A 72,089-nucleotide genomic window follows, 5' to 3' on the forward strand; every position below is an offset into this window, starting at 1 on the left:
GCACACTTTTGTGTGCCCGCCCCAAATGTCTACACCATCACCGGCGGCTCCAGTCAGCAGGAGGCAACGGTTCCGTCAGATGGTGACAGACTACATGGCTTGCCCTCTTACTGTACTCCCAGACGGCTCTTCCCCGTTCAAGTTTTGGGTCTCTAAGCTGGATACATGGCCAGAGCTAAGCCAGTATGCATTGGAGGTGCTGGCTTGCCCTGCGGCTAGTGTCTTATCGGAACGTGTCTTTAGTGCCGCAGGTGGTGTACTAACAGACCGTCGAATGCGACTATCCTCCGATAACGTTGACCGGCTTACTTTCCTGAAAATGAACCAGGCCTGGATCTCGCAGGAATTTGCCACTCCTCTGCCTGATTAAGTAATTGGGTGTCATCCAGGTCTCCTGATGTGTTCATCTTTCTACCACCTGAACTGCTATTCCTGGGCTCCAACACCGCCAGTTGCGGCTCAGAAGTGCAGGCTGCACAGTAAAAACATACGACCCAGTGTTATTGGGTTTCAGTAACGTCTGCTGATCCCCAGCTGTGTAGCTGGCAATGTGTCCTGCGACCGCCACGCTGGCACAACAACCTAAATGTAAGGGAACCTGTCCCCCCCCCCGGCGTTTGTTACTGAAAGAGCCATCTTGTGCAGCAGTAATGCTGCACAAGGAAAAGGTAGCTCTTTTATTTTAGCTCCTTGCACACGCAGAACTTAACACTTATAAAATGTGTTCACTGATACCGTTATACCGTCCCGGAGCTGGGACTTTCCTTCGTAATGTGACGCAGCACAGCCGTCATTCCTACCCCCTTGGTGCCTCCTCAACGTTGTTTTAAGCTGTCACGGAGCCTGCGCTGTTCTGTTATCCCTTGGCCATGCCCTATTTGCGCTGCCTGTCTTCTGACATAATTTGGTGTCAGGCTGGCTGCGCCTGTGCGGCCGCGCTGCCCGAGATCCCGCCTCGCAGTGTCTTCTGATTGAATCACACTGCGGGCCTTGGATCCATGGGCATGTGCAGTGCATATCTTCCCCTCGGGCTCTCGCTCATCTCCCTCCGCCTTCTTTAGACTGTGCGCCGTCAGCTGATCCCTAATAGCATGCCACGGCCGTGACACCGCACAGTCTGAAGAAGAGGGAAGGAGGGGAGTGAGAGTCGAGGATATGCACTGTGCATGCCCATGGATCCAAGGCCCTCAGTGGGATTACGTTAGACGACACTGCGAGGTGGGATCTGGAGCAGCGTGGACGCACAGGCACTGACAGCCTGACACCAAATTATGTCAGAAGACAGGCAGCGCTAATTGGGCATGGCCACGGGATAACAGAACAGCGCAGGCTCCGTGACAGCTTAAAACAACGCTGAGGAGGCAGCGCACGGCACCAAGGGGATAGGAATGACAGCTGTGCTGTGTCCCATTACGAAGGAAATTCGCACCTCTGTGACGGTTTTACGGTATAAGGGGACACATTTTTAGTATTTACTTCTGTGTTTGCAAGGAGCATAATTAAAAGAGCAACCTTTTCCTTTTGCATCCTTAGTGCTGCACAAGATGGCTCTTTCAGCTACAAACGTCTTGGGGGGGGTTAAAGGTTCCCTTTCAACTTGCTCCAATCAGGCTTCGGCCTACACTCTGTTCCTCTGCTCCTCCTGCTGTCCCTGGGCTCTAACACCGCCAGTTGGTGCCTGGAAGTGCTGTCTGCACAGTCAACAGTCGCTCCTCTGTTATTGGGGTTCAGTAACGTCAGCTGATCCCCATCTGTGTGTGCGGCAATACCTCCAATCTGCTCCTCCTGCTGTCCCTGGGCTCTAACACCGCCAGTTGGTGCCTGGAAGTGTTGTCTGCACAGTCAACAGTCGCTCTTCTGTTATTGGGGTTCAGTAACGTCAGCTGATCCCCAGCTGTGTGTGCGGCAATACCTCCAATCTGCTCCTCCTGCTGTCCCTGGGCTCTAACACCGCCAGTTGGTGCCTGGAAGTGCTGACTGCACAGTCAACAGTCGCTCCTCTGTTGTTGGGGTTCAGTAACGTCAGCTGATCCCCAGCTGTGTGTGCAGCAATACCTCCAATCTGCTCCTCCTGCTGTCCCTGGGCTCTAACACCGCCAGTTGGTGCCTGGAAGTGCTGTCTGCACAGTCAACAGTCGCTCCTCTGTTATTGGGGTTCAGTAACGTCAGCTGATCCCCAGCTGTGTATCTGGCAACGTGTCATGCGACCGCCACGCTGGCACAACTAAAATGTAAGGGGACCTGTCCCCCCCCCCCCTAGGCGTTTGTTACTGAAAGAGCCACCTTGTGCAGCACTAATACTGCACAAGGAAAAGGTCGCTCTTGAAATTATGCTCCTTGCAAACGCTGAACTACACACTCATGTAATGTGTCCCCTTACACCGTCAAACTGTCCCTGAGGTGGGACTTTCCTTTGTAATGTGACGCAGCACAGCCGTCATTGCTACCCCCTTGGCACCGTGCGCTGCCTCCTTAGCGTTGTTTGATTCCGTCCTGGACCCTGCGCTGTTATGTTATCCCTTGGCCATGCACAGTTTGCGCTGCCCGTCCTCTGACATCATTTGTTGTCATCCTGGCTGCGCCTGTGCGTCCACGCTGCCCGAAATCCCACCTCGCAGTGTCGTCTAATGTGATCCCACAGTGGGCCTGGTATCCATGGCCATGCGCAGTGCATATACTAGCCTCTCACTCCCCTTCTTCACGCTTCTTCAGACCAGGCGGCGTCAGCTGATCCCTAATAGCATGCCACGGCCGTGACGCTGCACAGTCTGAAGAAGCAGGAAGGAGGTGAGTGAGAGGCGATGATATGCACTGCGCATGCCCATGGATCCCTGGCCCGCAGTGGGATTACATTAGATGACACTGCGAGGTTGGATCTCGGGCAGCTTGGACGCACAGGCACTGCCAGCCTGACACCTAAATGATGTCAGAAGACGGGCACCGCTAACTGTGCATGGCCAAGGGATAACATTACAGCGCGGGCTCCGTGACAGAACCAAACAACGTTGAGGAGGTGGCGCACGGCACCAAGGGGGTTGGAATGACGGCTGTGCTGTGTCACATTACAAAGTAAAGTCCCACTTCCGGGACGGTTTGACGGTGTGAGGGGACACATTATATGAGTGTGTACTTTAGCGTTTGCAAGGAGCATAATTTTCGGAGCCACCATTTTCCATGTGCAGTATTACTGCTGTACAAGATGGCTCTTTCAGCAACAAATGCCTGGGGGGGGGGGGGGGGGGGTTGGTTTAGAGGTTCCCTTTCAACTTGCTCCACTGCAGGCTTCGGCCTACACTCTGCTCCTCTTTGATTCCCTGGGTTTCAACACTGTCAGTTGCCACCTGGAAGTGTTGTCTACACAGAAAAAACACTAGCTGATGTGTCAGTGGGGTTCAGCACCGCCAGCTGTTCCCCTGCTGTGTAGTCGGCAAAGTGTCCAGCACAAGCCACGCTGACACAACAGAACAAAAGCTGCCACCAGTGCAGGCTTCGGCCTACACTCTGCTCCTCTCCTCCTCCTGCTGCCCCTGGGCTCAAACACCGCTAGTTTTTGCCCGGAAGTGCTAGCTGCACAGAGAAAAACACCAGCCAATGTGTTAGTGGGGTTCAGCACCGCCAGCTGTTCCCCTGCTGTGTAGCCGGCAACGTGACCTGCAAACGCCACGCAGGCACATGAACTGAAATTAAAAGGACCCTGCCACCCACCCCAAGGTGTTTTTATGTATAACAGCTACCTTGTACAGCAGTAATGCTGTATTTGTACAAGGTGGCTGACTTTTTCTCATTGCCAACGTGGAACTTAACACGTACAAAATGTGTCTCATTGAGACCATTCCACTGTCCCTGAGGTGTGACTTTCCTTTCTAATGGTACGCAGCACCACCCTTGGTAGCTCTGCCCGTCTTCTGACATCATTGGTTGGCTGCCTGTGCCTGTGCGTCCGCCCTGCCCGACACAACCCCCCTCGTTGTCTCATATATTTTGGCTGCGAGGGTGTGATTGATGGGCATGTGCAGTGCATATGTTCGCCTGTCTTAACTCATCTCCTTCCGCCTTCTTCAGACTGTGCGGCCTCATGGCCGTGGTAGGCGATAAGGGATGAGCTGAGGCCGCCCAGTCTGAAGCAGGTGTAAGGACATGTGTGAGTGGCAAACATATTTACTGCACAAGGGCACGAATCCCAGCCACGCAGTGTGGTTTTTTGAAATCACACTGCGGGTCTGGGATTCATGGCCATTGCTAACCGCACCGGCCAACATGAAATGAGGTGAGAAGACAGGCAGCGCTCACAGCGCATGGCCAAGGGATCACAATAGCGCAGACTCCTGTACAGCAAATAACAACGCTCAGGAGGCTGCGCCCAGCACCAAGGCGTTATTTATGTGCACCTGTGCTGCGTCTCCTTAAAAAGACAAGTCACGTCTCCAATACAGTTCTACTGTTCAATGGGCTAAATTGTGTACGTCTTTCATTCTGCGTGTGCAATGAGCAAAACTTAAAGAGCAACCTTTAACTTGTGTAGTTTTACTGCTGCACAAGGTGTGGCTCTTCAACATTGTAACACCTGAGGGTGGGTTAAAGGTTACCTTTGAAATTGGTTCAATTAGGCTTCGGCCTACACTCTGCTCCTCCTGCAGACCCTGGGCTCTAACTACGCCAGTTGGGGCCCGGAAGTGCTGGCTGCACAGAGTAAAACACCCACCATTGTGTCAGTGGGGTTCAGCACCGCCAGCTGTTCCCCTGCTGTGTAGCCGGCATCGTGTCCAGCACAAGCCATGCTGGCACAACAGACCAAAAGCTGCCACCAGTGCAGGCTTCGGCCTACACTCTGCTCCTCTCCTCCTCCTGCTGACCCTGGGCTATAACACCGCCAGTTGTAGCCTGGAAGTGCTAGCAGCACAGAGAAAAACACCCGCCAATGTGTTAGTGGGGTTCAGCACCGCCAGCTGTTCCCCTGCTGTGTAGCCGGCAACATGACCTGCAAACGCCACGCAGGCACATGAACTGAAATTAAAGGGAACTTGGCCCCACCCCCCCAGGTGTTTCTATGTATAACAGCCACCTAGTACAGCAGTACTGCTGCATTTGTACAAGGTGGCAGATTTTTTCTCCTTGCCCACGTTGAATTAAACACGTAAAATGTGTGTCTCATTACAGACCATTACAATGTCCCTGAGGTGTGACTTTCCTTTTTAATGACACGCACCACCCCCCTTGGTAGCGCTGCCCGTCTTCTGACATCATTGGTTGGCTGTCTGTGCCTGTGCGTCCGCCCTGCCCGACACAACCCCCCTCGTTGTCTCATATATTTTGGCTGCGAGGGTGTGATTGTTGGGCATGTGCAGTGCATATGTTCACCTGTCTTAACTCATCTCCTTCTGCCTTCTTCAGACTGTGCGGCCTCATGGCCGTGGTAGGCGATAAGGGATCAGCTGAGGCCGCCCAGTCTGAAGCAGGTGTAAGGACATGTGTGAGCGGCAAACATATTTACTGCACAAGGCCACGAATCCCAGCCACGCAGTGTGATTTTTTGAAAACACACTGCGGGCCTGGGATTCATATCCATTGCTAACCGCACCGGCCAACATGAAATGAGGTGAGAAGACAGGCAGCGCTCACAGCGCATGGCCAAGGGATCACAATAGCGCAGACTCCTGTACAGCAAGTAACAACGCTCAGGAATCTGTGCCCAGAACCTAGTTGTAAATTTTGACACCTGTGCTGCGTCTCATTAAAAAGACAAGTCACGCCTCCACTACTGTTTGAAAGTATAATGGGCTAAATAGTGTACGTGTTTTATTCAGAGTGTGCAATGAGCAAAATTAGGAGAGCAACCTTTGACTTGTGCAGCATTAATGCTGCACAAGGTGTGGCTCTTGTACCTTGCAACACCTGAGGGGGGGTTAAAGGTTACCTTTGAAATTGGTTCAACTAGGCTTCGGCCTACACTCTGCTCCTCTCCTCCTCCTGCTGACCCTGGGCTCTAACACCGCTAGTTTTTGCCCGGAAATGCGAGCTGCACAGAGAAAAACACCAGCCAATGCGTTAGTGGGGTTCAGCACCGCCAGCTGTTCCCCTGCTGTGTAGCCGGCATCGTGTCCAGCACAAGCCACGCTGGCACAACCGACCAAAAGCTGCCACCAGTGCAGGCTTCGGCCTACACTCTGCTCCTCTCCTTCTCCTGCTGCCCCTGGGCTCAAAAACCGCTAGTTTTTGCCCGGAAGTGCTAGCTGCACAGAGAAAAACACCAGCCAATGTGTTAGTGGGGTTCAGCACCGCCAGCTGTTCCCCTGCTGTGTAGCCGGCAACGTGACCTGCAAACGCCACACAGGCACATGAACTGAAATTGAAGGGAGCCTGCCCCCCACCCCCAGGTGTTTCTATGTATAACAGCCACCTTGTACAGCAGTAATGCTGCATTTGTACAAGGTGGCTGACTTTTTCTACTTGCCCAAGTGGAACTCAACACGTACAAAATGTGTCTCATTGAGACCATTCCACTGTCCCTGAGGTGTGACTTTCCTTTCTAATGATACCCCCCTTGGTAGCGCTTCCCGTCTTCTGACATCATTGGTTGGCTTGTTGCGCCTGTGCGTCCGCCCTGCCTGAAACAATGCTCCTCGTTGTCTTACTTATTTTGACTGCGAGGGTGTGATTGATGGGCACGAGCAGTGCATATCTTCGCCTGTCTTAACTCATCTCCTTCCGCCTTCTTCAGACTGTCCGGCCTCATGGCCGCGGCAAGCGAGAAAGGATCAGCTGAGGCCGCCCAGTCTGATGCAGGTGTAAGGACATGAGTGACAGGCGAAAAAATTTACTGCGCAAGGTCACGAATCCCAGCCCGTAGTGTGACTTAAAGAAAAGACACTGCGGGTCTGGGTTTCATGGCCATCGCTAACCGCACCGGCCAACATGAAATGAGGTCAGAAGACAGGCAGCGCTCACAGCGCATGGCCAAGGGATAACAAGAGCGCAGACTCCTGTACAGCAAATAACAACGCTCAGGAAGCTGCGCCCATGCACCAAGGTGTTATTTTGGACATCTGTGCTGCGTCTCCTTAAAAAGACAAGTCACGCCTCCACTACTGTTTGACAGTATAATGGGCTAAATAGTGTATGTGTTTTATTCAGCATGTGCAAGGAGCAAAATAAATAGAGCAACCTTTTACTTGTGCAGCATTAATGCTGCACAAGGTGTGGCTCTTGTACCTTGCAACACCTGAGGGGGGGTTAAAGGTTACCTTTGAAATTGGTTCAACTAGGCTTCGGCCTACACTCTCCTCCTCTCCTCCTCCTGCTCACCCTGGGCTCTAACACCGCTAGTTTTTGCCCGGAAATGCGCGTTGCACAGAGAAAAACACCCACCAATGTGTTAGTGGGGTTCAGCACCGCCAGCTGTTCCCCTGCTGTGTATCCGGCATCGTGTTCAGCAGAAGCCACGCTGGCACAACCGACCAAAAGCTGCCACCAGTGCAGGCTTCGGCCTACACTCTGCTCCTTTCCTCCTCCTGCTGCCCCTGGGCTCAAACACCGCTAGTTTTTGCCCGGAAATGCGCGCTGCACAGAGAAAAACACCAGCCAATGTGTTAGTGGGGTTCAGCACCGCCAGCTGTTCCCCTGCTGTGTATCCGGCATCGTGTCCAGCACAAGCCACGCTGGCACAACCGACCAAAAGCTGCCACCAGTGCAGGCTTCGGCCTACACTTTGCTCCTCTCCTCCTCCTGCTGACCCTGGGCTCAAACACCGCTAGTTTTTGCCCGGAAGTGCTAGCTGCACAGAGAAAAACACCAGAAAAAGTGTTAGTGGGGTTCAGCACCGCCAGCTGTTCCCCTGCTGTGTAGCCGGCAACGTGTCCTGCAAACGCCACGCAGGCACATGAACTGAAATTGAAGGGAGCCTGCCCCCCACCCCCAGGTGTTTCTATGTATAACAGCCACCTTGTACAGCAGTACTGCTGCATTTGTACAAGGTGGCTGACTTTTTCTCCTTGCCCACGTGGAACTCAACACGTACAAAATGTGTCTCATTAGAGACCATTACAATGTCCCTGTGGTGTGACTTTCCTTTTTAATGACACGCAGCGCCCCCATTGTTAGCGCTGCCCGTCTTCTGACACCATTGGTTGGCTGGCTGTGCCTGTGCGTCCGCCCTGCCCGACACAACGCCCCTCGTTGTCTCATATATTTTGACTGCGAGGGTGTGATTGATGGGCACGAGCAGTGCATATGTTCGCCTGTCTTCACTCCCCTCCTTCCGCCTTCTTCAGACTGTGCGGCCTCATGGCCGTGGCAGGCGATAAGGGATCAGCTGAGGCCGCCCAGTCTGAAGCAGGTGTAAGGACATGTGTGAGCGGCGAACATATTTACTGCACAAGGCCACGAGTCCCAGCACCGCAGTGTGACTTTATGAAAAGACACTGTGGGTCTGGGATTTATGGCCATCGTTAACCGCACCGGCCAACATGAAATGAGGTCATAAGACGGCCTGCACTAACAGGGTATTGCCAAGGGATAACACAAGAGCGCAGTCTCCTGTACTGCAAATAACAACTGTAAGGAATCTGCGCCCAGCACCTAGGTGTAAATTTTGACACCTGTGCTGCGTCTTCTTCAAAAGAAAAGTCACGCCTCCACTACTGTTTGACAGTATAATGGGCTAAATAGTGTACGTGTTTTATTCAGCGTGTGCAAGGAGCAAAATTAAGAGAGCAACCTTTGACTTGTGCAGCATTAATGCTGTTCAAGGTGTGGCTCTTGTACCTTGCAACACCTGAGGGGGGTTAAAGGTTACCTTTGAAATTGGTTCAACTAGGCTTCAGCCTACACTCTGCTCCTCTCCTCCTCTTGCTGACCCTGGGCTCTAACACCGCTAGTTTTTGCCCTGAAGTGCTAGCTGCACAGAGAAAAACACCAGCCAATGTGTTAGTGGGGTTCAGCACCGCCAGCTGTTCCCCTGCTGTGTAGCCGGCATCGTGTCCAGCACAAGCCACGCTGGCACAACCGACCAAAAGCTGCCACCAGTGCAGGCTTCGGCCTACACTCTGCTCCTCTCCTCCTGCTGCTGCCCCTGGGCTCAAACACCGCTAGTTTTGGCCCGGAAGTGCTAGCTGCACAGAGAAAAACACCAGCCAATGTGTTAGTGGGGTTCAGCAACGCCAGCTGTTCCCCTGCTGTGTAGCCGGCAACGTGACCTGCAAACGCCACGCAGGCACATGAACTGAAATTGAAGGAAGCCTGCCCCCCACCCCCAGGTGTTTCTATGTATAACAGCCACCTTGTACAGCAGTAATGCTGCATTTGTACAAGGTGGCTGACTTTTTCTACTTGCCCACGTGGAACTCAACACGTACAAAATGTGTCTCATTGAGACCATTCCACTGTCCCTGAGGTGTGACTTTCCTTTCTAATGATACGCAGCACCACCCTTGCTAGCGCTTCCCGTCTTTTGACATCATTGGTTAGCTGGCTGCGCCTGTGCGTCCGCCCTGCTCCAAACAACGCCCCTCGGTTTCTTATTTATTTTGTCAGCGAGGGTGTGGTTTATGGGCACGAGCAGTGCATATGTTCGCGTGTCGTCACTCATCTCCTTCCGCCTTCTTCAGACTGTGCAGCCTCATGGCCGCGGCATGCGAGAAGGGATCAGCAGAGGCCGCCCAGTCTGAAGCAGGTGTAAGGACGTGTGTGAGCGGCCAAAATATTTACTGCTCAAGGCCACGAATCCCAGCACCGCAGTGTGACTTTATGAAAAGGCACTGTGGGTCTGGGATTTATGGCCATCGTTAACCGCATCGGCCAACATGAAATGAGGTCATAAGACGGGCAGCGCTAACAGGGCATTGCCAAGGGATAACACAAGAGCGCAGACTCCTGTACAGCAAATAACAATGCTCAGAAAGCTGCGCCAAGCACGAAGGCGTTATTTGGGACACCTGTGCTGCGTCTCCTTAAAAAGCCAAGTCACGCATCCACTACAGTTTGACTGTAGAATGGGCTAAATTGTGTACGTCTTTCATTCAGCGTGTGCAAGTAGACAAATTAATAGAGCAATCTTTCACTTGTGCAGCATTAATACTGCACAAGGTGTGTCTCTTGTACTTTGTAACACCTGAGGGGGGGTTAAAGGTTTCCTTTGAAATTGGTTCAACTAGGCTTCGGCCTACACTCTGCTCCTCTCCTCCTCCTCCTGCTTCACCACGGGCTCTAACATCGCTAGTTTTTGCCCGCAAGTGCTAGCTGCACAGAGAAAAACACCCGCCATTGTGTTAGTGGGGTTCAGCAACGCCAGCTGTTCCCCCACTGTGTAGCCGGCAAAGTGTCCTGCAAACGCAACGCAGACACAAAGCTGCCTCCAGTGCAGGCTTCGGCCTACACTCTGCTCCCCCTGCTTACCCTTTGCTCCAGCACCGCTAGTTGGGGCTCTAGGAAGACAATCTTTAATAGGCAACGCATCTGGGTTCCAGCACCGCCAGCTGGTTCTCGGCAGTGTTTTTGTCACGGGTACTCCCTCGTGCCCAGCCTGGTTCCAGCACCGTCAGCTGTTTCCGGGTTGTGTCAAGTTCACTGAGACGCCTATGCTTGCCCCGTCGTGTTGCGGTCGGGTTAGCCAACTTCAGGGTGCCTCCAGTTTAGGAGCTTCCTATGTGGGCTGCATGAATTGGTAGTCAAGGCTGGTTCTGTAGTGCCAGTAGGCCCAGCTCCCCCTGTAGGACTGTTGGGGTTCGGTAACTGCGGCTGCCTCGCGGCCTAGCTGTTCTCTCCTCTCCTGTGGGCCTTCGGGTCCACCACCTGGTTCCAGCACCGTCAGCTGGTTCCGGGCCGAGCCTTTGGCTTAGGTGCCTCCTCCTGGGTATCCGAGTTCCGCCAACGCCTGGCGGTCCTCGGTAGTGCTTTTAAGCGCGGGCACCTACAGCTTAGTAACCGGGTTCCAGCACCGTCAGCTGGTCCTCGGTCGTGCCATTGGCTCTTGCACACTGGGGCAACGCATCCGGGTTCCAGCACCGCCAGCTGGTTCTCGGCAGTGTTTTTGTCACAGGTACTCCCTCGTGCCAAACCTGGTTTCAGCACCGTCAGCTGTTTCCGGGTTGTGTCAAACTCGCTGAGACGCCTATGCTTGCCCCGTCGTGTTGCGGTCGGGTTAGCCAACTCCAGGGTGCCTCCAGTTTAGGAGCTTCCTATGTGGGCTGCATGAATTGGTAGTCAAGGCTGGTTCTGTAGTGCCAGTAGGCCCAGCTCCCCCTGTAGGACTGTTGGGGTTCGGTAACTGCGGCTGCCTCGCGGCCTAGCTGTTCTCTCCTCTCCTGTGGGCCTTCGGGTCCACCACCTGGTTCCAGCACCGTCAGCTGGTTCCGGGCCGAGCCTTTGGCTTAGGTGCCTCCTCCTGGGTATCCGAGTTCCGCCAACGCCTGGCGGTCCTCGGTAGTGCTTTTAAGCGCGGGCACCTACAGCTTAGTAACCGGGTTCCAGCACCGTCAGCTGGTCCTCGGTCGTGCCATTGGCTCTTGCACACTGGGGCAACGCATCCGGGTTCCAGCACCGCCAGCTGGTTCTCGGCAGTGTTTTTGTCACAGGTACTCCCTCGTGCCAAACCTGGTTTCAGCACCGTCAGCTGTTTCCGGTTTGTGTCAAACTCGCTGAGACGCCTATGCTTGCCCCGTCGTGTTGCGGTCGGGTTAGCCAACTCCAGGGTGCCTCCAGTTTAGGAGCTTCCTATGTGGGCTGCATGAATTGGTAGTCAAGGCTGGTTCTGTAGTGCCAGTAGGCCCAGCTCCCCCTGTAGGACTGTTGGGGTTCGGTAACTGCGGCTGCCTCGCGGCCTAGCTGTTCTCTCCTCTCCTGTGGGCCTTCGGGTCCACCACCTGGTTCCAGCACCGTCAGCTGGTTCTCGGCAGTGTCTTTTGCTCTTGTACCTTCTGCTCCCCATCCTGGTTCCAGTACCGTCAGCTCGTTCCGGGCAGAGCCTTTGGCTTAGGTGCCTCCTTCTGGGTATCCAAGTTCCACCAACGTCAGGTGGTCCTTGGTAGTGCTTTCAGGCACGGTTACCTCCTGCTTAGTAACCGGGTTCCAGTAACGTCAGCTGGTCCTCGGTAGTTCCATTGGCTCTTGGACCTTCGGCTACCCATCCGGGTTCCAGTACCGTCAGCTGGTTCTCGGCAGTGTCTTTTGCTCTTGTACCTTCTGCTCCCCATCCTGGTTCCAGTACCGTCAGCTGGTTCCGGGCAGAGCCTTTGGCTTAGGTGCCTCCTTCTGGGTATCCGAGTTCCGCCAACGTCAGGCGGTCCTTGGTAGTGCTTTTTAGCACGGGTACCTCCTGCTTAGTAACCGGGTTCCAGTAACGTCAGCTGGTCCTCGGTAGTTCCATAGGCTCTTGAACCTTCGGGTAGCCATCCGAGTTCCAGTTCCATCAGCTGGTTCTTGGCATTTTCTCAGCCTTCTTGTACCTTCTGCTACATTTCCAAGTTGAAGACCCTAACGTCGACGACCAGAAAGACCACCCCGATGACGACGGCGGAGACGACGACGGCGGAGACGACGACACTGGAGACGACGACCCTGGAGACGACGACATGGAAGACCGAGAAGCAGAAGAACAAGAGGCTGCAGAACAAAGAGCAGAAGAACATTAAGCATAACACTTAATATCAGAGCAAAAGATATTATCTAAATTATATGCAGAAGAAGACTGAGCAGTGTATGGGGGTGAGTCCGTTCCTCCTCGTGGTGCCCCTGGATAAAGCCTGATGCTGCAGGCCAAACTGAACGCGGACAAATGTAACTTTTGTGACTGGCAGAACGGAAGGTGTAATCTTCCAACTTTTATAGATAACAACTACGGGAATGCCTGTCACAAATGAGAATATGATAAAGAAGTAGAATAGGAAGAATAATAACAGTTGAATAAAATGAATATGTAGAATAGGAAGAATAATAATAGTTGAATAAAATGAATATGAAGAATGTAATAAAAAAAAAAAAAGGTAAAGGATGAAGAAGAAGATGAATAAGGTGAAGAAGAAGTTGATGTCAAAGATGCTGATGATGATGAAGATGAAAGTGTGGGAAAAGTAAAAAAAAAAGAAGGGGAAGGGCGTGGAATAGTGAAACATCAATATCTGACAAAATAAAAAAAAAATTTACATAGTCAATATCTTTGTCACTCCGAACGTCTTTAAAAAAAAAAAAAAAACATGCTATTCTATTTGATTGGGCTAAACCTCTATGACTTTAATGTCTCCGCCACCTCCCCAAATACATCCTGCATTATTCTTAGTTGTTTTCCTTCAAGTAGAATGAACCTACAAGAAAAGAAAGGGTTTATTTTAATTCCGATATTTTGGTCCCATTGACTTGCATTGGGATCGGGTATCGGTATCGGCGATATCCGATATTTTTTGAATATCGGCCGATCCTATCCGATACCGATACTTTCCGATATCGGAAGGTATCGCTCAACACTAGTCAAGACTGGCACACAAGCAGAAAGGGCAATATTAATCTCCCACTGATTTCTTTTTGATTTTTTCAGGGAGAATTTAGAAACACAATAAAAAAAAAAAATAGGCTTTCTATGGCCCACTATTTGAGAGAGAGAGATGGCACACCCACGAGTCAGGAGTGGCACACAAGCAGAAAGGGCAATATTAATCTCCCACTGATTTCTTTTTGATTTTTTTCAGGGAGAATTTAGAAACACAATAAAAATAAAAAAAATAGGCTTTCTATGGCCCACTATTTGAGAGAGAGAGATGGCACACCCAGGAGTCAAGACTGGCACACAAGCAGAAAGGGCAATATTAATCTCCCACTGATTTTTTTTTTTCAGGGAGACTTTAGAAACAAAATAAAATAAAATGATTTTTTCAGGAAGAATTTAGAAACCAAATAAAATAAAATGATTTTTTCAGGGAGAATTTAGAAACCAAATAAAAAAAAATAGCCTTTCTATGGCCCAGTGCCCACTATTTGAGAGAGAGAGATGGCACACCCAGGAGTCAAGACTGTCACACAAGCAGAAAGGGCAATATTAATCTCCCACTGATTTTTTTTTTTTTTTCAGGGAGACTTTAGAAACAAAATAAAATAAAATGATTTTTTCAGGAAGAATTTAGAAACCAAATAAAATAAAATGATTTTTTCAGGGAGAATTTAGAAACCAAATAAAAAAAATAGCCTTTCTACGGCCCAGTGCACACTATTTGAGAGAGAGAAATGGCACACCCAGGAGTCAAGACTGGCACACAAGCAGAAAGGGCAATATTAATCTCCCACTGATTTTTTTTTTTTTTCAGGGAGACTTTAGAAACAAAATAAAATAAAATGATTTTTTCAGGAAGAATTTAGAAACCAAATAAAAAAAAAAAGATTTTTTCAGGGAGAATTTAGAAACCAAATTAAAAAAATAGCCTTTCTATGGCCCAGTGCCCACTATTTGAGAGAGAGAGAGATGGCACACCCAGGAGTCAAGACTGGCACACAAGCAGAAAGGGCAATATTAATCTCCCACTGATTTCTTTTTGATTTTTTCAGCGAGAATTTAGAAACACAATAAAAAAAAAAGGGTTTCTATGGCCCACTATTTGAGAGAGAGAGATGGCACACCCAGGATTCAGGAGTGGCAAACAAGCAGAAAGGGCAATATTAATCTCCCACTGATTTCTTTTTGATTTTTTCAGGGAGAATTTAGAAACACAATAAAAAAAATAGGCTTTCTATGGCCCAGTGCCCACTATTTGAGAGAGAGAGATGGCACACCCAGGAGTCAAGACTGGCACACAAGCAGAAAGGGCAATATTAATCTCCCACTGATTTTTTTTTTTCAGGGAGACTTTAGAAACAAAATAAAATAAAATTATTTTTTCAGGAAGAATTTAGAAACCAAATAAAATAAAATGATTTTTTCAGGGAGAATTTAGAAACCAAATTTAAAAAAAATAGCCTTTCTATGGCCCAGTGCCCACTATTTAAGAGAGAGAGATGGCACACCCAGGAGTCAAGACTGGCACACAAGCAGAAAGGGCAATATTAATCTCCCACTGATTTTTTTTTAATTTTTTCAGGGAGAATTTAGAAACACAATAAAAAAAAATAGGCTTTCTATGGTCCACTATTTGAGAGAGAGAGATGGCACACCCAGGAGTCAGGAGTGGCACACAAGCAGAAAGGGCAATATTAATCTCCCACTGATTTCTTTTTGATTTTTTCAGGGAGAATTTAGAAACACAATAAAAAAAAATAGGCTTTCTATGGCCCAGTGCCCACTATTTGAAAGAGAGAAATGGCACACCCAGGAGTCAGGAGTGGCACACAAGCAGAAAGGGCAATATTAATCTCCCACTGATTTCTTTTTGATTTTTTCAGGGAGAATTTAGAAACACAATTAAAAAAAAAATAGGCTTTCTATGGCCCACTAGTTGAGAGAGAGAGATGGCACACCCAGGAGTCAGGAGTGGCACACAAGCAGAAAGGGCAATATTAATATCCCACTGATTTTTGTTTATTTTTTCTGGGAGTATTTAGAAACCTAATAAAAAAAAAATAATAGGCTTTCTATGGCCCACTATTTGAGAGAGAGATGGCACACTCAGGACCGGCACAGAAGCCCAAAGGCCAATATTAATCTCCCACTGTATTTTTTTTATCAGGGAGAATTTATAAACCCCACAAAAAAAAAAAACAGAAAAATGAAAAGGCTTTCTATGGCCCACTATGTGAGAGAGATGGCACACACAGGGATGGCACTCTAGCAGAAATGCCAATCTTAATCTCCCACAAAAAAAAACAGGGACTGTCCTACAATTACTATCTCCCTGCAGTAATCTCAGCCAGGTATGGCAGGCAGCAATAAGGAGTGGACTGATGCACAAATGAAATAAAAAGTGTGGACAAACAAACAAGATAGCTGTGCAGAAAGGAAGGAACAACAGGATTTGTGCTTTGAAAAAAGCAGTTGGTTTGCACAGCGGCATACACACAGCAATGCAGCTATCAGGGAGCCTTCTAGGGCAGCCCAATGAGCTACAGCGCTGAGGGAAAAAAAATGTAGCTTCCACTGTCCCTGCAAACAAAAGGTGGTGTTGGACAGTGGAAATCGCTACAGCACAAGCGGTTTGGTGGTTAATGGACCCTGCCTAACGCTATCCCTGCTTCTGACGAAGCGGCAGCAACCTCTCCCTAGGCTCAGATCAGCAGCAGTAAGATGGCGGTCGGCGGGAATGCCCCTTTATAGCCCCTGTGACGCCGCAGACAGCAAGCCAATCACTGCAATGCCCTTTTCTAAAATGGTGGGGACCAGGACCCATGTCATCACGCTGCCCACACTCTGCGTCCACCTTCATTGGCTGAGAAATGGCGCTTTTCGCGTCATTGAAACGCGACTTTGGTGCGAAAGTCGCGTACCGCATGGCCAACCCCACACAAGGGTCGGATCGGGTTTTATGAAACCCGACTTTGCCAAAAGTCGGCGACTTTTAAAAATGAACGATCCGTTTCGCTCAACCCTACCAGCTGGCAATGACCGCCCACGGCCACGACCTCTTCCACCAGACTTCCTCATTCCTGGAAAAATGTAACCAAACTAACAAACGTTATATGGTACTGTAAAACCAGGTAGAAGGTGTACATAAACTTGTGAATTTAAATCTCCCTTTATAGGTGTGGGAGACTGCTGGGAAAATCAGGCCCACTGTATTACACTACACACTTTCAGTGTCAGAAAGTGGCTGACAGGTATGCCACAAACAGGACTGACGCAGATGCACTTAGTGGCAATAGAAATTTCCCTTAATAGGTGTGGGAGGCTGCTGGGAAAATCAGGCCCACTGTATTACACTACACAGTTTCAGTGTCAGAAAGTGGCTGACAGATATGCCACAAACAGGACTGACGCAGATGCACTTAGTAGCAATAGAAATTTCCCTTTATACGTGTGGGAGACTGCTGGGAAAATCAGGCCCACTGTATTACACTACACAGTTTCAGTGTCAGAAAGTGGCTGACAGATATGCCACAAACAGGACTGACGCAGATGCACTTAGTGGCAACAGAAATTTCCCTTAATAGGTGTGGGAGACTGCTGGGAAAATCAGGCCCACTGTATTACACTACACAGCTTCAGCGGCAGACAGTGGCTAGCAGATATATATATATATATATATATATATATATATATATATATAAAAAGGGACTGTGCTACAATAACAATCTCCCTACAATGATCTCAGGACAAGTATGGCAGCCAGCAGTAAAAAGGACTGCTGCACACAAAAGTGTGGACAAACAAAGAAACAAGAGAACTGTGCAGAAAAAAGGAACAGGATTTTTGCTTTGAAAAAAGCAGTTGGTTTGCACAGCGGCATACAAACAGCAATGCAGCTATCAGGGAGCCTTATAAGCTACAGAGCTGATACACAGAAATCTAGCCTCCACTGTCCCTGCAAAGAAAAGGTGGTGTTGGACAGAGAAAATCGCTACAGCACAAGCGGTTTGGGGGTAAATCTTCCCTCCCTAACTATATCCCTGCTTCTGACAAAGCTGCAGCAACCTCTCCCTATGCTCAGATCGGCAGAAGTAAGATGGCGGTCGGCGTGCATGCCCCTTTATAGCCTCTGTGACACTGCTGAAAGCAAGCCAATCACTGTAATGCCCTTCTCTAAGATAGTGGGGACTGAGACCTATGTCATCACGCTGCCCACACTCTGCGTCCACCTTCATTGGCTGAGAAATGGCGCTGAACGCGTCATATGAAATGCGACTTTGGCGCGAAGATCGCTGACCGCATGGCCGATCCCACACTTTCACGAAACCCGACTTTGTCGAAAGTCGGCGGCTTATGAAATTGACCGATCCGTTTCGCTCAACCCTAGTTACAAGTGAAAATTACTGTGTGGCCATCCTGCTGGATCCCCTCTACAAGTCTACAAGCACAACAAGTCATCTTTACTTCCTTCACTAAAGCGTGATCAGAAAATGCAGGAATACTTTTGCACGCTGGTAGATGCACTACTGACGGCGTCCTCACCTGATAGTGGGGGCTCAATGGAAACATTAGAGACTGAAGCGAGGCATAAATGTTCTTAACCTTTACTTCCGTCACTAAAGCGTGATCAGAAAATGCAGGAATACTTTTGCACGCTGGTAGATGCATTTCTAACAGTGTCCTCATCTGACAGCAGGGGCTCAGTGGATATACAAAGCAGAGGAAGATAAAGTCGTCAACACAGCTATTGCACTGGCATCACCTTGGAAAAGAGGGTTAGCATGGCAGAAATGCAGAAAACCTTACTCAGCACGTCGCAACATCCAGCACTACAGATGAGTGAAAATTCAATGTTCGGTTCGGATTACGTTCAGCGAATTTGCTAAATTTGCCGATTAATTAGTCGAATATTCGCTGAACATATCCGAATGCCATTCACTTCAATGGGAGGCAAAAACAAACATGCAAAACACCTTATAATGGCCCCAAATGCTGCTAAAACACATTAAATGAGGGACAGATACCAGGAAAGTGTCCTCAAGTCACCCACAGTACAAATTGCAGTATTGAACTGCAGCAATCAGCCAGGCATGAGGTTTCGGGGTCTGGGACAGCATGTACAGCTTTCAATTGAATGTCCCAGTAAGACGAGGTGGCTGAGGGATCAGTGTAGGCCCTCTTTGCTGGGAGCCCTGATTCCACATTCAACATCTCTACCTGCTTTCTTGCTGAGCCACACTCAGGTGGCACAAATATCAGTTTTCTAGACTACCATTGTCAGAAAAATTTATGGACAGTAACATAGGTAGTTGAGTCCAAGGAAGTGGAGGCCTGACAGTCTCGGAGGCCTGCTGCTAATGGCAAAACACCTGAAGGAGACCCAACCTGGAGTGTTCACATTTCCAAAAGTTATTGGCAGACACCACAGAAGTGGCATCAATTTCACCACAGTATAAATAGTATAATAGGGACCAGCAGGTCTTCCACTACACCCAATCCAGCAGATGGACACCCAACCAGGAATGATCACATTTCCAAAAATTATTAGCAGACACTACCAAAGTGGCATCAATTTCACCACAGTAGAAATAGTATAATAGGGACCGACAGGTTTTCCACTACACCCAATCCAGCAGATGGACATCCAACAAGGAGTGTTCACATTTAAATAAATGAGAGCCTTACACCACAGAAGTGGCATCAATTTCACCACAGTAGAAATACTATAATAGGGACTAACAGGTGTTCCACTAAATCCAATGCAGCAGATGCACACCCAACAAGAAGTGTTCAAATTTAACCCCTCTCTGACCTTAGACATACTATCCCGTTGAGGTGCCCTGGGCCTATCTGACCCTCAATGTGATAGTACGTCATACCGATCTGCCGCACTCATGGGGGGAGCGTGGCCGATCGCGGCCGGGTGTCAGCTGCCTATCGCAGCTGACATCCGGCGCTATGTGCCAGGAGCGGTCACGGACCACTCCCGGCACATTAACTCCCGACACACCGCGATCAAACATGATCACGGTGTGCCGGCGGTATAGGGAAGCATCGCGCAGGGTGGGGGCTCCCTGCCGGCTTCCCTGAGGCCCCCGCAGCAACGCGATGTGATTGCGTTGCTGCAAGGGTCTCTTACCTCTCCTTCCTCGCTGCAGGCCCAGATTCAAGATGGCCGCGGCATTCGGGTCCTGCAGGGAAATCTGCAGCTGTGCATGTCAGATCACTGATCTGACACACTGCACAGCAAGGTGTCAGATCAGCGATCTTACACTATAACATGATGCCCCCCCTGGGGCAATGTTATAGTGTAAAAAAAAATACTCCAATGTGTAAAAAAAATAAAAAAAAAATTCCCAAAAATCCCCCCCCCAAAAAAATATATTGTTCCTATAAATACATTTCTTTATCTAAATAAAAAAAACAATAAAAGTACACATATTTAGTATCGCTGCGTCCGTAACAACCCCACCTATAAAACGATATCACTAGTTAACCCCTTCAGTGAACACCGTAAAAAAACGAGGCAAAAAACAACGCTTTATTCTCATACCGCCAAAGTAAAGTGGAATACCACGCGATCAAAAAGACGGATATAAATAGCCATGGTACCGCTGAAAACGTCATCTTGTCCCGCAAAAAACGAACCACCATACAGCATCATCAGCAAAAAAATAAAAAAGTTATAGTCCTCAGAATAAAGCGATGCAAAAATAATTATTTTTTCTAGAAAATACTTTTTATCGTATAAAAGCGCCAAAACATAAAAAAATGATATAAATGAGGTATCGCTGTAATCGTACTGACCGGAAGAATAAAACTGCTTTATCAATTTTACCAAACACGGAACGGTATAAACGCCTCCCCCAAAAGAAGTTCAAGAATAGCTGGTTTTCGGTCATTCTGCCTCACAAAAATCGAAATAAAAGGCGATCAAAAAATGTCTCGTGCCCGAAAATGTTACCAATAAAAATGTTAACTCGTTCCGCAAAAAACAAGACCTCACATGAATTTGTGGACTCAAATATGGAAAAATTATAGCTCTCAAAATGTGGTAATGCAAAAAATATTTTTTGCAATAAAAAGCGTCTTTCTGTGTGTGACGGTTGCCAATCATAAAAATCCGCTAAAAACCCGCTATAAAAGTAAATCAAACCCCTCTTCATCACCACCTTAGTTAGATAAAAATAGAAAAATTTAAAAAATGTATTTATTTCCATTTTCCCATTAGGGTTAGGGCTAGGGTTACGGTTAGGGCTCGGGTTAGGGCTAGAGCTAGGGTTAGGGTTAGGGCTAGGGTTAGGTCTAGGGTTAGGGTTAGGGCTAGGGTTAGGGTTAGGGTTAGGGCTAGGGTTAGGGCTAGGGTAAGGGCTAAGGTTAGGGCTAGGGTTAGGGCTAGGGATAGGGTTAGGGCTAGGGATAGGGCTAGGGTTAGGGCTAGGGTTAGGGCTAGGGTTAAGGCTACAGTTAGGGCTGGGGCTAAAGTAAGGGTTAGGGTTGGGGCTAAAGTTAGGGTTAGGGTTTGGATTACATTTACGGTTGGGAATAGGGTTGGGATTAGGGTTAGGGGGGTCTGGGTTAGAGGTGTGGTTAGGGTTACCGTTGGGATTAGGGTTAGGGGTGTGTTTGCATTAGGGTTTCAGTTATAATTGGGGGTTTCCATTGTTTAGGCACATCAGGGGCTCTCCAAACGCGACATGGCGTCCGATCTCAATTCCAGCCAATTCTGCGTTGAAAAAGTAGCACAGTGCTCCTTCCCTTCCGAGCTCTCCTGTGTGCCCAAACAGGGGTTTACCCCAACATATGGGGTATCAGCGTATTCAGGACAAACTGTACAAAAACTTTTTGGGTCCAATTTCTCCTGTTACACTTGGGAAAATACAAAACTGGGGGCTAAAAAATTATTTTTGTGGGAAAAAAAGGATTTTTTATTTTCATGGCTCTGCGTTATAAACTGTAGTGAAAGACTTGGGGGTTCAAAGCTCTCACAACACATCTAGATGAGTTCCTTAGGGGGTCTACTTTCCAAAATGATGTCACTTGTGGGGGGTTTCTACTGTTTAGGTACATTAGGGGCTCTGAAAACGCAATGTGATGCCTGCAGACCATTTCATCTAAGTCTGCATTCCAAATGGCGCTCCTTCCCTTCCGAGCCCTCCCATGCGCCCAAACGGTGGTTCCCCCCACATATGGGGTATCAGCGTACTCAGGACAAATTGGACAACAACTTTTGCGGTCAAATTTCTCCTGTTACCCTCGGGAAAATACAAAACTGGGGGCTAAATAATAATTTTTGTGCGAAAAAAATTTTGTTTTATTTTTACGGCTCTGCATTATAAACTTCTGTGAAGCCCTTGGTGGGTCTAAGTGCTCACCACACATCCAGATAAGTTTCTTAGGGGATCTACTATCCAAAATAGTGTCACTTGTGGGGGTTTCAATGTTTAGGCACATCAGTGGCTCTCCAAACGCAACATGGCGTCCCATCTCAATTCCTGTCAATTTTGCATTGATAAGTCAAACGGTGCTCCTTCCCTTCCGAGCTCTCCCATGCGCCCAAACAGTGGTTTACCCCCACATATGGGGTATCAGCGTACTCAGGACAAATTGTACAACAACTATGGGGTCCAATTTCTTCTCTTACCCTTTGGGAAAATAAAAAATTGGGGGCAAAAAGATAATTTTTGTGAAAAAATATGATTTTTATTTTTATGGTTCAGCATTATAAACTTCTGTGGAGCACTTGGTGGGTTAAAGTGCTCACCACACCTCTAGATAAGTTCCTTATGGGGTCTACTTTCCAAAATGGTGTCACTTGTGGGGGGTTTCAATGTTTAGGCACATCAGTGGCTCTCCAAACGCAGCATGGCGTCCCATCTCAATTCCTGTCAATTTTGCATTGAAAAGTCAAATTGCCCTCATTCGCTTCCGAGCTCTGTCATGCGCCCAAACAGTGGTTTTCCGCCACATATAGGGTATAATCGTACTCAGGACAAATTGTACAACAACTTTTGGGGTCTATTTTCTCCTGATACCCTTGGTAAAATAAAACAAATTGGAGCTGAAGTAAATTTTTTGTGAAAAAAAGTTAAATGTTCATTTTTATTTAAACATTCCAAAAATTCCTGTGAAACACCTGAAGGATTAATAAACTTCTTGAATGTGGTTTTGAGCACCTTGAGGGGTGCAGTTTTTAGAATGGTGTCACACTTGGGTATTTTCTATCATATAGACCCCTCAAAATGACTTCAAATGAGGTCTGGTCACTAAAAAAAAATATGGTGTTGTAAAAATGAGAAATTTCTGGTCAATTTTAACCCTTATAACTCCCTAACAAAAAAAAATTTTGGTTCCAATATTGTGTTGATGTAAAGTAGACATGTGGGAAATGTTACTTATTAAGTATTTTGTGTGACATATCTCTGAATTAATTGCAGAAAAATTCAAATTTGGAAATTTGCGAAATTTTCAAAATTTTCGCCAAATTTCCATTTTTTCACTAATAAACACAGATAATATCAAAGAAATTTTACCACTATCATGAAGTACAATATGTCACGAGAAAACAATGTCAGAATCACCAGGATCCGTTGAAGCGTTCCAGAGTTATAACCTCATAAAGGGACAGTGGTCAGAATTGTAAAAATTGGCCTGGTCATTGACGTGCAAACCACCCTTGGGGGTAAAGGGGTTAAAGAAATGAGGGCCTAACACCACAGAAGTGGCATCAATTTCACCACAGTAGAAATAGTATAATAGGGACCGACAGATGTTCCACTACACAAAATTCAGTAGATGGACACCCAACAAAAAGAATTCACATTTAAAGAAATGAGGGACTTACACCACAGAAGAGGCATCAATTTCACCACAGTAGAAATAGTATAATAGAGACCAACAGTTCCTCCTCTACACCCAATGCAGCAGATGGATACCCAACCAGAAGTGTTCACATTTAAAAAAATGAGGGCCTTACACCACAGAAGTGGCATCAATTTCACCACAGTAGAAATAGTATAATAGGGACCGACAGATTGGGATCAATTTCACCACAGTAGAAAGAGTATAACAGGGACCGACAGGTGTTCCACTACACAAAATGCAGTAGATGGACACCCAACAAGGAGAATTCACATTTAAAGAAATGAGGGCCTTACACCACAGAAGTGGCATCAATTTCACCACATTAGAAATAGTATAATAGGGACTGACAGGTCTTTCACTAACCCCAATCCAGCAGATGGACCTCCAACAAGAAGTGTTCACATTTAAAGAAATGAGGGCCTTAAACCACAGAAGTGGCATCAATTTCACCACAGTAGAAATAGTATAATAGGGACTGACAGATTGGCATCAATTTCACCACAGTAGAAATAGTATAATTGGGACCGATAGTTCTTCCACTGCACCCAATCCAGCAGATGGACACCCAACAAAGAGTGTTCATTTTTAAAGAAATGAGGGTCTTACACAACAGAAGTGGCATCAATTTTACCAAAGTGCATCAATTTCACCAAAGTTGAAATAGTATAATAGGGACCAACAGGTCTTTAACTACACCCAATCCAGCAGATGGACACCCAACCAGAAGTGTTCATATTTCCAAAAAATATTGGCAAACACCACCAAAGTGGCATCAATAACTCCACAGTAGAAATAGTATAATAGGGACCGACAGGTCTTCCACTACACCCAATACAGCAGATGGAAACCCAACAAGGAGTGTTCCCATTTAAAGAAATTAAGGCCTTACACCACAAAAGTGGAATCAATTTCACCACAGTAGAAATAGTATAATAGGGACCAACAGTTCTTCCACTACACCCAATCCAGCAGATGGACACCCAACTAGGACTGTTCACATTTTAAAAAATAAGTGCCTGACACCACAGAAGTGGAATAACTGTCACGAGAATAGAAATAGTATAATTGGGCCTGAGACATCTTCCAGTACAGCTAACCCAGCAGATGTAGACCAACCATGACTGTTCACATTCCCACAAATTTGTGTTAACATCAGCAACAGCCACAGCAGGCATAGAAACCACACTAAAGATATCACCAAAAGCAGTTATGTGACACTAATGCATCACACTAAAAAATGCAATATCACCTAGTCTGTACAGTTTGCGATTGAGGTGCAAAAGTCCTTGGAGATCCATGACTTGTTCATCTTAATGAAAGTTAGGCAGTCTACACTTTCAGGAGACAGCTGGCTGCATTTATCCATCAGTACGCCACCAGCAGTGCTCAAGACACATTCTGAGAGAACTCTGGCTGCCGGCCATGATAAAACCTCAAAGAAGTGTGAGGCGAGCTCAGGCAACTCATCAATTTTGGAAGACCAAAGTGTGAAAGAGTCCAAACCCTCCCTGATGGTATTGATATTTAGTTCTAGATACTCCTGCTCCATCCTCTCCATTCATTCGCCATGTGTAAAACTTGGACTCTGTTGTGCTGGTGCACTAGTTGGTCTAAAAAAAGTATCAAAGGACTCACAGAAATTGCTTCTTCCACTTCCACTGCTGCTAATATTTTAGCATTGATAAATTGACGTGCTAGAGGTTGGAAGCTCTCTTAAGGTTGTGTAAAAGCGTGTTTCGATACTCTAGCATTCGTGGGTCCCTTTCTAGGGTAGGAATCATCTAGCAAAATTTGGTTTTATAACGTGGATCTAATAAAGTGGCAACCCACTAGTCAGCATTATTACTAATCATAATTATACGGGGATCATGTTGCAGATAGTACAGCAAAAAGTCACTCATGTCGGGCTCTACCATGAGGTCCAAGCCCATGCTGTGTTGATGGCTGGGTAACAATGAGGTTTTCTTTCCTCCTTCTCATCCCCCAACCACGAACATCAGAGAGGGGAGGATTATCCTCTTCATTTTACAGTTGCTCCCCTATAACCTCTTCCTCCTCCATTTGTTCCTCTGATCTTGCACTTCGATAACAGTTTGTCTGTTATCACAAGCCACCTTCGATTTCAGTAATCCACCCTCCCTTGGCACCTGCCTGTGATATGATCCGGTGACCTTGGAGCAGCATGAAAACTTTCACTGGAGAGAGGGGGTAACTAAACTGACCGCAAATCCTGATCTTAACACCACAACTAGAAGTAGCCGTGGGATGTACCTAACAAATCCTAGACACCTCGTCACAGCTGGAGGACTAAATACCCCTATAGATGGAAATAGGAATACTACCTTGCCTCAGAGCAGAACCCCAAAGGATAGGCAGCCTGTTGTGAATTCTGTTGTCGAGCTCCCTCCTGTGGTCGTGAATGGTACTTTGGCGAGTTCTGTCTATGGGCTCCCTCTGGTGGCTATGAGTGAAGCTGCGGCTTCTGAGGTTCCTTACACAGGTGACGTGGTTTGTTCTTTGGTTGGCTGCTCTATTTAACTCCTCTCAGATCGTTACTCCATGCCAGCTGTCAATGTTTTAGCATTGGTTCAGTTCGCTCCTGGATCTGTCTGGTGTCCTGTCTTCTCCTGCAGAAGCTAAGTTCCTGATTATTATTTTTGCTCATTGTTTCTTGTCCAGCTGGTTATCATGATTTTGTCTTGCTAGTTGGAAGCTCTGGGATGCAGAGTGGCCCCGCCGCACCGTGAGTCGGTGCGGAGGTCTTTTTTGCACACTCTGCGTGGTCTTTAGTAGGTTTTTGTGCTGATCGCAAGGTTACCTTTCCTATCCTCTGTCTATTTAGTAAGTCTGGCCTCCCTTTGCTGAACCTGTCTCATTTCTGAGTTTGTGACTTTCATCTTTACTCACAGTCAATAAATGTGGGGGCTTCCTTTACCTTTGGGGAATTTCTCTGAGGCAAGGTAGGCTTTATTTTCCATCTCTAGGGCTAGATAGTTCTTAGGCTGTGACGAGGCGCCTAGGGTCTGGTCAGGAGAGCTCCACGGCTATTTCTAGTGTGTGTGATAGGATTAGGGCTTGCTATAAGCAGAGTTCCCACATCCCAGAGCTCGTCCTGTATGAGGTTTAACTATCTGGTCATTCCGGGTGCTCCTAACCACCAGGTCCATAACAGTACAGCTGGCCCAAAGTATTAATGCATCTCAATAGAGGGATAAGAGAAGTTCTGAGACCATTTTTTTTTCTTTGCACTGTGTTTTGTCTTTCTTTTCCCCTAAACCTTTCGGTGGTTCAGGACACAGGTGTAGAGATGGAGATTCAAGGTCTGTCCTCTTGTGTGGATCATTTCACTGCAAGGGTACAAAACATTCAAGATTTTGTGGTTCAGAATCCGATGTTAGAGCCTAGAATTCCTACTCCTGATTTGTTTTCTGGAAATAGATCTAAGTTTCTGAATTTCAAAAATAATTGTAAACTGTTTCTAGCTTTGAAACCCCGCTCCTCTGGTGACCCCACTCAACAAGTAAAAATTATTATTTCTTTATTGCGTGGTGACACTCAAGACTGGGCATTTTCCCTTGCGCCAGGAGATACTGCATTGCGTGATGTTGATGCGTTTTTTCTGGCGCTAGGATTGCTTTATGATGAACCAATTTCCGTGGATCAGGCAGAGAAAATCTTGCTGGCTTTGTGTCAGGGTCAGGATGAGGCGGAGGTGTACTGTCAGAAGTTTAGAAAGTGGTCTGTGCTTACTCAGTGGAATGAATGTGCCCTGGCGGCAATTTTCAGAAAGGGTCTTTCTGAAGCCCTTAAGGATGTCATGGTGGGATTTCCCAAGCCTGCTGGTCTGAATGAGTCTATGTCTTTGGCCATTCAGATCGATCGGCGCATGCGTGAGCGCAAAGCTGTGCACCATATGGCGGTATTCTCTGAGCATAGGCCTGAGCCTATGCACTGTGATAGAACTTTGACCAGAGCTGAACGGCAAGAACACAGACGTCGGAATGAACTGTGTTTTTACTGTGGTGATTCCACTCATGCTATCTCCGATTGTCCTAAGCGCACTAAGCGGTTCGCTAGGTCTGCCACCATTGGTACGGTACAGTCAAAATTTCTTTTGTCCGTTACTCTGATTTGCTCTCTGTCATCAGATTACCGGGATGTATTTGAGGAGCCCAAATCCGGTGCCCTACCTCCTCATAGGGACTGCGATTGTGCTATTAATTTGATTCCCGGTAGTAAGTTTCCTAAGGGCCGTCTGTTTAATTTATCTGTGCCAGAACACGCTGCTATGCGGTGTTATATTAAGGAATCCTTGGAGAAGGGTCATATTCGCCCGTTGTCGTCACCAGTGGGAGCAGGGTTCTTTTTTGTGGCCAAGAAGGATGGCTCTTTAAGACCTTGTATTGATTACCGCCTTCTTAATAAGATCACAGTCAAATTTCAGTATCCTTTGCCGCTGATGTCTGATCTGTTTGCTCGGATTAAGGGGGCTAGTTGGTTCACCAAGATAGATCTTCGAGGGGCGTATAATCTGGTGCGAATTAAACAGGGCGATGAATGGAAAACAGCATTTAATACGCCCGAGGGCCATTTTGAGTACCTGGTTATGCCATTCGGGCTTTCTAATGCTCCATCTGTGTTTCAGTCCTTTATGCATGACATCTTCCGAGAGTACCTGGATAGATTCATAATTGTATATTTGGATGACATTTTGGTCTTTTCGGATGATTGGGAGTCTCATGTGAAGCAGGTCAGAATGGTGTTCCAGGTCCTTCGTTCGAATTCCTTGTTTGTGAAGGGGTCAAAGTGTCTCTTTGGAGTTCAGAAGGTTTCATTTTTGGGTTTCATTTTTTTCCTCTTCTACTATCGAGATGGACCCTGTTAAAGTTCAGGCCATTTACTATTGGACTCAGCCGACATCTGTGAAGAGCTTGCAGAAGTTCCTGGGCTTTGCTAATTTTTATCGTCGCTTCATCGCTAATTTTTCCAGTATTGCTAAACCGTTGACTGATTTGACCAAGAAAGGTGCTGATGTGGTCAATTGGTCCTCTGCGGCTGTAGAGGCTTTTCAGGAGTTGAAGCGACTTTTGCTTCTGCCCCTGTGTTGTGCCAGCCAGATGTTTCGCTCCCTTTTCAGGTTGAGGTTGATGCTTCTGAAATTGGAGCAGGGGCTGTTTTGTCGCAAAGAAGTTCTGATGGCTCACTGATGAAACCCTGTGCCTTCTTTTCTAGAAAATTCTCGCCTGCTGAGCGCAATTATGATGTGGGCAATCGGGAGTTGTTGGCCATGAAGTGGGCATTCGAGGAGTGGCGACATTGGCTTGAAGGAGCTAAACATCGCGTGGTGGTCTTGACGGATCACAAGAATTTAACTTATCTCGAGTCTGCCAAACGGTTGAATCCTAGACAGGCTCGGTGGTCGCTCTTTTTCTCCCATTTTGATTTTGTGGTTTCATACCTTCCGGGATCTAAGAATGTGAAGGCTGACGCCCTGTCAAGGAGTTTTGTGCCTGACTCTCCGGGTGTTCTTAAAGAAGGGGTAATTTTGTCTGCCATTTCCCCTGATTTGCGGCGTGTGCTGCAAAAGTTTCAGGCTGATAGACCTGACCGTTGTCCTACGGAGAAACTGTTTGTCCCTGATAGATGGACTAGTAGAGTTATCTCTGAGATTCATTGTTCAGTGTTGGCTGGTCATCCTGGAATCTTTGGTACCAGAGATTTGGTGGCTAGATCCTTTTGGTGGCCTTCTTTGTCACGGGATGTGCGTTCTTTGTGCAGTCCTGTGGGACTTGTGCTCGGGCTAAGCCCTGCTGTTCTCGTGCCAGTGGGTTGCTTTTGCCCTTGCCGATCCCGAAGATGCCCTGGACACATATTTCTATGGATTTTATTTCAGATCTCCCTGTTTCTCAAAGGATGTCGGTCATTTGGGTGGTTTGTGATCGCTTCTCTAAGATGGTCCATTTGGTACCCTTATCTAAATTGCCTTCCTCCTCTGAATTGGTGCCATTGTTTTTCCAGCATGTGGTTCGTTTGCATGGCATTCCAGAGAACATCGTTTCAGACAGAGGTTCCCAGTTTGTTTCGAGGTTTTGGCGGTCCTTTTGCGCTAAGATGGGCATTGATTTGTCTTTTTCTTTGGCTTTCCATCCTCAGACTAATGGCCAAATCGAACGAACTAATCAGACTTTGGAGACATATCTGTGATGCTTTGTTTCTGCTGATCAGGATGATTGGGTGTCCTTCTTGCCTTTGGCTGAGTTCACCCTCAATAATCGGGCCAGCTCGGCTACTTTAGTTTCTCCTTTTTTCTGTAATTCTGGTTTCCATCCTCGTTTCTCTTCACGGCAGGTTGAGCCTTCGGACTGTCCTGGTGTGGATGCGGTGGTGGACAGGTTGCAGCAGATTTGGACTCATGTGGTGGACAATTTGACATTGTCCCAGGAGAAGGCTCAACGTTTCGCTAACCGCCAGCGTTGTGTTGGTCCCCGACTTCGTGTTGGGATTTGGTTTGGTTGTCATCTCGTCACGTTCCTATGAAGGTTTCCTCTCCTAAGTTTAAGCCTCGTTTCATTGGGCCTTATAAGATTTCTGAAGTTCTTAATCCTGTGTCATTTCGTTTGGACCTTCCAGCTTCTTTTGCCATCCATAATGTGTTCCATAGGTCGTTGTTGTGGAGAAACGTGGCGCCTATGGTTCCCTCCGTTGATCCCCCTGCCCCGGTGTTGGTTGAGGGGGAGTTGGAGTATGTGGTGGAGAAGATTTTGGATTCTCGTGTTTCGAGACGGAAACTTCAGTACCTGGTCAAGTGGAAGGGTTATGGTCAGGAAGATAATTCCTGGGTTTTTGCCTCTGATGTTCATGCTGCCGATCTTGTTCGTGCCTTTCATCTGGCTCATCCTGATCGGCCTGGGGGCTCTGGTCAGGGTTCGGTGACCCCTCCTCAAGGGGGGGTACTGTTGTGAATTCTGTTGTCGAGCTCCCTCCTGTGGTCGTGAATGGTACTTCGGCGAGTTCTGTCTATGGGCTCCCTCTGGTGGCTATGAGTGAAGCTGCGGCTTCTGAAGTTCCTTACACAGGTGACGTGGTTTGTTCTTTGGTTGGCTGCTCTATTTAACTCCTCTCAGATCGTTACTCCATGCCAGCTGTCAATGTTTTAGCATTGGTTCAGTTCGCTTTTGGATCTGTCTGGTGTCCTGTCTTCTCCTGCAGAAGCTAAGTTCCTGATTATTATTTTTGCTCATTGTTTCTTGTCCAGCTGGTTATCATGATTTTGTCTTGCTAGCTGGAAGCTCTGGGATGCAGAGTGGCCCCGCCGCACCGTGAGTCGGTGCGGAGGTCTTTTTTGCACACTCTGCGTGGTCTTTAGTAGGTTTTTGTGCTGATCGCAAGGTTACCTTTCCTATCCTCTGTCTATTTAGTAAGTCTGGCCTCCCTTTGCTGAACCTGTCTCATTTCTGAGTTTGTGACTTTCATCTTTACTCACAGTCAATATATGTGGGGGGCTTCCTTTACCTTTGGGGAATTTCTCTGAGGCAAGGTAGGCTTTATTTTCCATCTCTAGGGCTAGATAGTTCTTAGGCTGTGACGAGGCGCCTAGGGTCTGGTCAGGAGTGCTCCACGGCTATTTCTAGTGTGTGTGATAGGATTAGGGCTTGCGGTCAGCAGAGTTCCCACATCCCAGAGCTCGTCCTGTATGAGGTTTAACTATCAGGTCATTCCGGGTGCTCCTAACCACCAGGTCCATAACAGCAGCCCCCCACAAATATTGGCTGTGAGTAGGAGAGGAAAGACAAACACAGGTAGAAAACAGGATTTAGCACAAGAGGCCACTCTAACAAAAATAGGAAAGGATAGGACAGAGTTCTGTGCGGTCAGTATTAAAACGCTTCCAAAAATATCCACAGCAGATTATACAAAAAATTCCTCCATCTAACTAAAGACGTGGAACGTATATCTGCAACTCCAGAGAATCCTACACACAGAGCAGGAATACAATTAAAAAACAAGCACACAGCTTGTGTGCCATAGAAAAAGAAACAGACACTTATCTTTGCTGAATTGGCAGCTAAGCAGGAGAAGCTAGAAAGAGATCCAACACTTCCCAAGAAACATTGACAACTGGCAAGGACTAATGAGTCCTGCAAACCTAAATACCCCAGTCAGAATTGCAATCAGCAGATACACCTGTCCAAGACTGCAGCCCAGGGACAACTGCATTACCACTTACAACCACCGGAGGGAGCCCAAAAGCAGAATTCACAACATGCCTGTGTCATGGCAGTCTTGAACGTAGAGACAACATTATCCTTTCCGCATTCTCTTTTGCTTCCTCCTCTTTTTCTGGGGCCACCATCTCCTCCCGCAGGCTATTCAAAGTCTGCTACAGCATATAGATGACCGGAATAGTGATGCTGATGATGGCATCATCAGTGCTAACCATCTTAGTAGTCATTTTGAAACTGTGCAGAAGGGTGCAGAGGTCCTTAATTTGTGCCCACTCTGTAAACATGATATGCTCCACGTCCGTACTGTGTTGGTCAAGGCTATACAGCCTGACATACTGCATCAGGGCTTATTGCTGCTGCCACAGTTGCTACAACATGTGCAGAGTGGAATTTCACCACGTCGGCACATCACATATCAACCTGCTAACTGGCATGGACAAAGACCTCTGTATTGATGCAAGTCTATGAGCAGAAGGGTGCAGACGTTGGAAATGAGCAGACAGCTTATGTGCTTTCTGAAGCAGGTCACCCAGGCCAGGATAGTGGCTGAGAACATGTTGTACAACCAGGTTGAGGACGTGAGCCATGCAAGGCACGTGTGTGAGCTTGCTTCGCCGTAGGGTCGCCACCAGGTTTGCATTGTTATCGGACACCTCCTTCCCTGGATGCAGGTTTAGTGGAAACAGCCATTGATCAAAATCAGCCTGGAGAGCTGTCCACAACTCTTCAGCTGTATGGCTGCGATCTCCAAGTCATATCAATGTTAATACTGCCTGATTGCAGTGAGCCCTGGCTGCGCACGGAGGTGGTGGGGGTTCGCTCTGCACTGTTGGAATACATGTCTCGTTAAAGCACAGGTTGGAGGCATAGGTGAAGGCCCTGAAGGAGATAGAGGAGACAGAAGCAGTGGAGGAAGTGTTAAATGTAGAAGTTTGTCCTCAAAGCCTTTGGGATTCCAAGACTTGTGGAGCTGCGCCTGTCCCCACAGCCATCAGAATCACCCATTTCCCAGTCAGCAAGATTTAACACCCTTGGCCATGCTTACTCGTCCAAGTGTCAGTGATGAAATGCACCCTGATTGCGCATGTGAAGGTTCATACCTGTAGTAGTCAAATTATTGCACTTTTTACCTCAACTAAGTTTTTTTTTACAAAGTTGGTAGATTACGCTAGTTGGCTCGTCCTTTGCAGTGTCAAAAAAGGCCCAGGCTAGGCAACCCTTGCCACCCCTGCGAGATGAAGACCCATGGATGCTGCTGGTTAGAGGCACAGTTGTGGCTGAGGATGCATCACTCTTTGTGGCTGTCTCCCTACGTGTCTGCGATGGATGGAGCAATGTAACCTCCTTGTCGTCCTCCTCAAATAACCTACTCAGCTGTGTTCCTCTATGTTCACACCAAGTGGGAGCTAACACCTCATCATCATTCCTGGCTATTGGAGTCACTTTCCTTCTCTTCCTGCTCTGGCAGCACAGTACAGTCTGCATGAGCCTCAGATATCTGAGTCTCATTAGGATCACCTGCCCCCAGGGTTTAACATCTGATTATGAGGGTCAGAATGCTCTTGGGACCATACTTCTTCCTGCCCTGGATCCAAGCTAAAAAAAATTTTGAGCATCGGTGCAGATTTCCTCATCTTGACTCTGCAAAGTACACTTCTGATTAACATGGCATAAAATGTGTGAACAGTTCTTCAGAATCACCCATCTGTGGTTCTGTGCAGTCAGTTGAACATTTGGATAGTTGGGACGCAGGGGGAAGCAAAGGGAATTTGGGTGCCACACCTGTGGACTGTACTGGATGTGACGTTGAAGTGGAGGAAGAGGAAGAGAGGCCACTTGAAGCTGCACTTGCCATCAACTCGAGTACATGCTCTTTCTGGGCATCATCGACAAGGCGTACCACTGTGCAACTGCCAAAGAAAGGTAGTGGTGTTACCTGTCTAGTAACATAAGTTGTCAGTTGTCTTTGCATAGGACGTGATGTTGCTTCACTAGTGCTTTCACCAACATTATCACCTACCTCATGTACACCTTGAACACCAAGCCTAATTCCCCTTCCACCACGGCCTCGCTTTTTCCCAGTCATGTTGCTCAGATAGTGTGGTGGGAGCACAGTATTAACAACCAAAAATTAGATTTTAAACTCTGCACCACCACTGCAAACAGCTGAATTTCAAGGACAGTAAATTCAAAGTTGAAATATGGCATGCTGTATCGTGTTAGTCACAGAAAAACAATTTTTTTCTTTGGACCAAGGATCAGGCCTCTATAACACACTAGGTGCTACAAACTAGTTTTCAAGTCAGGTCCCTTACTGTATGATGTTAATAACAGAATTTTTTTGTGGCTTATGTATAAGTCCTCTATAACACACTAGATGCTATAAACTCTTTTTAAACTCTGGTCCCTTACTCTATGATGATAATAACAGAATAATTATTTTTGTGGCCCATGAATGAGGCCTCTATAACACACTAAATGCTTCAAACTCTTTTTAAAGGTAGGTCTCTTACTGTATGACGTTAATAACAGAAGAATTTTTTTGGGGGGGCCTATGCATCAAGCCTCTATAACACACTAGATGCTACAAACTATTTTTCAAGTCAGGTCCCTTGCTGTATAATAACAGAAGAATTTGATTGTGGCCTCTGGATCAGGCCTCTACAGCTTAATTTCAACCCAAACAAATGACAATGTGTGATACAGTGGGTTGGCTAGCTTTTGCAATTGTAAAATGATAATTTTTTTAATGTGCCTTAGGTCTGCAGACTGGTTCATTTCACTGCCACTAAATTAATATGTGGGATACAGCAGGCTGTTTCACATTTAGCAGCCAAAAAAATTACCGTATATACTCGAGTATAAGCTGAGATTTTCAGCCCAAATTTTTGGGCTGAAAGTGCCCCCCTCGGCTTATACTCGAGTCAAGGTGGGTGGCAGGGTCGGCGGGTGAGGGGGAGAGGGCGCTGAGGTATACTTACCTAGTCCCAGCGATCCTCGCGCTGTCCCTGCCCTCCCACGGGCTTCCGCGCTGCAGCTTCTTCCTCTCTTCAGCGGTCATGTGGGACCGCTCATTACAGAAATGAATAAGCGGCTCCACCTCCCATAGGGGCGGAGCCGCCTATTCATTCCTCTAATCAGCGGTGCCGGTGACCGCTGATAGAGAAAGAATCTGCGGCACCGAAGACAGCTGTGACAGGAGGGGACAGCGCGAGGATCGCCAGGACTAGGTGAGTATAGCATATTCACCTGTCCTCGTTCCAGCCGCCGGGCGCCGCTCCATCTTCCCGGCGTCTATCTGCGCTCTGACTGTTCAGGTCAGAGGGCGCGATGACGCATATGGTGTGCGCGGCGCCCTCTGCCTGATCAGTCAGAGCGCAGAGACGCCGGGACCGGACGCTGGGAGCTGCAAGTAGAGAGGTGAGTATGTTTTTTTTTTTTTTATTGCAGCAGCGGCCATCGCACATAATTTACGTATGTGGAGCATCTATGGGCACAGCTATGGGCCAATATGAACAGTGCAGAGCACTGTGTGGGGCACAGCAAGAAGGCAATATGAACAGTGCAGAGCACTGTGGGGCACAGCAAGAAGGCAATATGAACAGTGCAGAGCACTGTGGGGCACAGCAAGAAGGCAATATGAACAGTGGAGAGCACTGTGGGACACAGCAAGAAGGCAATATGAACAGTGCAGAGCACTGTGGGACACAGCAAGAAGGCAATATGAACAGTGCAGAGCACTGTGGGGCACAGCAAGAAGGCAATATGAACAGTGCAGAGCACTGTGGGGCACAGCAAGAAGGCAATATGAACAGTGCAGAGCACTGTGGGACACAGCAAGAAGGCAATATGAACAGTGCAGAGCACTGTATGGGGCACAGCAAGAAGGCAATATGAACAGTGCAGAGCACTGTATGGGGCAATAAATATTCAAAAAAACACTTAACCTACTGATGTCTCAATTAATTTTACTTTTATTGGTATCTATTTTTATTTTTGAAATTCACCGGTAGTTGCTGCATTTCCACCCTAGGCTTATACTCGAGTCAATAAGTTTTCCCAGTTTTTTGTGGCAAAATTAGGGGGGTCGGCTTATACTCAGGTCGGCTTATACTCGAGTATATACGGTATATCTTTTTTTAAATGTGTCTTAGGTCTGCAGACAGTTTTATTTCACCACAACACTAAAATACAACGTGGGATACAGCAGGCTGTTTAATATTTTTTCTCTAGCTACATGTGAATTAGAATGCTATACTCCTGCATCGATCACAATAGAAGCAGTGCACAACACGTGCCCTGCTGGATTTGTTTGTGCACCTCAGTATTGCCAAAAAGAAAATAGAGCTGGAAGGTAAATTTTACTGCCACACTGGACACTATGTAGCTAAACTATCTGACTGATATACAACCACCTAACTAAATAGCTGAAATCTTGATGCAAACAGTGGCAGCGTCAGGAGCAGCCTTTCTGCGCTGTATCAGTGTCAAAATGGCGCTAAAACATGTCCGCTATTTATATGTGGGTGTTTCCTGCACCCTGATGGGGATCCAAGAACGCCGTGCCCCTGAGCTCTGCAAATCCCCTCCCCTCATCAAACACGTGCCAAACGCTCATTATTATTATTATTATTTATTGTTATAGCGCCATTTATTCCATGGCGCTTTATACGTGAGGAGGGGTATACATAGTAAAAACAATTACAACAATCTTAAACAATACAAGTCATAACTGGTACAAGAGGAGTGAGGACCCTGCCCGCGAAGGCTCACAATCTACAAGGGATGGGTGAGAATACAGTAGGTGAGGATAGAGCTGGTCATGCAGCGGTTTGGTCGATCGGTGGTTACTGCAGGTTGTAGGCTTGTCGGAAGAGGTGGGTCTTCAGGTTCTTTTTGAAGGTTTCGATGGTAGGCGAGAGTCTGCTGTGTTGTGGTAGAGGGTTCCAGAGTAGGGGTGATACGCGAGAGAAATCTTGTATACGATTGTGGGAAGAGGAGATAAGAGGGGAGTAGAGAAGGAGATCTTGTGAGGATCGGAGGTTGCGTGTAGGTAAGTACCGGGAGACGAGGTCACAGATGTATGGAGGGGACAGGTTGTGGATGGCTTTGTACATCATGGTTAGGGTTTTGTACTGGAGTCTCTGGGCAATGGGGAGCCAGTGAAGGGATTGACAGAGGGGAGAGGCCGGGGAATAGTGGGGGGACAGGTGGATTAGTCGGGCAGCAGAGTTTAGAATAGATTGGAGGAGTGCGAGAGTGTTAGAGGGGAGGCCACAGAGCAGGAGGTTGCAGTAGTCAAGGCGAGAGATGATGAGGGCATGGACTAAGGTTTTTGCAGATTCTTGGTTGAGGAATGAAAGCATTCGTGATATATTTTTGAGTTGAAGTCGGCAGGAAGTGGAAAGGGCTTGGATATGTGGTTTGAAGGAGAGATCAGCGTCAAGGATTAACCCGAGGCAGCGAGCTTGTGGGACTGGGGAGAGTGGGCAGCCATTTACTGTAATGGATAGGTTCGTTGGGGGGGTCGCGTGAGATGGGGGAAAGATGATGAATTCTGTTTTGGCCATGTTAAGTTTCAGAAATCTAGTGGAGAAGAAGGATGAAATAGTGGACAGACATTGAGGGATTCTGGTTAGTAGGGAGGTGATATCTGGTCCAAAGATGTAGATCTGTGTGTCATCAGCATAGAGGTGATACTGAAAGCCATGAGATTCTATGAGCTGTCCCAGGCCAAAGGTGTAAATGGAGAAGAGCAGGGGCCCAAGGACTGAACCTTGTGGGACTCCGACAGATAGGGGGCGAGGTGAGGAGGTGGTGTGTGAGTGGGAGACGCTGAATGTCTGGTCTGTTAGGTATGATGAGATCCAGGATAGGGCCAAGTCTGTGATGCCAAGGGACGAGAGGGTCTGTATTATTAGGGAATGGTCAACTGTGTCAAAGGCAGCCGACAGGTCGAGGAGGAGGAGGACAGAGTAGTGTCGCTTGCTCTTGGCGGTTAAGAGGTCATTGGTGACCTTAGTTAGGGCAGTTTCAGTGGAATGGTGTGACCGGAAGCCAGATTGTAAGCGGTCAAAGAGGGAGCAAGAAGAGAGATGGGAGGACAGTTCAAGGTAAACGTGTTGTTCCAGTAGTTTGGAGGCATAAGGGAGAAGTGATATAGGGCGATAGCTCGATACAGAGGATGGTTCAAGAGAGGGCTTTTTGAGGATAGGTGTGATGGAGGCATGTTTAAAGCTTGAGGGGAAAACACCAGTTGTTAGTGATAGGTTGAAGAGATGGGTTAGGGTTGAGATGAAGACTGTGGTGAGGTTTGGGATGAGGTGGGATGGGAGCAGGTCAAGTGCACAGGTGGTGAGATGCGATCTTGAGAGTAGAGTGGAGAATTGATCTTCTGTAATGGTGGAGAAGTTGGTTTTGGAGGTGGAGGGCTGGGAAGTTGGGAGGAAGGGCTCTGGGGGTTGTTGAACAAAACTGTCTCTGATGCTATCAATCTTCTGCTTGAAAAATGAGGCAAAGTCTTCAGCTGAGATAAGTGGGGAGGGAGATGGTGCTGGGGGACGGAGGAGAGAATTGAAGGTGTTGAATTATTGTTTAGGGTTGTGAGACAGGGAGGATATGAGAGATGAGAAGTAGGTTTGTTTAGCTGTGGCGATTGTGGTCTTGAAAGTAGTGAGGGACTGTTTGAATGCGATGAAGTGCTCGTTGGAGTGGGATCTTTTCCATCTGCGCTCAGCAGCCCTGGAAGCTCGCCTCAGTTCTTTGGTCAGGCTGCTGTGCCAGGGCTGTCTGTTTATTTTGCGAGCTTCGGTATGTGTAAGTGGGGCAGCAGATTCCAAAGCTACAGCTATTGTTGTGTTATATAGAGCAGCAGCGTCATCCGCATTGTGTATGGAACTTATGTCTGTGAGAGGGAGGAGGGATTCAGAGAATGAGTGTAGGTCAAAATGTTTAAGATTTCTGCGAGGGTGTGAAAGTTTGTGGGGTGGGGATTGTAGACATGGAGTGGAGAGAGATGAGAATGTGAAAAGGTTGTGTTCAGAGAGTGGAAGAGGTGAGTTAGAGAGGTTAGACAGGGAGCAGAGGCGGGTGAAGATGAGGTCCAGTGTGTGACCATCTTTGTGAGTGGCTGCAGAAGACCATTGAGTGAGGCCGAAGGAGGAAGTGAGAGATAGAAGTTTAGTGGCAGCTGAGAGGGAAGTGTCAATGGGGATGTTGAAGTTGCCCATGATGATAGTGGGGATGTCCGCAGAAAGGAAATGAAGTAACCAGGTGGTGAAGTAGCCAAAGAAGGTGGTGGCTGGCCCTGGGGGGCGGTAAATGACAGCCAGTTGGAGGTTGGAGGGGGAGTGGATGCGCACAGAGTGCACCTCAAAGGAAGGGAGGGTAACAGAGGGTGGCAGTGGGATTGGGGTGAAGGAGCAGTTATCTGACAGGAGAAAACCAACTCCTCCACCATGTTTGCTGCTGGGGCGGGGTGTGTGAGAAAGGGGGAAGCCACCGTAAGAGAGTGCAGCAGGGGAGGCTGTGTCAGAAGGGGTGAGCCAGGTTTCGGTGATGGCAAGGAAGGAAAGTTTGATAGATACATGATACACCACCATTACCGTCGCTAAAGTGAGGAAAATATTTTGATGGCAATGCAAATATTTTCCTGCATTTTACCGATTTTCTGAAATTTTGCTCGGATTTACGATCACGAATCCGAATATGCCATATTCATGCTGAATTTATGTTTGGCAATCATTTTCCGAACAAATTCGCTCATCTCTTCTTATGACCTTGTGATATTTCATTTTTTCTTTTTTAATAAATTTGCAAAGATTTCTACATTTCTGCCTCTTTTCTGTCAAGATGGGGTATAGAGTGTACACTAAAACCTTTCTGACATCCGACGTACTATCCCGTCGAGGTGACCTAGGCTTGTATGACCATCGACAGGATAGTACGTCATACGTGATCAGCCGCGCTCACAGGGGTAGCACGGCTGAACACGGCTGGGTGTCAGCTAATTATCACAGCTGACACCTGGCACTTTAACCCCTGGAACACTGGGAACAAACAGGAACACAGCATTCTGGTGGCATAGGGAAGCATTGCACAGGGAAGGGGCTCCTTGCGTGCTTCCCTGAGACACTCACAACAATGCAATGTGATCAAGTTGTTCTGAGGGTCTCCTCCCTGCAGGCCCCCAGATCCAGGATGGCCACGGGGTCCTTCCGGGTCCTGCAGGGAGGTGGCTTGTCAGTGCCTACTGAGAGCATGACCTGAGAAGCCTCCTTCACTGCCTGTCAGATCGTTGATCTGAGGTCAGTCTCACACATCCAGATAATTCCGGTACCGGAGTTATCCATGTCCGTGTGTCCGTGTGCTCATGTAGGCCATCCGTGTGGGATCCGTGTGATGTCTGTGAGTACGTTTTTAAGTTCTGTGTGCTGTCCATGTGCTGTACGTGTGCTGTACGTGTGCTGTACGTGTGTCCGTGTCTTGTAACAATTTTTACAATTTTAACCCTATGACAGGAAAAATGCACACGGACAGCACACGGATGGCACACGGACAGCATCCGTGTGCGGTACGTGTTTACACGGACCCATTGACTTTAATGGGTCCGTGTAATCCGTGCGCTCCCACGAACACTGACATGTCTCCGTGTTTTGCAAACGGACACACGGTCCATGAAAACACGCTGACATCTGCAGAGACACATTTACTTTAATGTGTCTACGTTAGGGTTGAGCGAAACGGGTCGGCCAGATTCAGAAGTCGCCGACTTTTGGCAAAGTCGGGTTTCATGAAACCCGACCCCTGTGTGGGGTCGGCCATGAGGTTGGCAATCTTCTGAACTGGAATCGGAATTCCGGTACCGATTCCTGATATGTTTAAGATATCGGGAATCGGTATCGGAATTCAGATTTAAGTGTAAAATAAAGAATAAAAATAAAAAATATTGCTATACTCACCCTCGGACGCGCCCTGGTTGTAACCGGGAGCCTTCCTTCCTAAGAATGAGCGCCTGAAGGACCTTTCGATGACGTCGCGGCTTGTGATTGGTCGCGTGAGCGGTTACATGGGCGTCACGCGACCAATCACAAGCCGCGACGTCATCGAAAGGTCCTTCAAGCGCTGATTCTTAGGAAGGAAGGCTGCGGGTTAGAACCAGGGCGCGTCTGAGGGTGAGTATATACCTATTAGGAATATACTCTCCCTCGGACGCGCCCTGGTTCTAACCCGCAGCCTTCCTTCCTAAGAATCAGCGCTTGAAGGACCTTTCGATGACGTTGTGGCTTGTGATTGGTCGCGTGACGCCCATGTGACCGCTCACGCGACCAATCACAAGCCGCGACGTCATCGAAAGGTCCTTCAGGCGCTCATTCTTAGGAAGGAAGGCTCCCGGTTACAACCAGGGCGCGTCCGAGGGTGAGTATAGCAATATTTTTTATTCTTTATTTTACACATTAATATGGATCGCAGGGCCTGAAGGAGAGTTTCCTCTCCTTCAGACCCTGGGAACCATTAGAAACCCAATGCACTGCATTGGGTTTCATGTTTCGGCCGACCCCGACCCCGACTTTTCTATAGGATCGGCTGATTTCACTCGACCCGACTTTTGAAAAAGTCGGGTTTCGTGAAACCCGACCTGATCCTATAAAAACAAAAGTTGCTCAACCCTAGTCTACGTGAGTCAGTGTCTCCGATACGTGAGGAAACTGTCACCACACGTACCGGAGCTACTGACGTGTAAAACAGGCCTGACACAGTGCTGTGCAAAGTATCAGATCAGCGATCTGACACAATGTAGTAATGTCCCACACTGGGACAAAGTGAAAAAGTAAAAATAAAAAAAAATAACATGTGTAAAAATATATTTTTTTATTAAATTCCTAAATAAAGAAAAAAAATTATATATTTTTCCAAAAAATACATTTCTTTATGTAAATTAAAAAAACAATAAAAGTACACATATTTAGTATCAACGTGTCCGTAACGACCCGACCTATAAAACTGTTCCACTAGTTATCTTTACCCTTTAGTGAACCCCTTAAAAAAAAAGGCAAAAAAACAATTCTTTATCATCATACCGCAGAACAAAAAGTGGAATAACGCGCGATCAAAAAGACATACATAAACATGGTACTACTGAAATCGTCATCTTGTCCCGCAAAAAACGAGCTGTCATACAGCGTCATCAGTGAAAAAATAAAAAAAAAGTTATAGCTTGCAGAATAAAGCAATGCAAAAATAATTATTTTTTATATGAAATTGTTTTCATTGTATAAAAGTGCCATAACATAAAAAAATATAAATGAGGTATCGTTGTAATCATACTAATCCGAAGAATAAAACTGCTTTATCAATTTTACCAAATGCTGAATGGTATAAACATCCCCCCAAAAGAAATTCATGAAATGTTGCTTTTGTTCATTCTGCCTCCCGAACACGGTACAGATAAAAATGTAAACTCGTCCTGCAGAAAATAAGACCTCACATCACTGTGGGCCAAAATATGGAAAAATTATAGCTCTCAAAATGTGGTGATGTAAAAACTGTTTTTTGCAATAAAAAGCGTCTTTTAGCTTGTGACAGCTGCCAAACATAAAAATTCCCTATAAATAGTAAATCACCCCCCCCTTTATCACCCCCATAGTTCGGGAAAAATAATAAAATAAAAAAGTATTTATTTCCATTTTCATATTAGGGGTAGAGTTAAGGCAAAAGTTAGGGTCAGGGTTGGGGCTAAAGTTAGGGTTAGGGTTGGAGCTAAAGTTAGGGTTAGGTTTGGGTCTAAAGTTAGGGTTGGGGCTAAAGTTAGGGTTAAGGTTAGGGCTAAAATTAAGATTAGGGTTAGGTTTGGGATTAGGGTTAGGGGTGTGTTAGGGTTAGATTTGTGGTTTGGGTTGTGGTTATGGTTGAGATTAGGGTTAGGGATGTGTTGGGGTTAGGGTTGGAATTAGAATTGGGGAGTTTCCACTGTTTAGGCTCATTAGGGGCTCCCCAAATGTTACATGGCATCTGATCCCAATTCCAGCCAATTCTGCATTGAAAAAGTCAAACAGTGCTCCTGCCATGCGCTCCAACAGTGGTTTACCCCCACATATGAGGTATCAGCATTCTCAGGACAAATTGCTCAATAACTCTTTTGGTCCAATCTCTTCTGTTACCCTTGGGAAAATAAAAAATTGGGGGCAAAAATATCATTTTTGTGGAAAAAAATCAGATTTTTATTTTTTTGGCTCTATGTTATGAACTTCTGTGAAGTACTTGGGGTTCAAAGTTCTCAACACACATCTAGATAAGTTACTTGGGGGTCTAGCTTCCAAAATGGGGTCACTTGTGGGGGTTTCCACTGTTTAGGCACATCAGGGGCTCTCCAAACGTGACTTGACGCCCGTAGACCATTCCATCAAAGTCTGTAATCCAAAACATCACTTCTTCCCTTCCGAGCTCTGACTTGTGCCCATACAGTAGTTTTCTCCCACATATAGGGTATCAGCATACTCAGGATAAATTGAACAACAACTTTTGGGGCCCACTTTCTCCTGTTACCCTTGCCATCCAAAACATTGCTACTTCCCATTCTGAGCCCCGACGTGTGCCCATACAGTAGTTTTTTTTCCCACATATGGGGTATCAGCGTACTCAGGACAAATTGGACCACAACTTTTGGAGTCAAATGTCTCCTGTTACCCTTTCAAAAATATAAAATTTTGGGCTGAAAGATCATTTTTGTGGAAAAAATATGATTTTTTTTATTTTCATGCTCAGGCGTTACAAACTTTAGTGAAACACCTGGGGGCTCAAAGTTCTCACCACAAATCTAGACAAGTTCCTTGGGGGGTCTAGTTTACAAAATGGGGTCACTTGTGGGGGGTTTCCACTGATCAGGCACATCAGGGGCTCTCCAAACGCGACTTGGCATCTGATCTCAATTCCATCCAATTTTGTGTTGAAAAAGTCAAACGGTCCTCCTTCCCTTCCAAGCTCAGCCATGCGCCCAAACAGTGGTTCACCTCCACATATGGGGTATCAGCATACTCAGAACAAATTGCACAATAACATTTGGAGTCTTGTTACCGTTAGGAAAATAAACATGGACACGGTGTTCGATCTCAATTCCAGCCAATTTTGCATTGAAAAAGTCAAACGGAGCTCCTTCCCTTCCGTGCTCTGCCATGTTCCGAAACAGTGGTCCCCCCCCCCACATATGAGATATCAGCGTACTCAGGACAAATTGGACAATACATTTTCTGGTCCAATTTCTCCTTTTACCCTTGGTAAAATAAAAAAAATTGGACCTGAAGTAATATTTTTGTGAAAAAAGTTAAATGTTCGCTGTTTTAAAACATTCAAAAAATTCCTGTGAAGCACCAGAAGGGTTAATAAACTTCTTTAATGTGGTTTTGCGCCCCTTGAGGGGTGTAGTTTTTAGAATAGTGTCACTTTTGGGTATTTTCTATTATATAGACCCCTCAAAGTGATATAACTCTCTTACCAATTTTTTTTTTCTCATTCTGATGTAATTTTTGTGCTGATGTAAAGTAGACATGTAGGAAATTTTACTTATTAAGTATTTTGTGTGACATATCTGTGTGATATAGGGTGGTTTCACACTTGCGTTTTTGTCTGCAGCGTTTTTTGCACAAAAAAACGCATGCGTTTTTTTCCCTATATTTAACATTGAAAACGCATGCTTTTTTTGTGCATGCGTTTTTTTACTGCATGCGTTCATTTTCAAAAATGCAACTTGTAGTATTTTTGAGGGGCGTTTTTTGGACACATAAAAACGCATGCGTTTTCATGCGTTTTTTTGGGGCCAAAAAATACACTGGAGTCAATGGAAACGCATGCTTTTTTGTGCATGCGTTTGTTTGCATTAAAAACGCATGCGTTTTTATATTAAAAAAACAGAAAACACACTGATATGCCACCCTCCACCATAAAGGTGATAAAGGGGATCCTAACCCTAACCCTAACCCTAACCCTAAAGGGATCCTAACCCTAACCCTACAGAGATCCTAACCCTACCCCTAACCCTAACCCTAAAGGGATCCTAACCCTAACCCTAACCCTTAAAGGGATCCTAACCCTAACCCTAAAGGGATCCTAACCCTAACCCTAACCCTAAAGGGATCCTAACCCTAACCCTAACCCTAAAGGGATCCTAACCCTAACCCTAAAGGGATCCTAACCCTAACCCTACCCCTAACCCTAACCATAAAGGGATTAGGGTTAGGGGTAGGGTTAGGGTTAGGGTTAGGATCCCTTTAAGGTTAGGGTTAGGATCCCTTTAGGGTTAGGGTTAGTGTTGTGAATTCTGTGGCAGAGTTCACTCCTGTGGTCACAAGTGGTACTTCGGCTGATTCTCTCTGGGATCTTCCGTTTGTGGAGGAAAGTGGTACTGCAGCTTCTGAGTTTCCTCCCTCAGGTGATCTGGTGAGCTCGTTAGCTTCTTCTCTACTTAACTCCACCTGATGCTTTGATCTATGCTTCCTGTCAATGTTTCAGTGTGGGACTTGTTTTTTTCCCTGGATCATTCCTGTGGCCTGCTGCTCTGCAAAGCTAAGTTTTGCTTATGTTATTTTGTTGCTATTTTTCTGTCCAGCTTGCTTTATTGGTTTTTCTCACCTGCTGGAAGCTCTGAGACGCAGAGGGACCACCTCCGTACCGTTAGTCGGTGCGGAGGGTCTTTTTGTCCCCTCTGCGTGGTTTTTTTTATAGGTTTTTGTGCTGACCGCAAAGTTGGGGAATTTCTCTGAGGCAAGGTAGGCTTATTTTTCTATCTTCAGGATTAGCTAGTTTCTCAGGCTGTGACGAGGCGCCTAGGTTCTGGTCAGGAGCGCTCCACGGCTACCTTTAGTGTGGTTTGATAGGCTTAGGGATTGCGGTCTGCAGAGTTCCCACGTCTCAGAGCTCGTTCTATTATTTTGGGTTGTTGTCAGTTCACTGTATGTGCTCTGACCTCCATGTCCATTGTGATTCTGAATTGCCTTTCATAACAGGTTAGGGTTAAGATCCCTTTAGGGTTAGGGTTAGGATCCCTTTAGGGTTAGGGTTAGGGTTAGGATCCCTTTAGGGTTAGGATTAGGGTTAGGATCCCCTTTATCACCTTTATGGTGGAGGGTGGCATATCAGTGTGTTTTCTGGTTTTTTAATATAAAAACGCATGCGTTTTTTTGTGCATGCGTTTACATGCGTTTTTTCACCATGCATTTTTTTTTTCAAACGCATGCGTTTAAAAACGCAAGTGTGAAACCAGCCTTAAGGGCATGAAAATGTCAGAATCACAGGATCCATGGAAGCGTTCCAGAATTATTACCTCAAAAAGGAACAGTAGTCACTATTGTAAAAATTTGCCCCTTCACTAACGTGCAAACCACCCTTGGGGGTAAAGGGGTTAATGAGAAAAAAATTAACTTTTTTGAATATACCAAGTGGCTGCAATGAAACATAAAGTGAAAAACTTAAAGGGGTCTGAATACTTTCCATACCTACTGTATAGACAAAAACATAATCTCTTCAATGTGGAAAAATCAACTAAGTTTTTTCAAACAATCCAATGAGAGCTTTCTGAGAGCATTAGGAGAATGCTCCCCATGAGCCCTCACATAGCCCCTTATTTATGCTATGTGTCTCACATAGCCTTCTTTATGTAGTATGAGCCCACACATAGCCCCTCATATACAGTATGAACTCCCACATAACCTCCTACATAGAGTATGAGCCCCACATAGCCCTTTATATACAGCATGAGCCCTACATAGCCTCTTATATACATTATGGGCGGCACGGTGGCACAGTGGTTAGCACAGCAGCTTTGCAGCGCTGGAGTCCTGGGTTCAAACCCCACCAAGAACAACATCTGCAAAGAGTTTGTATGTTCTCTCTGTGTTTGCGTGGGTTTCCTCCGAGCACTCCGGTTTCCTTCCACATTCCAAAGACATACTGATAGGGAATTTAGATTGTGAGCCCCATCAGGGACAGTGATGATAATGTGTGCAAAATGTAAAGCGCTGCGGAATATGTTAGCGCTATATAAAAAATAAAGATTATTATGTGCCCCCCACATACCCTCCTATATACAGTATGAGCCCCCACACACCCTCTATATATACATCATGAGCCACCACATAGCACCCCATATACAGGATGAGCCCCCACATATCCTCCTAAATATAGTTTGATCCCCTCACATCCACCTATATTAAGTATGAGACCCACATAGTCTCCTTTAAACTGTATGACCCCCCACATTGCCTCCTATATACAGTATGAGGTCCCACATAGCCTCCTATATACAGTATGTGCACCCACATAGTTTCCTATATACAATGTGAGCCCCCCACGTAGCCCCTTATATATTACATGAACCATCACATAGCATCATCTATATAGTATGAGCCCCCCACAAAACCACCTACATATAGCATGAGCCCCACATAGTCTGCTATATACAGTATAAGCCACCACTTAGCCTTGTATATACAGCATGAGTCCCCACATAGCCCCTTATATGTAGTAGTAACCCCCACATTACCTCATATATACAGTATGAGCCCCCATGTTACGGAATGAGCGGAGGAACCTCTGTGCCATGATTTGAGGAGAGCCTGGAGGAGTGTGACTAGGTATGTCACCAAGTCCCAACTCGGATGCACTGCGGCTGACAATATCGTGATCCAAGGTGGGACGAGGGAGGCTGGACCAGGTGCTATACCAAGACATACCTTATGTGGATGGAAGCTGACCCACAAGGGACAGGTGGCAGGACATGAAGAAAAATGAAACATGAAGAAAGGACATACAGAAAAATGTGCACACCTAGAAGTACCAATAAGAGAAAATTACATATCCATATAACAACTTTATTACACCAACCAAAAAAGCATATTATAAATGTATATAGATGTACATAAATCAAATGTAACAAACATCAGAGTCATGTAAATATGCTCATATGTGAATGTGGGTCCCCACAAACAGAAAATCACAAATAAAACCCCTGATAACAGCATGAAAGATAGAAATAACAATAACCCGGGGTTAATATAAGACCTGAAACCTAGTATGCAAAAAAACTGTGATGGTCTATCATGCGCAGCATGAAAAAAGTAAATAAGCATCAATACAACTTGCCGTGATCCTATCAACACTAATAAAAGCACGTGGTCAAAATTGTTGGTACCCCTCGCTTAATGACAGAAAAACCCACAATGTTTTTTTGGGATAATGACTAGTGATGAGCAAGCACTAGAATGCTCGGGTCGAGCAAATTGGAATACTCAGGTACTCGACCTGAGCAACGAGCCCAATGTAATGGGTTTGGGGAAACCCAAGTATTTTTACCGCGATCCCCCCGGGGGTCCTTTTAGGCTCTAAAAACATCTGAAATGATGGAAACACTGCTTAAATGACACAGGAACATCATGGGGATCACCCTTGGAAGCCTTTCTGACTCCTAGGTCACAGCTGTAAGCAATGTTGTCAGAGTTTCATGCAATTTTTACAGGTGCACCAAAAAACATACAAAAATAAAACCAAAATTGATTTTGCTGGTAAACATGTTAAGGTATATCCTTTCCAAGCTAATGACTTGTATATAAGGTAAAATAATTTACCCCAGCCCAAAATGTTCCTCCCCCACTTAGGTTATGTTCACATGCAGCGTTTGTGATACGTTTTTCAACTTTAACATTGCTTTCAACCAATACAAATACATTCACTGGGAAATGTCATTGCAACATTTAACAACCCTAGCTCGGCATGTGGTCTGTGACACATAAGGAGATACATCTTGTTTCATTTATGAAGGAGGGACTCTTAAAGTCACAAATGCATGAAAAAAACTATTTGTAGACCACACATAAAATGGCCATCAGACGGAGATAACAGACTGTTTCAATATGTGGGATGTAATTTTTAAAATTCTCTAACCACAAAATACTGTATACACCATGGGTATCAGATCAAAAAATGGAATGTATGTCTGAAAAAACAAGATTTGAAGACCACTGATAGACCAAACGTGTGACTGAGATAACAGAATGTTTCAATATGTGGGATGTACCGTATATACTCGAGTATAAGCCGACCCGAGTATAAGCCGACCCCCCTAATTTTGCCACAAAAAACTGGGAAAACTTATTGACTCGAGTATAAGCCTAGGGTGGAAAATGCAGCAGCTACCGGTGAATTTCAAAAATAAAAATAGATGCTCCATACCGTTCATTATTGCCCCATAAGATGCTCCATATAAAGCTGTGCCACATATAATGCTGCATACCGTTCATTTTTGCCCCATAGATGCTCTGTATAAAGCTGTGCCACATATAATGCTCCATATTGTTCATTATTGCCCCATAGATGTGCCATATAAAACTGTGCCATATAGTGCTCTGCACCATTCATTATTGCCCCATAGCTGCCATATAGTGCTCTGCACCGTTCATTATTGCCCCATAGCTGCCATATAGTGCTCTGCACCGTTCAATCCTGCCCCATAGCTGCCATATAGTGCTCTGCGCCGTTCATTATTGCCTCATAGCTGCCATATAGTGCTCTGCACCGTTCATTCCTGCCCCATAGCTGCCATATAGTGCTCTGTGCCGTTCATTCCTGGCCCATAGCTGCCATATAGTGCTCTGCGCCGTTCATTATTGCCTCATAGCTGCCATATAGTGCTCTGCGCCGTTCATTCCTGCCCCATAGCTGCCATATAGTGCTCTGCGCCGTTCATTCCTGTCCCATAGCTGTGCCATATAGTGCTCTGCACCGTTCATTATTGCCTCATAGCTGCCATACAGTGCTCTGCACCGTTCATTATTGCCCCATAGCTGCCATATAGTGCTCTGCACCGTTCATTCCTGCCCCATAGCTGCCATATAGCGCTCTGCGCCATTCATTCCTGCCCCATAGCTGTGCCATATAGTGCTCTGCACCATTCATTCCTGCCCCGTAGCTGTGCCATATAGTGCTCTGCACCGTTCATTATTGCCCCATAGCTGCCATATAGTGCTCTGCACCGCTCATTATTGCCCCATAGCTGCCATATAGTGCTCTGCGCCGTTCATTCCTGCCCCATAGCTGTGCCATATAGTGCTCTGCACCGTTCATTATTGCCCCATAGCTGTGCCATATAGTGCTCTGCACCATTCATTATTGCCCCATAGCTGCCATATAGTGCTCTACACCGTTCATTATTGCCCCATAGCTGCCATATAGTGCTCTGCACCATTCATTATTGCCCCATAGCTGCCATGTAGTGCTCTGCGCCGTTCATTCCTGCCCCATAGCTGCCATATAGTGCTTTGCGCTGTTCATTCCTGCCCCATAGCTGTGCCCTAGAACGCTCTGCCATTGCTGCTGCTGCTGCAATAAAAATAAAAAAATGCCATACTCACCTCGCTGCTTGCAGCTCCTCAGCGTCCCGTCCCGGCGTCTCTATGCACTGACTGATCAGGCAGAGGGCACCGCGCACACTATATGCGTCATCGCGCCCTCTGACCTGCACAGTCAGTGCAAGAGGACGTGAAGACAGAGCGGCGCCCGGCGTGTGGAACGCGGACAGGTGAATATTACATACTTACCTGCTCCCGGCGTCCCGCTCCCTCTGCCTGACACACGGTCTTCGGTGTCGCAGCCTCTTCCTCTATCAGCGGTCACCGGCACCGCTGATTAGAGAAATGAATATGCGGCTCCACCCCTATGGGAGGTGAAGCCGCATATTCATTTCTCTAATGAGCGGTCCCACGTGACCGCTGAACAGGGGAAGAGCTGCAGCACTGAAGACCGTGTGACAGGCAGGGGGAGCGTCAGGACCACCGGGACTAGGTAAGTATGCCTCAGCGCCCTCTCCCCCTCACCCGCCGACCCTGCCGCCCACTTGACTCAAGTATAAGCCGAGAGGGGCACTTTCAGCCCAAAAATTTGGGCTGAAAATCTCGGCTTATACTCGAGTATATACGGTATTTTTTAAAATTTAAAAAAAAAAAAATACTGTCTATAGCAAGGGTATCAGACCAAAAACTGGAATGTATGGCTAAAAAGCCAAGATTTGAAGACCACACATGGACTAGACGTGTGACTGAGATAACAGACTGTTTAAATATGTGGGATGTATTTTTTAAAATTTTAAACAACCCAAAATACTGTCTACAGCAAGGGTATCAGACCAAAAACTGGAATGTATGGCTGAAAAGCCAAGATTTGAAGACTACACATAAACCAAACGTGTGACTGAGAAAACACACTGTTTCAATATGTGGGATGTATTTTTTAAAATTTAAAAAACACAAAATACTGTATACACTAAGAGTATCAGAGCAAAAAATGGAATGTATGTCTGAAAAGACAAGATTTGAAGACCACTGATAGACCAGACGTGTGACTGAGATAACAGACTGTTTCAATAAGTGGGATGTGTTTTTTAAAATTGTAAAAAACACAAAATACTGTATACACCAAGGGTAGCATTCTAACAGACCAAAAAATGAAATGTATGCCTGCAAAGGAAGGATTTGGACACCACAGACACACCGTGCATCTGGCGGTGGTAACAGAGTGATCAAAACGTGTTCTTGTTTTTTTTGGCCCACCAAAAATGTGTCCATAAGTATGTTATGACACTAAAAAAAACATTTGGAGTACTAAAATTGTCCAAAAATTTCTCCATTGGGGGTACATTTAAAAAAAATCTTTTATGGGCATCATAGACATCCTTTCCAAAAATTGGACTGGCTGTAGCAGCACAAAAACTGTTAACCATGGTGATCTAGTGGCGGCGAATGATGATATCTTGAGGAAGGCATTCTTAAAAACTAGGCCCAATTTTAAGGAGCGGGTCTCCTAGATTTGCAATGCCAATACAGTAAGTGCATGGGCTGACAAACATTTCCCCATGGGGGTTAACTTTTTAAAAAATCTTTTATGGCCATCATAGACACCCTTGGCAAAAATTGGACTGGCTGTAGCAGCACAAAACCAGTTAACCCTGGTGATCTAGTGTTGGAGAATGGGGAGACATAAGATAAATCATACTGAAATAAAAGAAATAAATAAAAAATGTGACTCCATTTTTGAAAGAAAATAACAAAAAGGAGGGGCGAACACAGGTTCATAAATTTGAACCCAAAATGTGTCCAACGAGATATGTTTGTCCCTAGCAACAGCTTAGAGACAGGGCTATAAATAAAAATATAATGTAAAAGTCTTTTAATAATTTTCTATTGTAGAGGTATACACTACCTCATTTGAGGACTATCCAGAGCTATGAAAAATGGAAAATATAATAATAAATGGGAAGAAGATACGTACATCTCCTTTTTACGAAATTTGCCCCTGGGGGAGTAACATTTCTTTTGGTTTCAAATTGGTAACGGCCATCATATAGACAGTTTTGCCAAAAATTGCACTAGTGTATCAGCATAGAACACAGAACACATTAAACCTGGTGGTCTAGTGGTGGAGAATGAGAAAACATTGATGAAGGCCGTATTGAAAACTAGGCCCAAAGTAAAGGAGTGTGTCTCCTAGACTTGTAATGCCCATACATGAAGGTCATGGGCTGACAAACATTTCCCCATGTGGGTTACAGTTTTAAAACATTATTTATGGGTATCATAGACACCCTTGCCCAACAATTGAATAGCTGTAGCAACAGACAACATGTTCACCATGGTTATCTAGTGGTGGAGAATGAGGGAACATTGATGAAGGCCTCATTAAAAACTATGCTCAATACACACTAGTGCGTGGTTTGTGGACGAAATAACAGATGAGCGGATAAGGCTACGTTCAGACTAGCGTTGCGCGCCGCTGCGTCGGCGACGCAACGCACGACGCACACAAAAACGCGGCAAAACGCACGCAAAAACGCTGCGTTTTGCGACGCGTGCGTCGTTTTTTGCCGAAAATCGAACGCAAGAAAAATGCAACTTGTTGCGTTTTCTTGGTCCGACGCTAGCGGCAAAAAAGATGCAAGTGTTGCAAAACGCAACACACAAAAACGCATGCGTCCCCCATGTTAAACATAGGGGCGCATGACACGTGCGTCGCCGCTGCGTCGCCCGACGCTAAGGCGACGCACACTAGCAGAACGCTAGTGTGAACGTAGCCTTAGCAAGATCCTTGGCCCGCAGCCAAGCTTGTGTGCAGGAGTAGGCCCCACAAAGATCACCTAGACAGGTACAGCAGCGCCAAGGACCCCGGCCAGCAGTCAGATCTCAGCAGCCATATAATATACAAAGAAGGGTGCACTCTAGCTGTAGAGAAAGTCCGAGGTGTGCAGAGCCAAGTCCAATGTACAGGTCCTTCTCAAAAAATTAGCATATAGTGTTAAATTTCATTATTTACCATAATGTAATGATTACAATTAAACTTTCATATATTATAGATTCATTATCCACCAACTGAAATTTGTCACGTCTTTTATTGTTTTAATACTGATGATTTTGGCATACAACTCCTGATAACCCAAAAAACCTGTCTCAATAAATTAGCATATCAAGAAAAGGTTCTCTAAACGACCTATTACCCTAATCTTCTGAATCAACTAATTAACTCTAAACACATGCAAAAGATACCTGAGGCTTTTATAAACTCCCTGCCTGGTTCATTACTCAAAACCCCCATCATGGGTAAGACTAGCGACCTGACAGATGTCAAGAAGGCCATCATTGACACCCTCAAGCAAGAGGGTAAGACCCAGAAAGAAATTTCTCAACAAATAGGCTGTTCCCAGAGTGCTGTATCAAGGCACCTCAATGGTAAGTCTGTTGGAAGGAAACAATGTGGCAGAAAACGCTGTACAACGAGAAGAGGAGACTGGACCCTGAGGAAGATTGTGGAGAAGGACCGATTCCAGACCTTGGGGAACCTGAGGAAGCAGTGGACTGAGTCTGGTGTGGAAACATCCAGAGCCACCGTGCACAGGCGTGTGCAGGAAATGGGCTACAGGTGCCGAAATGGGCTACAGAGAAGCAGCACTGGACTGTTGCTAAGTGGTCCCAAGTACTTTTTTCTGATGAAAGCAAATTTTGCATGTCATTCGGAAATCAAGGTGCCAGAGTCTGGAGGAAGACTGGGGAGAAGGAAATGCCAAAATGCCTGAAGTCCAGTGTCAAGTACCCACAGTTAGTGATGGTGTGGGGTGCCATGTCAGCTGCTGGTGTTGGTCCACTGTGTTTCATCAAGGGCAGGGTCAATGCAGCTAGCTATCAGGAGATTTTGGAGCACTTCATGCTTCCATCGGCTGAAATGCTTTATGGAGATGAAGATTTCATTTTTCAGCACGACCTGGCACCTGCTCACAGTGCCAAAACCACTGGTAAATGGTTTACTGACCATGGTATTACTGTGCTCAATTGGCCTGCCAACTCTCCTGACCTGAACCCCATAGAGAATCTGTGGGATATTGTGAAGAGAAAGTTGAGAGACGCAAGACCCAACACTCTGGATGAGCTTAAGGCCGCTATTGAAGCATCCTGGGCCTCCATAACATCTCAGCAGTGTCACAGGCTGATTGCCTCCATGCCACGCCGCATTGAAGCAGTCATTTCTGCCAAAGGATTCCCGACCAAGTATTGAGTGCATAACTGAACATTATTATTTGATGTTTTTTTTGTTTGTTATTAAAAAACACTTTTATTTGATTGGATGGGTGAAATATGCTAATTTATTGAGACAGGTTTTTTGGGTTATCAGGAGTTGTATGCCAAAATCATCAGTATTAAAACAATAAAAGATGTGACAAATTTCAGTTGGTGGATAATGAATCTATAATATCTGAAAGTTTAATTGTAATCATTACATTATGGTAAATAATGAAATTTAACACTATATGCTAATTTTTTGAGAAGGACCTGTATAAGAACCAATACAATGAACAAGTGAAAGACATGATCCAGCCGCTAATCGTGAACATCCCGCAGAGGCCCAAGCCAGGAGCCACAGACGGAGCTATTGTACTGGTGCCAGAGTTCTGTAACCTAACAGGTCTGACCAACAGAATGAGAAACGACTTCAACATCATAAAAGACCTAGCCTTTCACACCCGCTTACCACCAGAACAGAGTGAGCGGCAAGTTGGGACGTTCATGAGCTACATACACAAGGATAAGAGCATTCAGAAAGAGCTATGTGACTGGGGGCTAAATTTTGATACCGAACTCCTACAGTTCAACAAAGGAAGAATCTCACCTATGGAAAAAAAAATTCTGCAAAAAGACAAATCTGCTAAATATAATTCACAGTTTGCTGATTGGTTGTGAGAGCTCAGGCGTCCCGTCCTGATCAGCCCCCGATATATGAATAATTGGCTGCTCTTTTACACACAGAGAAATTAGGATGCAGCGAATGCTCTTCTGCAAAACATGTTCAAGATCACACAGCAAATGCGCATCAAGATGTTGGTTAAAGTCTAGGACATGGTGGGAGGATATTTACAGGCCTTCCAGCAGAACATTACGGACCACACCGAGATGGTCATATGTATTCTGTCCAGCATTAATTCTATGAAGGACGATGCCATCAAGAAACACCTGTGCGTAGACTTTCCCATCCCAAGTCATTTGGCCTTTTTGCAAACCCCAGACTGTACTCTCTGTCTGCACCAAAATCGCCTTACAGATGAACTACAAGTTAGGAGGAGAGCTGTGGACCGGTGAGATGCCACTGAAAAAAATTATAATCATTGGGATTGATTGCTACCACGACACCCTGCAGAGGAGGAGATCTGTTGCTGGCTTTGTCGCGAGCACGAATAAGCAAATGACTTGCTGGTTTTCCCAATGCGTCATCCAGGATCAGAGACAAGAGACTGTCGATGGCCTGAAAAATTGTACAGTTTGCAAGCGGCGCTGCACGCGTGGAGCACGACTAACGTAGGCCTGCCACACTGCATCATCATCTACAGAGACGTAGTAGGGGATGGACAGCTCAAAACCTTAGTGAACTATGAGATCCCACAGTTTATAGACTGCATCAAGTCTGCTAAACAGGATTACAGCCCAAGACTAACCGGGGTGGTGGTGAAGAAAAGAATAAATGCCAGATTCTTTGCCAATAAGTTTGGCTGGCTCCAGAATCCACCACTGGGAACAATAGTTGATAGTGAAGTCACCAGACCTGAATAGTATGACTACTTCATCATCAGCCAGTCTGTTGCCGCTTGGCTGAGGCAGTGCTGCAGTGCTTCCACCTCCTGACTGATTTGTTCATTTCACAGAGGGAGGCAGAAGAGGAGGAGGAGGTGCAAGAGCTGTAGACTGTGGGGGCAAAGCTGATTTACATAGGGCCCGCAATCATTGGCGTGGGGAGGATGTGGTCTATCCCAAGGTCCAACTGGGTCCCAGTGAGATGTACCGTCCCTGCCCACAAACAATTGTCCATGTGTCTGTAGTTAGGTGGACTTTCCCAGTAACAGCATTGTTGAGGGCACGGGTAATGTTGTGGGACACATGCTGGTGTAATGCCGTTATGGCACACCGGGAGAAAAACTGGTGACTGGGGAATGAGTACCTTGGGATGGCCGCCGCCATCAGGCTGCAGAAAGCTTCCGTCTCTACAAGCCTAAAAGACAACATTTCGAGTGCAAGCAGACAAGAAATGCTCAAATTAAGTACAGTGGACTGTGGGGTATCGGCTGGGTATTTCCGCTTGCGTTCCAATGCCTGGGGTATAGACAACTGAAGGTTGGGCTGGGACAAGGACGTGGATGAGCTTGGAGAAGGTGCTGCTTGACTATGGGCAACAGCAGGTGCAGGGCTAGCGGCATCTTCATATGCATGGTGGACTGGGGATTGGCTTCTACATAAAACAGTGGAAGAAGCAGTGGTGTCACCTGCAGAAAGTGTTCCTGGAGCCTGGGGTTCTGCCCACAAAGTCGGGTGCTTTGCGGCCATATGCCTGATCATGGTGGTGGTTGTCAGGCTGGTAGTTGTGCTACCCCTGCTAATGTGGGCATGTCAGGTGCTGCAAATAGCCTGTTTGGGGTTATCGGCAGAGTCTTTAAAAAATAACCAGACTCGGGAAGATCTAACTGTTGGAATGGCAACTTCCCTCATGTTAGTGTTATGGGGAACAGATGCACAGCTTCTGACTGTGGCCCCCACACTGCTTCTTCCTGCCTGTTGGGGTGATATGCCTTGTTCCCCGTGTGTGATGCTGTTCTCGCTCTACATGTCCTCCTTCAAGGTTGGGTCAGTCACTATGTCATCCATCACCTCATCTTCCATATCCACACCCTGCTCCTCCTCCTGACTTTCTGGCAATTGTGTCTCATCATCATCCACCTCTAGTGACACTTTCCCACAATTGCCTTTGTGTGATGGTGGCTGTTCAAAGCTTTGGTCATCGCTACAAACAATCTCATCTGGCCCCACTTCAAGTTGACTGGCCAAGAGTCCGCATTCTTGAAAGGGAAAACTGAACAGCTCTTCTAAGTGTCTAAGTGTGGGATTAGTCATCTCAGGGCACTTGGCAAGGTGGGAGGAAGGAGGATCAGGGTGAGGAACATCCGGTCTACACTCACGGCTACTCAGACTTGACCGTGTGGAAGACATGGTGGTGGTGGTGACTGAAAGCATTATCCGCTATCCAACCAACAACTGTTTCACACTGCTCTGGCTTCAATAGTGGTGTGCTACGGTCCCCTAGAAACTGGGACAGGAATGTCGAGCGAGAAGATGTGGGTCTTTGCTGTGGCCCATTTTCAGCTTGGCCCCGGCCTCGTCCTCTGCAGCACCATCAGCATCACGTCCACTTCCCAGTCCCTTGCCCCTTGCCTTGCCCATTTTAAATGGACTACTGAACTACCGTATATACTCGAGTATAAGCCGAGATTTTCAGCCCATTTTTTGGGCTGGAAGTCCCCCTCTCGGCTTATACTCGAGTCATACCCGGGGGTCGGCAAGTGAGGGGGAGCGGGGGCTGTGTAATTATACTTACCTGCTCCCGGCGCGGTCCCTGGACGTCCCTGCTTCTTCCAGCACTGCAGCTTCTTCCTGTACTGAGCGGTCACATGTTACCGCTCATTACAGAAATGAATATGCGGCTCCACCTCCCATAGAGGTAGAGCCGCATATTCATTGCTGTATGAGCGGTAACGCTGACCGCTCAACACAGGAAGAAGATGCAGCGCCGGGGAAGAAGCAGGGACACAGCGCCAGGAGCAGGTAAGTATACGGGGAGGGGGAGCACAGCGCTGCGTGATATTTACCTCTCCTCGGTCCACTGCGGCTCCATCTTCAGCGTCCTCTGGCAATGACACTCAGGTCAGAGCGCCCTCTGCTGAACGTCAGTGCCGAAGCCGGAGCCGCACGAGGAGCAGGTAAAAGTGCCGGGGTCCTGAGCGACGGAGAGGTGAGTATGTGATTTTTTTTATGGCAGCAAAAGCAAATGGGGCAAGTGGCTGTGCGGAGCATCTGTATGGGGCCATAACACTTGTGCAGCACTATAAGGGGCAAGTAGCTGTGCGGAGCATTTGTATGGGACCGTAACACTTGTGCAGCACTATAAGGGGCAAGTAGCTGTGCGGAACATCTGTATGGGGCCATAACACTTGTGCAGCACTATAAGGGGCAAGTGGCTGTGCAGAGCATCTTATGGGGCCATAACACTTGTGCAGCACTATAAGGGGCAAGTGGCTGTGCGGAGCATCTGTATGGGGCCATAATACTTGTGCAGCACTAGAAGGGGCAAGTGGCTATGCGGAGCATCTGTATGAGGCCATAACACTTGTGCAGCACTATATGGGGCAAGTGACTGTGCAGAGCATCTTATGGGGCCATAACACTTGTGCAGCACTATAAGGGGCAAGTGGCTGTGCGGAGCATCTGTATGGGGCCATAACACTTGTGCAGCACTATAAGGGGCAAGTGGCTATGCGGAGCATCTGTATGAGGCCATAACACTTGTGCAGCACTATATAGGGCAAATATCTCTATGGAGCATCTTATGGGGCCCTTATTACCCTTTATGCAGGATTATATGGGGCATATTTTAATATGGAGCATCTTATGGGGCCCATCATAAACTTTATGGAGCATTATATGGGGCTCCTGATTCAATATGGATATTCAAAAACACCTAACCTACTGATTAGGGTTGAGCGAAACGGATCGTTCATTTTCAAAAGTCGCCGACTTTTGCCACAGTCGGGTTTCATGAAACCCGACCCGATCCCTGTGTGGGGTCGGCCGTGCGGTACGCGACTTTTGCGCCAAAGTCACATTTCAATGACGCGAAAAGCGCCATTTCTCAGCCAATGAAGGTGGACGCAGAGTGTGGGCAGCGTGATGACATAGGTCCTGGTCCCCACCATCTTAGAGAAGGGCATTGCAGTGATTGGCTTGCTGTCTGCGACGTCACAGGGACTATAAAGGGGCGTTCCCACCGACCGCCATCTTACTGCTGCTGATCTGAGCATAGGGAGAGGTTGCTGCCGCTTCGTCAGAAGCAGGGATAGCGTTAGGCAGGGTCCATTAACCCCCAAACCACTTGTGCTTTAGCAATTTCTACTGTCCAACACCACCTTTTGTTTGCAGGGACAGTGGAAGCTACATTTTTTTTCCTCAGCGCTGTAGCCCATTGGGCTGCCCTAGAAGGCTCCCTGATAGCTGCATTGCTGTGTGTACGCCGCTGTGCAAACCAACTGCTTTTTTCAAAGCACAAATCCTGTTGTTCCTTCCTTTCTACACAGCTATCTTGTTTGTTTGTCCACACTTTTGATGTAATTTGTGCAGCAGTCCACTCCTTGTTATTGCTGCCTGCCATACCTGGCTGAGATTACTGCAGGGAGATAGTAATTGTAGGACAGTCCCTGTTTTTTTTTTTTTTTTTTTAAATTCTCCCTGAAAAAAAATAAATAGTGGGAGATTAATCTTGACATTTGTGCTTGAGTGCCAGTCGTGTGTGCAATCTCTCTCCAATTGTGGGGCACAGAAAGCCTAGTGTCTATAATCCTTTTTTTTTTTTTTTTGTAATTCTCCCTAAAAAAAAAATAGTGGGAGATTAAGATTGGCATTTCTGCTAGAGTGCCAGTCCTGTGTGTGCCATCTCTCTCCAATTTTGGGGCACAGAAAGCCTAGTGTGTAATACTGGCCCTGATTTCTTGGCAATTCTCCCTAACCAAAAAAAGTAGTGGGAGATTAAGATTGGCATTTCTGCTAGAGTGCCAGTCCTGTGTGTGCCATCTCTCTCCAATTTTGGGGCACAGAAAGCCTAGTGTGTAATACTGGCCCTGATTTCTTGGCAATTCTCCCTAACCAAAAAAAGTAGTGGGAGATTAAGATTGGCATTTCTGCTAGAGTGCCAGTCCTGTGTGTGCCATCTCTCTCAAATTGTGGGCCACAGAAAGCCTAGTGTCTGGTTTTTTTTTATTTTGGTTTTTAAATTCTCCCTGAAAAAAAAATTAATAGTGGGAGATTAATATTGGCCTTTGTGCTTCTGTGCAAGTCTTTGTGTGCCATCTCTCTCAAATTGTGGGCCACAGAAAGCCTAGTGTCTTTTTTTTTTATTTTGGTTTTTAAATTCTCCCTGAAAAAAAATAAATAGTGGGAGATTAATATTGGCATTTGTGCTTCAGTGCCAGTCGTGTGTGCCATCTCTCTCAAATTGTGGGCCACAGAAAGCCTAGTGTCTGTTTTTTTTTTTTTATTTTGGTTTATAAATTCTCCCTGAAAAAAAAATAAATAGTGGAAGATTAATATTGGCATTTGTGCTTGAGTGACAGTCCTGCGTGTGTGCCATCTCTCTCATTTTGTGCCACAGAAAACCGAGTGTGTAACATTGTGCCTGATTTTCCTTGCAGTCTCACCCACCTATAAAGGGATATCTAAATCCTACAGAAGTTTGAGTTCACCTTGTAAGTTGTTTAACAGTAACAAATACCGTTACTTTGGTTACGTTTTTAAAACAATGAGGAAGTCTGGTGGAAGAGGTCGTGGCCGTGGGCGTTCATTGCCAGCTGGTAATGATGGTAGTGGTGGTGGAGCATCAGGTGGTCGTGGGAAAAACAATATAGCACCTAAGTCTCGAGCTGTGGAGCCAGGTTCATCGTCTGGCTACACAAGGCCTCGAACGCTCCCTTTTCTGGGAGTAGGAACACCGCTTTTAAAGCCGGAGCAGCAAGAGCAAGTTTTGGCTTTCCTTGCTGACTCAGCCTCTAGCTCTTTTGCCTCCTCTTCTGAAACTGGTAAATGTAAAAGCAGCGCGTCGTTAGTGGATGTTCACGGTCAGGGACAAGTCGCTTCCTTGTCCTCTTCAGCCAAAACAACAACAGAGAAGGATGCGTCAGGCGACACAACGGGTTACTCCATGGAGCTCTTTACACATACCGTTCCTGGGTTAGAAAGTGAAACAGTTAACAGGCCATGCCCATTACAAGTTGAATCGGACATGGAGTGCACAGATGCACAGCCACAGCCAGTTTACTATGCTGTTCCGTTGACTCAGACCACAACATTGCCCTCGCAGTGTACTGATCCAGAATCAGACCCTGATGAGACTATGGTGCCCCATCACGAACGCTATACCACCAGCTTACACGGTGACACAGATGAAGTTGCACACGAGATAGAAGAGGAGGTCATAGATGACCCAGTTGTTGACCCCGATTGGCAGCCATTGGGGGAACAGGGTGCAGGCGGCAGTAGTTCTGAAGCGGAGGAGGAGGGGCCGCAGCAGGCATCAACATCGCAACAGGTTCCATCTGCCGGGCCCGTATCTGGCCCAAAACGCGTGGCAAAGCCAAAACCTGTTGGAGGACAGCGTGGCCATCCGGTTAAAGCTCAGTCTGCAATGCCTGAAAAGGTATCCGATGCTAGAAAGAGTGCAGTCTGGCATTTTTTTAAACAACATCCAATTGATCAGCGCAAAGTCATCTGTCAAAAATGTTCAACTACCTTAAGCAGAGGTCAGAATCTGAAAAGTCTAAATACAAGTTGCATGCATAGACATTTAACCACCATGCATTTGCAAGCCTGGACTAACTACCAAACGTCCCTTAAGGTTGTAGCACCCTCGGCCAATGAAGCTAGTCAGCAACGCTACATCCCTTCCGTCTCTGTAAGGCCACCATTTTCCGCACCACCTGCAGTATCTGTGCAGGTTTTGTTGCCAGGCCAAAGCAGTCAGGGTCAGGAAATCACCAGTTTCGTAGTTGAAAACACTGCATGTAGGGCACCGGCAAGAATACCGTCTCCAACCGTCTCTCAGTCTGCCATGTCCACCGGCATCCCCGTTAGTTCCACGATCTCCAGCTCTCCAGTCCATCTCACCCTACATGAGACTCTCGTTAGAAAAAGGAAGTACTTAGCCTCGCATCCGCGTACACAGGGTTTGAACGCCCACATAGCTAGACTAATCTCGTTAGAGATGATGCCCTACCGGTTAGTTGAAAGCAAAGCTTTCAAAGTCCTGATGGACTATGCTGTACCACGCTACGAGCTACCCAGTCAACACTTCTTTTCGAGAAAAGCCATCCCAGCCCTCCACCAGCATGTTAAGGAGCGCATCGTCCATGCACTCAGGCAATCTGTGAGTACAAAGGTGCACCTGACAACAGATGCATGGACCAGTAGGCATGGCCAGGGACGTTACGTGTCCATCACGGCACACTGGGTGAATGTGATGGATGCAGGGTCCACAGGGGACAACAATTTTGGGACAGTTCTGCCTAGCCCACGGTCTAGTAAACAGTTGGTTGTAGCCGTTCGCACCCCCTCCTCCTCCTCCTCATCCTCCTGCAGAAGCGAGAGCTCGTCCACAGACTGCAGTCGCACAACCACTCCATCCGCAGCTGCCACTGTTGCACACCAGGTGTCCCATTATGGGGCAGCTACTGGCAAGCGTCAGCAGGCTGTATTGGCTCTGTAGTGTTTGGGCGACAACAGACACACCGCGGAAGTTCTGTCCGAGTTCTTGCAGAAAGAAACGCAGTCGTGGCTGGGCACTGTAGATCTTGAGGCAGGCAAGGTAGTGAGTGATAACGGAAGGAATTTCATGGCTGCCATCTCCCTTTCCCAACTGAAACACATTCCTTGCCTGGCTCACACCTTAAACCTGGTGGTGCAGTGCTTCCTGAAAAGTTATCCGGGGTTATCCGACCTGCTCCTCAAAGTGCGCGGACTTTGCTCGCATATCCGCCGTTCGCCTGTACACTCCAGCCGTATGCAGACCTATCAGCGGTCTTTGAACCTTCCCCAGCATCGCCTAATCATCGACGTTGCAACAAGGTGGAACTCAACACTGCACATGCTTCAGAGACTGTGCGAACAGAGGCGTGCTGTTATGTTTTTGTGGGAGGATACACATACACGGGCAGGCAGTAGGATGGCAGACATGGAGTTGTCAGGTGTGCAGTGGTCGAAGGTACAAGACATGTGTCAAGTCCTTCAGTGATTTGAGGAATGCACACGGCTGGTTAGTGCAGACAACGCCGTAATAAGCATGAGCATCCCCCTAAAGCGTCTGCTGATGCAAAGTTTGACGCACATAAAGGAGCAGGCGTCTGCAGCAGAGGAAGAGGAAAGCCTTGATGACAGTCAGCCATTGTCTGGTCAGGGCAGTGTACAGGACGAGGTAGCGGGTGAACAGGAGGAGGAGGAGGACGAGGAGGATGATGGGGATGAGTATTTTTTTAATGAGGAAGCTTCTCCGGGGCCAATAGCAACTGGTGGCATTGCAAGGCCGGGTTCAGGTTTTTTTAGGGAGACAAGTGACGTAGATTTGCCTGAAACTGCCCCTCAACCCAGCACGACCGCAGATTTGACAACTGGAACTTTGGCCCACTTGGCGGATTATGCCTTATGTATCCTGAAAAGGGACCCACGCATTATTAAAATGATGACCGATGATGATTACTGGTTGGCCTGCCTCCTTGATCCTCGCTATAAAGGCAAATTGCAAAATATTATGCCACATGAGAACCTGGAACAAATATTAGCAACCAAACAATCAACTCTTGTTGACCGTTTGATTCAGGCATTCCCAGCACACAGCGACGGTGAGCGTTATCACACGAGCTGCAGGGGGCAGCAGGCCAGAGGTGTTAGAGGTGCACAAATCATTAGTGGCGTTGGACAGAGGGGTTTTCTGACCAGGTTGTGGAGTGATTTTGCTATGACCGCAGACAGGACAGGTACTGCAGCATCAATTCAAAGTGACAGGAGACAACATTTGTCCAGTATGTTTACTAACTATTTTTCATCCCTTATCGACATTCTCCCTCAACCGTCATTCCCATTTGATTACTGGGCATCCAAATTAGACACCTGGCCAGAATTGGCAGAATATGCATTGCAGGAGCTTGCTTGCCCAGCAGCTAGTGTGCTATCAGAAAGAGTATTCAGTGCTGCAGGTTCAATATTAACCGAAAAAAGGACTCGTCCGGCTATCCAAAATGTTGATGATCTAACCTTCATTAAAATGAACCACAACTGGATTTCGAATTCTTTTGCCCCACCTTTCCCGGCTGACACCTAGCTTTCCTATGAAAAGGTCTTTCTTGTGGACTGCTCTGACTGACTTTTCCAATCTCATAATTTGCAGCAGCTGTTTGTCCAGCATATGACATGTTTACACCTCCCTAAATGGCCAAACTCCCCCCACGTGGTCTCGCCACTTGGCGCAAGCACCCGATAGAGTGCCGCTTGTCTGAAGAGGTGGGTGTGCACGCTTTTGGTCGACGGCACTGCCACTGGGTCCCTCATAGTACAATAAAGTGTCTCTGGCGGTGGTGGTGCGCACCCAACGTCAGACGCACTGTTGTAACATGAGGGGCCCTGGGCCTGTACCGCCGGCCACAAGAGAGTTCCCCCCCAGCTCAAACAGTGCTCTACCACTTGCAAAATTATCTCTCATAGCTCCACCAATGTTTAGTCTATGCGCTGACATCCTTCAATGCCTGGCACTGACAATACCAATGTGTTGACATGTATGATGCTACTTAAAATAGTCAGGGCCAGTGTCCTATATTTACACCAGTAAATACTTTGCGCCAAATTACTAGGTCTGAAACTCAGCAGAGGAGCCCACCCCTGTACCTAAGTATGCCACCCTTTTGTGTTTTGGTTTTGTTGTATTGCGAGACATTAACATCTATTTATTTTTTGTGAATACTAACTGTCAGACACTCATTACAATCGGTCTCCGCTGACAACACCAATGCTGACTGTGTACCCTTGCCAAGATAATTCCAAGTGTCTACAGCCTACTTTTGTTATGTTATACCTACTAAGCCTGTCTGCGGTTCATTATAGAAATTGTCCTTCACTGACCAGACCACTGCTGCCCGTGTACCCCTGGAACCTATTTTAAAGTGCCTACAGCCTACTTTTGTTATGTTAGGCCTACTAAGCCTGTCTGCGGTCCATTATAGAAATTGTCCTCCACTGACCAGACCACTGCTGCCCGTGTACCCCTGGAACCTATTTTAAAGTGCCTACAGCCTACTTTTGTTATGTTAGGCCTACTAAGCCTGTCTGCGGTCCCTCCTTCCACTAGTCCTCCACTGACCACACCACTGCTGCCCGTGTACCCCTGGAAGCTATTTTAAACTGCCTACAGCCTACTTTTGTTATGTTAGGTCTACTAAGCCTGTCTGCGGTCCCTCCTTCCACTAGTCCTCCACTGACCACACCACTGCTGCCCGTGTACCCCTGGAACCTATTTTAAAGTGCCTACAGCCTACTTTTGTTATGTTAGGCCTACTAAGCCTGTCTGCGTTCCCTCCTTCCAATAGTCCTCCACTGACCAGACCAATGCTGTCCGTGTACCCCTGGAACCTATTTTAAATTGCATAGAGCATCCTTTTTTTAATTGTAGGCGTACTAAGTTTGTCTGCGGTCCATAATTGAAATTGTCCTCCACTGAACAGACCAATGCTGCCTGTGTACCCCTGTAACCTTTTTTAAACTGCATTGAGCCAAATTTTGTGTTTAAGGCTTACTACCTGTGTCTGTCTGCGCCACTCAATACAGCTGTCCTCCTCTGAAAAAAGCTGAGCGTCAATAGTCTGGTTTTCAGCCTATAGGAATTTGAAAACTGCATTGGGGCTACTACTTCGGTAGGGCCTACTAACGGTGTCTGCCGCTCCAAGGTGTTCTCCAGGTTGCCTCTCCATAGCTTCAATCTTCATGCTCGTGTTAAGTAGTTGTTGAAACAACACTACATTAGGCCTACAAGTTGGGTCTGGGTCGTAGAGACGGTGTCTGCCGCTCCAAGGTGTTCTCCAGGTTGCCTCTCCATTGCTTCAATCTTCATGCTCGTCTTAAGTAGTTGTTGAAACAACACTACATTAGGCCTACAAGTTGGGTCTGGGTCGTAGAGACGGAGTCTGCCGCTCCAAGGTGTTCTCCAGGTTGCCACATAATCGAAGCTGCATAGAGCCAATTTTGTTATTTTATGCCTACTAAGTCTTTCTGCGGTCCCTCCTTCCAATTGTCCTCCACTGAGCACACCAATGCAGACCGTGTACCCATGTAACCTTTTTTAAACCTGCGTCGAGCCAACTTTGTGGTGTAAGGCCTACTTGTAGTGTCTGGCTGCGCCACTCAATACAGCTGTCCTCTTTACAAAAAATGACCTACAATTATCTAGTTTTCAGCCTATCAGAATTTTAAAACTGCAGTGGGCCTACTAGTTGGGTAGGGGCCTTCTATCGGTGTCTGCCGCTCCTTGCTGTTCTCCTCCAGTGAACAAAGCTGTGCCGCCTGTTTACTACTGTTGCCAATTTTGAACTGCATTTAGACTACTTACTGATTTGGGCCTACTCTCTGTGTCAGCCTCTTATTCCAGTTGTCCTCCACTGAACACAGCAATGCCCCCTGGTTAGTCCTGTTACCAATTTTGAACTGCATTTAGCCCACTTTATTCTTTGGGCCCATATCTGTTTCCCCCTCATCCTGCCCATTGCCCAGCCAGTGATAGATGAGTCTGCTGGTACATTGACCCATAACGCAACATTCCCCGTGCACACTACACTGCAAGATTGTGACCCTGCTGAAAGTCAGGTTCCCCTTCCCGCATACCATACCACCTTACACGGGGACAAAGAGGAAGGTGCAGATGAAGGTGCAGGTTCCTTCATCAGGTGGGGGGAGGAATACTCGTTGGCGACGTCACTGGCACAGGGCCCCTCATAGTACGCAAAAGTGTCGCTGCCGGTGGGAGGCGCCCCCGCTGTGCAAACACACTGCCATACTTTGAGGGGTCCTGTGCCAGTGCCAAAGCCAACGAGTGGGCCCCCCCCTGCTTGCTCAGGATCACAGCACTTGCAAAGTTGAAATACTTACCTCTCCCTGCTCCACTGCCGTGACGTGGTCCAGATTTCCTGGGCCCACTAATTACTTGAACCAGCCCTACCCCCCACAACTTTAGCCAAATGATCCCCAATTTCCAATGCCTTACTATTATTATAAGGTAAATTTAGATTGACAAGCTTCAGTAACAAGAATGTATGTTTTTTGCCATTAAAATGGGCACTGTAGGTGTTTTCCTGGCCTCCACTCACTGCCGACTATGCTCCCCCATTGACTTGCATTGGGTTTCGTGTTTCGGTCGATCCCCGACTTTTCGCGATAATCGGCCGATTCCACTCGACTCGACTTTTGAGATAGTCGGGTTTCGCGAAACCCGACTCGACTCTAAAAAAGTCAAGGTCGCTCAACCCTACTACTGATGTCTCAATTAATTTTACTTTTATTGGTATCTATTTTTACTTTTGAAATTTACAGGTAGCTGCTGCATTTTCCACCCTAGGCTTATACTCGAGTCATTAAGTTTTCCCAGTGTTTTGTGGCAAAATTAGGGGGGTCGGCTTGTACTCGGGTCGGCTTATACTCGAGTATATACGGTATTTAAAAAGCTCAAACAAATGTATTTATTTGGAGAAAAATTTTACGTGATCATTAAGCCTGGTAAGCTACGATTTTTCCACCACAGATACACCAGGCCTCAGCCTGACATAACAAACTGTATACATTTTTTTTGCATTTGCAGAAGTTTTGAAAAAAAATGAGTTGAACAAGACTAGCAGACAGAACTCTGCAAATTATGCCTGCAAAGCTAAGATTGTTCTACCGCAGACACACCAGGCCTCAGCCTGACCTAACAGACTGTACACATTTTTGGGGGTAGATTTTGCTGATTTTTAAAAAAAAAATAAATAAAAATGAGTTGAACAAGGCTAGCAGTCAGACACAACTATGCAACTTATGCCTGCAAAGCTTCAATTTTTCCACCACAGATACACCAGGCCTCAGCCTGACATAACAGACCTTATAAATAAGTGTTTTGTTTTTTGTGAATCTTTGAAAAAAGAAAAAGAGTAGAACAGGGCTAGCACACAGAACTATGCTACGTATGCCTGTGAAACTACGATTTTTCCACAACAGATATACCAGGCCTCAGCCACACATAACAGACATTATAAAGTTTTGGGGGGGTTTTGGTGAATTTTTGAAAAAAAGAGTAGAACAAGGCTAGCAGACAGAACTATGCACCTTATGCGAAGCTACGATTTTTCCACCAAAGATACACCAGGCCTCAGCCTGACATAACAGACTGTATACATTTTTGGGGTTTTTTTTGTGAATTTTTGAAAAAAAAAGAGTAGAACAAGGCTATCACACAGAACTATGCAAGTTATGCCTGCGAAGCTACGATTTTTCCACCAAAGATACACCAGGCCTCAGCCTGACATAACAGACTGTATACATTTTTGGGGGGTTTTTCGTGAATTTTTGAAAAAAAAAGAGTAGAACAAGGCTAGCACACAGAACTATGCAAGTTATGCCTGCGAAGCTACGATTTTTCCATTTTTCCACGAAAGATACACCAGGCCTCAGCCTCACATAACAGACTGTATACATTTTTGGGGGGTTTTTCGTGAAGTTTTGAAAAAAAAGTAGAGCAAAGCTATCAGACAGAACTATGCAACGTATTCCTGCAAAGCTACGATTTTTCCACCGCAGATACACCAGGCCTCAGCCTGAGATAACAGACTATATAAATTTTTGGGGGATTTTTGGTGAATTTTTGAAAAAAAGAGTAGAACAAGACTAGCAGACAGAACTATGCAACTTATGCCTGCAAAGCTACGATTTTTCCACCACAGAGACACCAGGTCTCAGCTTGACATAACAAACTGTATACATTTTTTTTTATATTTGCAGATTTTTTTGAAAAAAAAAAAGAGTTGAACAAGGCTAGCAGACAGAACTATGCAACTTATGCCTGCAAAGCTTTCTACCTCAGATACACCAGGCCTCAGCCTGACCTAACAGACTGTATAAATTTTGGGGGGGATTTTGCTGAATTTTGAAAAAAAAATAAAAATGAGTTGGACAAGGCTAGCAGTCAGACAGAACTATTCATCTTATGCCTGCGAAGCTATGATTTTTCCACCACAGATACACCAGGCCTCAGCCTGAAGTTTCAGACAATATAATTTTTTTGTGGTTTTTGCTGATTTTTTGAAAAAAAAATGAGTTGAACAAGGCTAGCAGTCAGAACGATGCAACTTATGTCTGCAAAGCTACAATTTTTCCACCACAGATACACCAGGCCTCAACCTGACATAACAGACTGTATAAATATTTTTTTTGCTTTTTGTGAATCTTTGAAAAAAAAGAAAAAGAGTAGAAAAGAGCTAGCACACAGAACTATGCTACATATGCCTGTAAAACTACTATTTTTCCACCACAGAAACACCAGGCCTCAGCCTTACATAACAGACTTTATAAATTTTGGGGGGTGTTTTGGTGAGTTTTTGAAAAAAAGAGTAGAACAAGGCTAGCAGACAGAGCTATGACTTATGCCTGTGAAGCTACAATTTTTCCACCAAAGATACACCAGGCCTCAGCCTGACATAACAGACTAAATTTTGGGTTTTTTTTTCATGAATTTTTGATAAAAATAAAAAACAGTAGAACAGTGGATTGATGATGCGAGTGAAGTTTTTCATAAACCGTCCATAGTATCCCGTAAGCCCCAGAAGGGCCTGCACATCCTTCACTGCTTGGGGGTAAGCTAATCCCTTACTGCCGATATCTTCTCACACACAGGGCTTACTTCCTCAGCAGATACAACATGTCTGAGGTATTTCATTTGCTTGCGGAAAAGGTGGCACTTCTGAGGCTTTCCTTTCAGGCTGTTCTTCTGTAGCCGACTCAACACCTGCTCCAGCTAACGAAGATGTTCCTCAAAAGTGGCTGCACAGACAATGATGTCATCTAGATAAATGAGGGTAGCTTCAAAGTTCAGGTCTCCCAAACACTGTTCCATCAGCCGCTGAAAGGTTCCAGATGCATTGGTAAGACCGAAGGGCATCCGGTAGAATTTGAACAACCCCATAGGCAGTATGACTGCTGTCTTTGGCTGGTCTTGTTCAGTCATAGGCACTTGCCAATATCCACTGGCCAGATCTAATGGTGAGAAGTACTTAGCTTTTCCCAGGGCAGACAACGACTCCTCAATTCTCTGTAGGGGTTAAGAGTCCCAAACTGTACAGGCATTTAATCACTGATAGTCAGCACAAAAACACGGGGTTCCGTCCTTTTTCTGAACTAGAACGATAGGACCTGCCCACGGTGTCTGACTCTCCCGTATGATCCCACTCCACAGCATGTGTGCCGAGATTTCTTTCACCTCCTGGTACATTTGCAGTGGTATCTGTCAAAAGCACTCCGGAATGGGCATACCCAGTAATTGGGCCACTTCACTCCTGGGTGAGAGAGTGAGATCATCCTCCTCTAGGTTAAGACTTCGCATCACTACATAACCGTCGTGTCTGAGCAATGAAGAGTCCTGAAGACAGTTGATAGAGTAGGGTGGGCTCTACCACTCCTTCGAGGGGTGTACAGTTTCGCACGGGCAGCGTGAGTACAGTCTGACCAGGTGGTAAAACGAGCCTGGCAGCGGCCTGAACGACCACCTTCCCCAGGACTTTTCTTTCTCTCGACGTTTCTTGAGCCTGGGCTACCCGTATCAGTTGCTGGAACACCTTTCTTTGGGTGGTGCGGGGGCTCCATCGATTTAGAAAAGCATCTGGTGACTCATTGACTAGGATGGTCCCGAGTTCCTTCAGCACATTAATCCCTAGCATCATGGTAGGGCCATTACCAGGGTCTTCGGTGGTCAACACTACTCCTTTTTGGCCCACATCTTTGCCACACATGGTAATTTGTATCCAGACCACCCCTGCTACCGGGATGGGTAATTGATTGGCCGCTGTCAACTTGATCACTGGGCTCCATTCAGGCAGCATTGCCTCGGAAAACTGATGCCTGAAATAAGTTTCTGGCATAGTAGTCAATTGGAAACTGATATCAACTAAGCAACGAACGGCTTGGCCATCCATTTCAGCCCACACAAGGGGGCACAGGGAAACTAAACTTGTGGGTCTTCCTTCTCTCCTTCTTGACTGCTTAGGCTCCGGGCGGTGTCCCTCAGCCACGAAGCCCACTAGTTTAATGGCCGAGAAGCAAGTGGCCTCCCCTGCCGTGCACACCATTGAGCAATATGTCCAGTGTTTCCACACCTAAAACAAATCGGCTTTCTATCAGCACAAAATTGTCCTATTTGCTGACAGGGCTCGGGGTCAGTTCTGTTTCTTAAGTCAGACCACTCTTCCCGCATGTCCTGAATTTCCTTCCAGATTTATCTTAACCAGCCTGGTTCAGCTGTGGGCAGAGTGGATACCTCCCCGCTCTGGACCTTCCCTGCCGAGGCTGCCACCACCTGCTCTCGTGCTTCTGCCCCAACCTCTAGAAAAAACATACGCGGATTGACTCATAAGCGCTCCCGCTGGGCTTGTTTGAGCAGCGCATCCTTGGGGCCTGCCACTAGCTGGTCCCTTAAAATTACATGAGGAAGCCCCACACCCACATCATCCCACATAGCGATCGCGGCATGGATCGCCTGCAGCATGTTCATGTACAGAGTCACAGACTCCCCTTCCCTTTGGACGCGGCCAAACAAGCGCATCCGCAATTCACCGATATCCGTGGAGTCTCCACGCATCTACTCCAAGATCTGTAACACTTTGGTGAAAGTGTTCCACTCGTGTGAGGGCCAGAACATGACAGAACATCTGGCTTCCCCGTCTAGGGCCATCACAGCAAATTCGTCATGCATAGCAGGGTTCACAGGGTACATTCTTAGCATGGCTTTAACCAATTCGGACCAGTCCCATAGCAGTGAATTACTCCCTGTAAACTTTGGGAGATTGCTTAGCATGGCCCCCCATGGCAAGCTGGCCCTTGAGACCCCCACGGCCACTTGGTCTGCCACCTGTGTGCTTGTGGACGGCATTCTGCTGACTAAGCAAGTGTAAGCAGGTTGCCTGATATAGTGACAAACAGGAGGCAGAGCAAGGGTTAACAAGATGCAACAATTTAATAAAACAAGGTATTCACACCTAGCAGGGAGGTTAATGGTTAAAGGATTGTTAATAGGGGTAGCAACTGTAAAACAATAGCACTCCAATGAAGTGCAGGTTGCGCCTCCCACTGCCAGAAACACTTTTGCATACTATG

The 72,089-nt window shown here is 46.7% G+C and overlaps 1 pseudogene; it reads left to right on the forward strand.

Annotated features, from left to right (window-relative positions):
• Nucleotides 1–32,051: 32,051 nt before the first annotated feature.
• Nucleotides 32,052–55,757, forward strand: LOC138637712 (piwi-like protein 1 pseudogene; annotated as a pseudogene).
• Nucleotides 55,758–72,089: the final 16,332 nt, after the last annotated feature.

Source organism: Ranitomeya imitator, chromosome 5 (genome assembly GCF_032444005.1).
Source record: "Ranitomeya imitator isolate aRanImi1 chromosome 5, aRanImi1.pri, whole genome shotgun sequence".
Taxonomy (NCBI): Eukaryota; Metazoa; Chordata; class Amphibia; order Anura; family Dendrobatidae; genus Ranitomeya; species Ranitomeya imitator.